This window comes from Lolium rigidum, chromosome 7 (assembly GCF_022539505.1).
Source record: "Lolium rigidum isolate FL_2022 chromosome 7, APGP_CSIRO_Lrig_0.1, whole genome shotgun sequence".
Taxonomy (NCBI): Eukaryota; Viridiplantae; Streptophyta; class Magnoliopsida; order Poales; family Poaceae; genus Lolium; species Lolium rigidum.
Window position 1 is genome coordinate 84,603,658 of NC_061514.1, and position 64,547 is coordinate 84,668,204.

The 64,547-nt window shown below is 44.1% G+C and overlaps 1 protein-coding gene across 1 annotated transcript; it reads left to right on the top strand.

Moving 5' to 3' along the window:
- The first annotated feature begins 30,849 nt into the window (after positions 1-30,849).
- Positions 30,850-41,086, top strand: LOC124675337 (DEAD-box ATP-dependent RNA helicase 6-like). Its single transcript, XM_047211408.1, has 10 exons — positions 30,850-31,331; positions 32,179-32,239; positions 34,249-34,483; positions 34,592-34,830; positions 38,121-38,372; positions 38,475-38,655; positions 39,316-39,404; positions 39,694-39,767; positions 39,850-39,991; positions 40,448-41,086. Exons 1-9 carry the CDS (start codon positions 31,045-31,047, stop codon positions 39,926-39,928), a joined length of 1,497 nt encoding a protein of 498 aa, XP_047067364.1. The 5' UTR covers positions 30,850-31,044; the 3' UTR covers positions 39,929-39,991; positions 40,448-41,086.
- Positions 41,087-64,547: the final 23,461 nt, after the last annotated feature.

The following is a 64,547-nucleotide window of genomic DNA, read 5'->3' on the forward strand; positions in this document are numbered from 1 at the left end:
TTGGAGTCACAAGTATCAACTTGGCCAGAGCCTCTACTAGCAACGGAGAGCATGCAAGAACATAAACAACATATATGATAGATTGATAATCAACTTGACATAGTATTCCATATTCATCGGATCCCAACAAACACAACATGTAGCATTACAAATAGATGATCTTGATCATGATAGGCAGCTCACAAGATCTAACATGATAGCACAATGAGGAGAAGACAACCATCTAGCTACTGCTATGGACCCATAGTCCAGGGGTGAACTACTCACACATCGATCCGGAGGCGATCATGGTGATGAAGAGTCCTCCGGGAGATGATTCCCCTCTCCGGCACGGTGCCGGAGGCGATCTCCTGAATCCCCCGAGATGGGATTGGCGACGGCGTCTCTAGAAGGTTTTCCGTATCGTGGCTCTCGGTACTGGGGTTTTCGCGACGAAGGCTTTAAGTAGGCGGAAGGGCGGAGTCGGAGGAGGCACGGGGGCCCCACACCACAGGGCGGTGCGGGGCCCACCCTGGCCGCGCCACCTTATGGTGTCGGCGCCCCGTGGCCCCACTTCGTTTCTCCCTCGGTCTTCTGGAAGCTTCGTGGAAAAATAAGACCTCGGGCGTTGATCTCGTCCAATTCCGAGAATATTTCCTTTGTAGGATTTACTGAAACCAAAAACAGCGAGAAAACAACAATCGGCTCTTCGGCATCTCGTCAATAGGTTAGTGCCGGAAAATGCATAATAATGACATAAAGTGTGTATAAAACATGTGAGTATCATCATAAAAGTAGCATTGAACATAAGAAATTATAGATACGTTTGAGACGTATCAAGCATCCCAAACTTAGTTCCTACTCGCCCTCGAGTAGGTAAACGATAACAAGGATAATTTCTTAAGTGACATGCTATCATAATCTTGATCAATACTATTGTAAAGCATATGAGATGAATGCAGCGATTCGAAGCAATGGTGAAGACAATGAGTAAACAACTCGAATCATATAGCAAAGACTTTTCATGAATAATACTTTCAAGACAAGCATCAATAAGACTTGCATAAGAGTTACTCATAAAGCAATAAATTCTTAGTAGAAAGCTTTGAAGCAACACAAAGGAAGATATAAGTTTCAGCGGTTGCTTTCAACTTCCACATGTATATCTCATGGATAATTGTCAATATAAAGTAATATAACAAGTGCAATAGGTAAACATGTAAGAATCAATGCACACAGTTCATACAAGTGTTTGCTTCTAAGATAGAAAGAAGTAGGTAAACTGACTCAACAATAAAGTAAAAGAATGGCCCTTCGCAGAGGGAAGCATGGATTACTATTTTTGTGCTAGAGCTTTTCATTTTGAAAACATAGAAACAATTTTGTCAATGGTAGTAATAAATCATATGTGTTATGTATAAGATATCCTATAAGTTGCAAGCCTCATGCATAGATTACCAATAGTGCTCGCACCTTGTCCTAATTAGCTTGGATTTACATGGATTATCATTGCATAACATATGTTTCAACCAAGTGTCACAAAGGGGTACCTCTATGCCGCATGTACAAAGGTCTAAGGAGAAAGATCGCATTTGATTTCTCGTTTTTGATTATTCTCAACTTAGACATCCATACCGGGACAACATAGACAACAGATAATGGAATCCTCTTTAATGCATAAGCATTCAACAACAGATAAAATTCTCATAAGAGATTGAGGATTAATTGTCCAAACTGAAACTTCCACCATGGATCATGGCTTTAGTTAGCGGCCCAATGTTCTTCTCTAACAATATGCATACTCAAACCATTTGATCATGATAAATCACCCTTACTTCAGACAAGACGAACATGCATAGCAACTCACATGATATTCAACAAAGGTGTAATAGTTGATGGTGTCCCCAGAAGCATGGTTACCGCCCAACAAGCAACTTATTAAGAAATAAGATACATAAGTACATGTTCTTCACCACAATAGTTTTTAAGGCTATTTTTCCATGAGCTATATATTGCAAAGACAAAGGATAGAATTTTTAAAGGTAGCACTCAAGTAATTTACTTTGGAATGGCAAAGAAATACCATGTAGTAGGTAGGTATGGTGGACACAAATGGCATAGTTTTTGGCTCAAGGATTTGGATGCACAAGAAGAATTCCCTCTCAATACAAGGCTAGGCTAGGAAGGTTATTTGAAGCAAACTCAAGTATAAAACGGTACAGCAAAGCTCACATATGAACATATTGCAAGCATTATAAGACTTTATATCGTCTTCCTTGTTGTTCAAACACCTTAACCAGAAAATATCTAGACTCTAGAGACCAATCATGCAAACCAAATTTTAACAAGCTCTATGTAGTTCTTCTATGCAAGAGCTCAAACATGATCTATATGAGCACAACAATTGCCAAGTATCAAATTATTCAAGACATTATACCAATTTACCACATGCAGCATTTTCTGTTTCCAACCATATAACAATGAACGAAGCAGTTTCAACCTTCGCCATGAACATTAAGAATAAAGCTAAGAACATATGTGTTCATACGAAACAGCGGAGCGTGTCTCTCTCCCACACAAGGAATGCTAGGATCCGATTTTATTCAAACAAAAACAAAAACAAAAACAAACAGACGCTCCAAGTAAAGCACATAAGATGTGACAGAATAAAAATATAGTTTCACTAGAGGTGACCTGATAAGTTGTCGATGAAGAAGGGGATGCCTTGGGCATCCCCAAGCTTAGATGCTTGAGTCTTCTTGAAATATGCAGGGATGAACCACGGGGGCATCCCCAAGCTTAGACTTTTCACTCTTCTTGATCATATTGTATCATCCTCCTCTCTTGACCCTTGAAAACTTCCTCCACACTAAACTCAAAACAAACTCATTAGAGGGTTAGTGCATAATTGAAAATTCATATATTCAGAGGTGACATAATCATTCTTAACACTTCTGGACATTGCACAAAGCTACTGAAAGTTAATGGAACAAAGAAATCCATCAAACATAGCAAAACAGACAATGCGAAATAAAAGGCAGAATCTGTCAAAACAAAACAGTCCGTAAAGACGAATTTTTCTGGGGCACTTAACTTGCTCATATGAAAATGCTCAAATTGAATGAAAGTTGCGTACATATCTGAGGATCACGCACGTAAATTGGCAGATTTTTCTGAGTTACCTACAGAAGGGGCTGCTCAATTTCGTGACAGTAAGAAATCTGTTTCTGCGCAGTAATCCAAATCTAGTATTGACTTTACTACCAAAGACTTTACTTGGCACAACAATGCAATAAAATAAAGATAAGGAGAGGTTGCTACAGTAGTAACAATTTTCAAGACTCAAATATAAAACAAAAGTGCAGAAGTAAAATAATGGGTTGCCTCCCATAAGCGCTTTTCTTTAACGCCTTTCAGCTAGGCGCAGAAAGTGTGAATCAAGTATTATCAAGAGATGAAGCATTAGCATTCTTACCAGGGGCCTTGCGCCTACCCTTCTTACTCTTATTGTTACTCTTTGGTTTAGGGAATATATGACCGCATCCGGGCGTAGAGGTAAAATTTAGAGTGCCTTTCCCCACATCTATGATTGCTCCCACGAGTTTCAGCAGGGACCTTCCAAGTGTGATTTTTCCTGTCCCTACACATTCAACAACGAGATAATCAGTGGATACCGTTCTTCCAAGAAAGGTTGTGAACACACCTTCAGGTATACCCTTAGGAATTATAACAGAGTTATCAGTAAGAGTTATTCCTTCTCCTCCTTCAGTAAGTTCCCAAAGTGTCAAAGATTCATAAATTCTTTTAGGCATCAGGCAAAACTCAGACATAATATCACAACGGGCATGAAAAGTTTCACCACAAATAGCAAATTTAATAGTAGGAACCCACATTGAAGGTTCAAAACTTACTGGAACATAATCATAATATTCGCGAATCTGGTTGTACCCTTCTTTTAAACAAGATATATTTGTCTCGAGGGTGTTTAATCTATTATGAATGCTAGCAAGAGATGAATCAAAATTATTAGCGGAGCTAGATGATGTAACCACTTTTCTTACGGCATTAAAAGCTTGATCCCCATCACAGTGAAGGAAATCTCCTCCTACTACAGCATCTAAGGCATATCTAAGGTGAAGAATAAGCCCAAAATAAAAGTTACTAAGAAGCAAACTTAGAGTCATTTTAGGTTCAGTTTTACTATAAGAATCAAAAATTCTAGACCAAGCTTCTTTAAAACTCTCTTCACCACCTTGTTTAAAAGTAAAGATCGATTCCTCAGGTGATAGAGTAACAATTACGGGACTAGTCATGATAACAAAATAAGGTAAATGCAAGTAACTAATTTTTTTGTGTTTTCAATATAGAGAACAAGACAGTAAATAAAGTAAATCTAGCAACTATTTTTTTGTATTTTTGATATAAAGAGCAAACAAAGCAGTAAATAAAGTAAAAGTAAAGCAAGACAAAAACAAAGTAAAGAGATTGGATGTGGGAGACTCCCCTTGCAGCGTGTCTTGATCTCCCCGGCAACGGCGCTTGATGGCGTGTAAGACACACGTCCGTTGGGAACCCCAAGAGGAAGGTGTGATGTGTACAACGACAAGTTTTCCCTCAGTAAGAAACCAAGGTTATCGAACCAGTAGGAGTCAAGGAACACGTGAAGGTTGTTGGTGGCGGAGTGTAGTGCGGCGCAACACCAGGGATTCCGGCGCCAACGTGGAACCCGCACAACACAATCAAAGTACTTTGCCCCAACGTAACAGATGAGGTTGTCAATCTCACCGGCTTGCTGTAAACAAAGGATTAGATGTATAGTGTGGAAGATGATGTTTGTTTGCGAAGAACAAGTAAAGAACAAGTATTGCGAGTAGATTGTATTTCAGATGTAAAGAATGGACCGGGGTCCACAGCTCACTAGTGGTGTCTCTCCCATAAGATAAATAGCATGTTGGGTGAACAAATTACAGCTTGGGCAATTGACAAATAAAGAAGGCATAACAATGCACATACATATATCACGATGAGTACTATGAGATTTAATCGGGGCATTACGACAAAGTACATAGACCGCTATCCAGCATGCATCTATGCCTAAAAAGTCCACCTTCAGGTTATCATCCGAACCCCTTCCAGTATTAAGTTGCAAACAACAGACAATTGTATTAAGTATTGTGCGTAATGTAATCAACACAAATATCCTTAGACAAAGCATTGATGTTTTATCCCTAGTGGCAACAGCACATCCACAACCTTAGACCTTTTTGTCACTGTCCCAGATTCAATGGAGGCATGAACCCACTATCGAGCATAAATACTCCCGCTTGGAGTCACAAGTATCAACTTGGCCAGAGCCTCTACTAGCAACGGAGAGCATGCAAGAACATAAACAACATATATGATAGATTGATAATCAACTTGACATAGTATTCCATATTCATCGGATCCCAACAAACACAACATGTAGCATTACAAATAGATGATCTTGATCATGATAGGCAGCTCACAAGATCTAACATGATAGCACAATGAGGAGAAGACAACCATCTAGCTACTGCTATGGACCCATAGTCCAGGGGTGAACTACTCACACATCGATCCGGAGGCGATCATGGTGATGAAGAGTCCTCCGAGAGATGATTCCCCTCTCCGACAGGGTGCCGGAGGCGATCTCCTGAATCCCCCGAGATGGGATTGGCGGCGGCGGCGTCTCTGGAAGGTTTTCCGTATCGTGGCTCTCGGTACTGGGGTTTTCGCGACGAAGGCTTTAAGTAGGCGGAAGGGCGGAGTCGGAGGAGGCACGGGGGCCCCACACCACAGGGCGGCGCGGGGCCCACCTTGTCCGCGCCGCCTTATGCTGTCGGCGCCCCGTGGCCCCACTTCGTTTCTCCCTCGGTCTTCTGGAAGTTTCGTGGAAAAATAAGACCCTGGGCGTTGATTTCGTCCAATTCCGAGAATATTTCCTTTGTAGGATTTCTGAAACCAAAAACAGCAGAAAACAGAATCGGCTCTTCGGCATCTCGTCAATAGGTTAGTGCCGGAAAATGCATAATAATGACATAAAGTGTGTATAAAACATGTGAGTATCATCATAAAAGTAGCATGAAACATAAGAAATTATAGATACGTTTGAGACGTATCAGCTATCTGCACAAACTATTGGTAGGTGGGGGCAAAATTGGGGAAGGAGTTGGGGTGGGATTTGAGGTGTAAGGGTGGGGGTGCGAAGTGCTGGAGGTGGCCAATCTGCCCAGCGGGTAGAGTTTTGACGGGATCCACGACACAATTCCCCTGGAGAAGGGGGCATTAGAGGTGATGTTGGTGAGGGACATGGAGGTGGTGTCATGGGTGGTTGCTGCATCCACGGAAACGGGTGGCGGGGGAAGGGTTGTCAGGCGTTGCTCGAGCATTTTCAAGAGTTGCACCAGCCCAACGAGGAACACCTAGTCCTCCTCTCATTGGCCCGTGAGGTTCTCCAAATGCTTCGCGTTGATATCATCTGCTCCACAACCTCTACCTTGATTTCTTTGCCCACCATCATAGATGGATCTGATACCAACTTGTAAGAAACTAAACCCTAATTACTAAGAATTACATAAAAAATAAACGACAATAATCTAAAGGATACATAACTCATCTCTTAACTATCTTTCCTATTTAAATAATTTCCATATATATCAATATGGCATAATCCTATATTCCTACACATAACATCAAACCACATAGGTTCATGACTCAATATTTTTACACCCGCTACCAAACCTGGTACCAAAGGCCCAAAGCCAGGGACGGAGCCATAGATAAAAAGTTTACCTGATGAACCTCTCCAACACAACGCAAAAAAGTTAGGCCTGCAGCTAAGAGAGCTGGAAATGTGGCTACCCCAATGCACATTTTCAGCTTAACATGATACACAGGTCTTATTAAGCTCATACTTAGTGCTACCAATTTTTGTTGACTCTAATGTACATGTCGTATATCTCTTCCCATGACCAATGCATGTTGCTTTTCCCTCTCAACTATACAAGGCGGAAATCAGGTGGAATGAAATTACCACATAAAAAACATGCAATGTATTGCATCGAAAATAAATGTGATATTCTTGTTATGCAGAGCATTTTGTTGATACATGGTTTCGGTCGATAAGAAGTTGTTGAAAAATACAATAGGGTATAGCGAGATAGTGATGCGCATGTTGGAAATAGTACAATAAAAAATACCACAATATCATAGACTGTCGACACCATGATCACTCATTGAATATAGATATAGATGGGTATATGTATTACAAATCACTAGTATTGACGATGCCATCTTGGTCTACATGATGCATGCTTGATCATGTAGTCTAAGTAGACCAGGGAGTCGATCTTGCGATGGTATTGATGCCCTCATGGTCTCCAGCAGCACTGCACTAGTAGCAATGGTGTATAGCTTGAACTTCACGCCGCTTATGAGTCTACTAGATCGTTAGAAAGAATATGTACGGAGCAGGTTGAGCAGATCGTGAACATGCTAAATCGATCGCTATCAGGCCCCCCTCCTTTTTTATATGGCGCGCGCGACACAACACCTAACCATTGAGTTGGTTTTGGCACCCTCAACCATGACACTTTGTTGTGTATGAAGGGAAACTTGGCTCGGTCTGGCCAATCCAATATGACAAACCAATATTTTTCCTCTTAATTATTAGGTCATCTTTATTCACCAATTGTTTATAGGAACAATATACCAACGTCAAGTATTACAACTGGACCACAACATAACTCACTAACTCATATCATCGTGTTACTTTTTTTTGAGGTTGAACAGTGGGTTTCCCCACTGTGTATTTTTATTTATTTTATATAAGAGTCCAAAAAACTAGAGTACAACTAAGAAGGTGCTAGAGAAAAGCACCTTAGAACCAAAAAAAAATACAGAAAAAACCTATCTGAAAAAACCCAGCAAAAACCTTAAGTGAAAAGTTTCACCCAATCTGCAAGCCCTGCATAGGATTTCCTTTTTGCCTTGAAGACCAAGAGAGCCAACTCTGATGTCTACGGGTGCTTATATTCTTGTAGACAGTGTAGCAGAGGTTTGTAGAACAGCAGCAAGTTTCCCTTAAGTGGATCACCCAAGGTTTATCGAACTCAGGGAGGAAGAGGTCAAATATATCCCTCTCAAGCAACCCTGCAATCACGATACAAGAAGTCTCTTGTGTCCCCAACACACCTAATACACTTGTCAGATGTATAGGTGCACTAGTTCGGCGAAGAGATAGTAAAATACAGGTGGTATGAATGAATATGAGCAGTAGTAACGGCGCTGAAAAAGTGCTTGCTGGCGTGCAGTTGATGGTAGTAATATTGCAGGAAGTAAAGATGCGGTAAAACGAGTAAACAAGCGATGATTGCAGTATTTAGAAACAAGGCCTAGGGATCATACTTTCACTAGTGGACACTCTCAACATTGATCACATAAATAAATAAGTTCTCTTCCTTTGTGCTACATATACTCTTGTTTGATAATGAACACCATTCGTTGTGTAGGGCTACAAGAGCACCTCAATGCCGGAGTTAACAAGCTCCACAACATTCGACATTCATATTTAAGTAACCTTTAGAGCATAATAGATCTTTGCAATTTAAACCGAGTACTAACATAGCATGCACACTGTCACCATCACACTACGAAGGGGGAATAAATCACATCAATACTATCATAGTAATAATTAACTCCATAACCTACAAGAGATTATGATCATAGCCTACGCCAAGTACTACACGATGCACACACTCGTCACCATTACACCGTGAAGGAGGAATAGGCTACTTTAATAACATCACAAGAGTAGCACATAGATGAATAGTGATACAAAACTCATATGAATCTCAATCATGTAAGGCAGCTCATGAGATCATTGTATTGAAGTACATGTTGAAATATTGGGCCCACTTTTAGTGGCCCAAATTAGATTTCAGTTTTTCCTATAAATCTCAAAGCCCACATAGTGGCAGCCATGTGAGTTTGAGCCCAAGTTGGTGGCAGCTCACTAGGGAGTGGCAAGAGGTGGGAAGTTTAGTCCCACATGGAAAGTTGGGAGGAAGTTAGACCACCTTATAAGGTGGGTTGTTCCACCACTAGTAAGTGAGTGAGAATAGGAGTGCTACACGCGCGCTCCTCCTCCTCCTCGCTCGCTCGTCTCGACTCGACACGACACGTCACGACGCGCGCCGCGCTCGTGGTGAGTGGATTGAGCCTCGAGCCGAGACTTTCCTTACTTTTTGCAGCTCAGGAAAACGAACAGAGTCCTAGACGGACGCGTCGCAGTTAGTCGGTTCGGGTCGCTCCCGGATCCGCGTGGCCCACGTTGCCTAGGGTTTCCCGAGCCTATATAATCTCCTGCCCGGCTACCGCAGAAACACATCCAATACACGAGTTAGGGTTTCCACCTCTCTCTGCTTGAGCCGCCATCATAGCCTACTCCATCCCGCGAGCCGACGTGCATCGACGAACGGGAGAGCAGGTCTCCGGAACCGCTCGTCCTTGCGATCCCGTACGGGAGAGGGCGAATTAGGTTTTGGGAAGCGCTCGCGCGACTGCTCAAGCTCTTCATCACGGGTCGCCTTCCGTCCAAGTCGGGCGGTGCTGCCTACCGTCGTCTTCAACGCCGTCTACTTCGACCCGTCGTCAACAACGTTGTCATCAACAACGTTACTGCTGCGACGTCGTCTGCTACACCTCCACCGCTACCACCACCAGATCGGTACGTGCGACATATCTCGATCTGTTTAGCGATGGATGCTTTACCGTTTGCGCTGCTGCTAGTCATGTTGATTAGTGCATCTAGTATGTTTGAGTTTCACATGTTAGTAGTTGCTGCCATCATGTTTTATATTCTGGAATTAATCATGGAAATTGTGCCTAATTACCAACAATCCAAAAACCTAATTGTAGGCAATTTCCTGAGTTAACAATGGCTGGTTTTTCCGATGCACTGAGGCCGGATAAGTTTACCGATGTGCACTTTAAGAGGTGGCAGTATAAGGCCATGCTCTGCTTACTCATCCGAAAGTGTTCGAAGTTACCGATGGTTTACCCGAAGGAACTATATCTGACCAAGATCGAGAACAAGTTCAAGGAAAACAATACTCTCTTCGTCGGATGCGTTCTAAGTATTCTTGCTGATCGTCCGTGTGATGTGTACGTGCACTTAACGGATGGTAAAGAGCTGCGGGATGCACTGAATGCTAAGTTCGGTGCAACCGATGCGAGCGATGAATTGTACATCATGGAGAGCTTCCATGACATCAGGATGGTTAACAACCGTTCCGTAGTCGAACAAGCTCATGAGATACGGTGCATTGCGAAAGAGCTTGAACTCCTTAAGTGTGCCTTACCGACAAGTTTGGGGCTGGATGCATCATCGCTAAGTTGCCCCCTTCATGGAGGAACTTTGCCACAACTCTCAAACACAAGAGACAGGAGATATCAGTTGAAAATCTGATAGCATCTCTTGATGTTGAGGAGAAAGCTCGGGCTAAGGATAATACTGAGAAAGGAGAGGGTCAGTCTAGCGCCAACATGGTGCAGAAGAAACCCTACAGCAAGAACAAAGGGAATAACAAGCCCTCCTTCAATAAGCCTATGAAGACTACAACCTTCAAGAAGAAGAAGATGATAAACAAAGCGGATCTGAGCTGCTTTACCTGTGGAGAGGCTGGCCACTTTTCTAAGGACTGTCCAGAGAGGGCAGACCGCAAGAAAAAGGCGAGGCAAGTCAACACGGTGACCGCTAGCAATGCTGATGGGTACGGTAATCTCTTTACTATTCTTTCGGTATTTCAATCTCCATGTTGGTGGATTGATACAGGTGCTAATGTTCATGTGTGTGCTGACATATCCATGTTCACTTCTTACCAGGTCGCCCGGGATTCTTCCGTCTTGATGGGGAATGGGTCACATGCTTCTGTCGTGGTGTTGGCACGGTAGATCCGAAGTTCACTTCGGGGAAGATCGTGCGGCTGAGGAACGTGCAGACATGTCCCTACTATGAACAAGAATCTCGTTAGCGGCTCCCTTCTATGCGAGAGATGGGTTTAAGGTTGTTTTAGAGTCGAATAAAGTAGTTGTTTCCAAGTTTGGACAATTTATTGGTAAAGGCTATGAGTGCGGAGGCTTGTTCCGCTTTTCGCTTTCTCGATTTCAGTAATAAGTCACGTGAACCATATTTGTGGCAATGTTAGTGATGATACCGAGTGTTTGGCATTCTCGTTTATGTCACATTAATTTTGGTTTAATGTCTCGGCTATCCGAGTTTAAGTTTAATTCGAATTTTACCATTGCCAAAGGTTCTAAGTGCCATAGTTGTGTGCAATCAAAGCAACCTCGGAAGCCTCACAAGGCAGCCGAGGAGAGAAACTTGGCACCTCTAGAACTCATACATTCTGATCTATGCGAGATGAATGGTGTGTTGACAAAAGGTGGAAAGAGATATTTCATGACATTGATTGATGATGCGACTAGATTTTGCTATGTTTATTTGTTGCGAACTAAAGATGAAGCTTTAGACTACTTTAAAATTTATAAGGCCGAAGTTGAAAATCAACTAGAGAGAAAGATCAAGCGTCTTAGGTCGGATCGTGGTGGTGAATATTTTCCTAAAATCTTTGATGAACTCTGTGAGGAACATGGCATTATTCATGAGAGGACGCCTCCCTATTCGCCCCAATCAAACGGGGTTGCCGAGAGGAAAAACCGCACGCCGACCGACTTGGTGAATTCCATGTTAGCCATCGCCGGTTTATCAAAGGCATGGTGGGGGAGGCTTTATTGACTTCATGTCATGTCCTGAATAGAGTTCCTAACAAGAATAAAGATAAAACCCCTTACGAGGAGTGGACTGGAAGAAAACCATCACTTTCGTATCCGCGCACATGGGGATGTTTGGCGAAAGTCAATATTCCAATCACTAAGAAGCGCAAACTCGGACCAAAGACAGTGGATTGTATCTTTCTAGGTTATGCTCCGCGGAGTGTAGGATATAGATTTTTAGTAGTTCAATCCGAGAGTACTCGATATGCATGTTGATACTATTATGGAATCTCGTGATGCAACATTTTTTGAGAATATGTTTCCTATGAAAGATATGCATAGCATTGCTAGAATTTCTACCGAGATAATTCCCTGAGTCTAGTACATCTAATGAGTATTTTGAACAATCACATGAGAATGTTACCGAGAAGGATGACAATGAAGCTCCTAAACGGAGCAAGAGACGAAGGATTGAAAAATCCTTTGGTGATGATTTCATTGTGTACCTTGTGGATGATACTCCCACGTCCATTGCGAGAGGCATATGCATCTCCGGATGCGGATGAGCTGGAAAGAAGCTGTCCATAATGAGATGGACTCGATTCTTTCTAATGGAACTTGGGAGCTATCGAACGACTCCCATGGATGCAAGCCCGTGGGCTGCAAATGGGTGTTCAAGAAGAAGCTAAGACCTGATGGTACTATTGAGAAGTACAAGGCGCGGCTTGTAGCTAAAGGCTACACACGAGAGAAGGCGAAGATTACTTCGACACCTATTCACCTGTCACTAGACTTACCACCATTCGAGTACTACTGTCCATGGCTGCCTCCTATGGTCTTATCGTTCATCAAATGGACGTAAAGACAGCTTTTCTTAATGGAGAGTTGGAAGAGGAAATCTATATGGATCAGCCTGATGGGTTCGTAGTAAAAGGTGAAGAAAGAAAGGTGTGCAAGTTGCTGAAATCTTTATATGGCCCGAAACAAGCACCTAAGCAATGGCATGAGAAGTTTGACGAACTTTGACTTCGTAGGCTTTGTTGTCAATGAGGCCGACAAGTGTGTTTACTATCGCCATGGTGGGGGCGAAGGTGTTATACTATGTTTGTATGTGGATGATATTCTGATCTTTGGTACAAACATGAAAATAATACACGAGGTCAAGTCTTTCTTGTCAAAGTGCTTTGATATGAAAGATCTGGGAGAAGCTGATGTGATTCCGAACATCAAGCTGATTAAGAACGAGAGTGGGATTACTCTAACGCAATCCCATTATGTTGAGAAGATCTTGAGCCGGTTCGGCTATATTGATAGCAAGCCTTCTTCAACACCTTCGATCCCGGTGTGACACTACGCAAGAACCGGAGGATTGCCATAGATCAATTGAGATATTCTCGGATCGTTGGCTCACTCATGTACTTAGCGAGCGCGACTAGACCCGACATCTCTTTTGCTGTTAGCAAGTTGAGTAGGTTCATGTCAAACCCGAGTACCGATCATTGGCATGCACTTGATAGGGTCATGCGCTACCTATGTGGTACAATGAGTTATGGGATTCACTATTCGGGGCACCCAGTTGTGCTTGAAGGATATAGTGATTCGAATTGGATCTCGGATGTAGCTGATCCGTACGCCACAAGTGGGTATGTATTTACCTTTGGAGGTGGCGCAGTGTCATGGAGATCTTGTAAGCAAACCATATTGACGAGGTCAACTATGGAAGCGAGAACTTATCGCTTTAGACACAACCACTGTTGAATCAGAATGGTTGCGTGAGCTCTTGATGGACTTGCCTGTGGTTGAAAAACCTGTTCCGGCAATCCTTTTGAATTGTGACAATCAAACCGTAATTGTCAAAGTGAACAATTCTAAGGATAACGCGAAGTCATCAAGACACGTCAAGAGACGTTTGAAGTCCGTCAGGAAATTGCGAAACTCCGGAGTAATAAGCTGTTACATATATTCAAACGGACAAAAACCTGGCAGATCCCTTTACAAAGGGACTATCACGTAATGTGATAGAAAGTGCATCGAGGGAGATGGGTTTGAGACCCGTTGATGTTACGCCATAGTGGTAACCCAACCTTTGTGATCGGAGATCCCGTGAATTAGGACTCGGGAAGAACAAACTAGTGGTTTAATTGAGGAGAGTATTATGTAACCCTCTCTATGTGAAGATGCACAACTCTCAGGTGCTGTAAGGCAGGTTGGCAACAAGACTTAAGGTGTTTATGTTGGCTATTTTAGCAAAGATGATGTCCTACAGAGCATTCTTGAAATAACACACCTATATGAGTCCGATTGTTAAACGTCACAATCTATGAGATTTGGGTGATCTCTAGTAAACTCATGAAGAGACCATGAAGTATGACGCATATGCTTCACCCGCGGGGTAGGCTATCGGCAGCCATGTACTGGTCATGACTTTGAGTGAAACCTCGTTCACGCAAAACTTGCAATTCAAGGCTTAGTCCATTGTTCAAGTGTGAGTGGATGTAGCTTAAGGTTCTAGGCGGAAGTTCAACTTAACGGTCTCCATCTGAAACACTCGGTATATAAACAAGCAGCGAGTATTGGTAAATCTCTAAATGGGATTTGAGATCTGGTGGGGGATTGTTGAAATATTGGGCCCACTTTTAGTGGCCCAAATTAGATTTCAGTTTTTCCTATAAATCTCAAAGCCCACATAGTGGCAGCCATGTGAGTTTGAGCCCAAGTTGGTGGCAGCTCACTAGGGAGTGGCAAGAGGTGGGAAGTTTAGTCCCACATGGAAAGTTGGGAGGAAGTTAGACCACCTTATAAGGTGGGTTGTTCCACCACTAGTAAGTGAGTGAGAATAGGAGTGCTACACGCGCGCTCCTCCTCCTCCTCGCTCGCTCGTCTCGACTCGACTCGACTCGACACGACACGTCACGACGCGCGCCGCGCTCGTGGTGAGTGGATTGAGCCTCGAGCCGAGACTTTCCTTACTTTTTGCAGCTCAGGAAAACGAACAGAGTCCTAGACGGACGCGTCGCAGCTTAGTCGGTTCGGGTCGCTCCCGGATCGTGGGCTATCCGTAACCGACTCGAAACGTTCGTGCGACGTGGGCGTGGCCCACGTTGCCTAGGGTTTCCCGAGCCTATATAATCTCCTGCCCGGCTACCGCAGAAACACATCCAATACACGAGTTAGGGTTTCCACCTCTCTCTGCTTGAGCCGCCATCATAGCCTACTCCATCCCGCGAGCCGACGTGCATCGACAAACGGGAGAGCAGGTCTCCGGAACCGCTCGTCCTTGCGATCCTGTACGGGAGAGGGCGAATTAGGTTTTTGGGAAGCGCTGCGCGCGACTCGCTCAAGCTCTTCATCACGGGTCGCCTTCCGTCCAAGTCGGGCGGTGCTACCTACCGTCGTCTTCAACGCCATCTACTTCGACCCGTCGTCAACAACGTTGTCATCAACAACGTTACTCGTTGCGACATCGTCCGCTACACCTCCACCGCTACCACCACCAGATCGGTACGTGCGACATATCTCGATCTGTTTAGCGATGGATGCTTTACCGTTTGCGTTGCTGCTAGTCATGTTGATTAGTGCATCTAGTATGTTTGAGTTTCACATGTTAGTAGTTGCTGCCATCATGTTTTATATTCTGGAATTAATCATGGAAATTGTGCCTAATTATCCAACAGTACATAGGAGAGAGATTAACCACATAGCTACCGGTACAGTCCCGAGCCTCGATGAAGAACTACTCCCTCCTCATGGGAGACAGCAGCGGTGATGAAGATGGCGGTGGTGTCGATGGAGATGCCTTCCGGGGCACTTCCCGTCCCGGCGGCGTGCCGGAACGGAGACTCTCCGTCCCCCAGATCCTGGCTTCGCGATGGCGGCTCTGGAAGGTTTCTTGTACCGTGGCTTTTTTGTATCGAAGATTTAGGTCAGGGACCTTTATATAGGCGAAGAAGCGGAGTCGGAGGGCTGACGAGGCGGTGACACAATAGGGGGGCGCGGCCTAGGCCCTGGCCGCGCCGCCCTATCATTTGGGCCCACCAGGGCTCCCCTCTGGTGGCTCTCGGGTGTTCTGGAAGCTTCGTGGAAAATAGGATGTTGGGCATTGATTTCGTTCGATTCCGAGAATATTTCCTTACTAGGATTTCTGGAACCAAAAACAGCAGAAAACATCAACTGGCCCTTCGACATCTCGTCAATAGGTTAGTTCCGGAAAACGCATAAATATGACATATAATGTGTATAAAACATGTGAGTATCATCATAAAAGTAGCATGGAACATAAGAAATTATAGATACGTTTGAGACGTATCAAGCATCCCTAAGCTTAGTTCCTACTCGCCCTCGAGTAGGTAAACGATAACAAAGATAATTTCTGAAGTGACATGCTATCATAATCTTGATCAATACTATTGTAAAGCATATGAGATGAATGCAGCGATTCGAAGCAATGATGCTGATAATGAGTAAACAAATGAATCATATAGCAAATACTTTTCATGAATAATACTTTCAAGACAAGCATCAATAAGACTTGCATAAGAGTTACTCATAAAGCAATAGATTCAAAGTAAAGGCATTGAAGCAACACAAAGGAGATATAAGTTTCAGCGGTTGCTTTCAACTTCAACATATATATCTCATGGATAATTGTCAACACAAAGTAATATAATAAGTGCAATAAGTAAACATGTAAGAATCAATGCACACAGTTGATACAAGTGTTTGCTTCTGAGATAGAAAGAATAGGTAAACTGACTCAACAATAAAGTAGAAGATAGGCCCTTCGCAGAGGGAAGCATTGATTACTATATTTGTGCTAGAGCTTTTCATTTTGAAAACAAGAAACAATTTTGTCAACGGTAGTAATAAAGCATATGTGTTATGTATAAGATATCCTATAAGTTGCAAGCCTCATGCATAGTATACCAATAGTGCTCGCACCTTGTCCTAATTAGCTTGGATGAACACGGATTATCATTGCATAGCATATGTTTCAACCAAGTGTCACAAAGGGGTACCTCTATGCCGCCTCGTACAAAGGTCTAAGGAGAAAGCTCGCATTGGATTTCTCGCTTTTGATTATTCTCAACTTAGACATCCATACCGGGACAACATAGACAATGGATAAAGGACTCCTCTTTAATGCATAAGCATTCAACAACGATTAATATTCTCATAAGAGATTGAGGATTAGTTGTCCAAACTGAAACTTCCACCATGAATCATGGCTTTAGTTAGCGGCCCAATGTTCTTCTCTAACAGTATGCATACTCAAACCATTTGATCATGAAAATCGCCGTTACTTGGACAAGACGAACATGCATAGCAACTCACATGATATTCAACAAAGGTAAAAGAGTTGATGGCGTCCCCAGAAACATGGTTACCGCTCAACAAGCAACTTATTAAGAAATAAGACACATAAGTACATATTCTTCACCACAATAGTTTTTAAGCTATTTGTCCCATGAGCAATATATTGCAAAGACAAAGAATAGAAATTTAAAGGTAGCACTCAAGTAATGTACTTTGGAATGGCGGAGAAATACCATGTAGTAGGTAGGTATGGTGGACACAAATGGCATAGTGTTTGGCTCAAGGATTTGGATGCATGAGAAGAATTCCTCTCGATACAGGGCTAGGCTAGCAAGGTTGTTTGAAGCAAACTCAAGTATAAAACGGTGCATCAAGGCTCACATATGAACATATTGTAAACATTATAAGACTTTACATCGTCTCCCTTGTTGTTCGAACACCTTAACCAGAAAATATCTAGACTCTAGAGACCAATCATGCAACCCAAATTTTAACAAGCTCTATGTAGTTATTCATTAATGAGTACAAGGTACATGATGCAAGAGCTTAAACATGATCTATATGAGCACAACAATTGCCAAGTATCAAATTATTAAAGACATTATACCATTTACCACATGCAGCATTTTCTGTTTCCAACCATATAACAATGAATGAAGCAGTTTCAACCTTCGCCATGAACATTAAAGATAGAACTAAGAACACATGTGTTCATATGCAACAGCGGAGCGTGTCTCTCTCCCACACAAGCATGTATTTATTCAGAGAATGAAAATAACAAAACGAAAATAAAAGCACACAGACGCTCCAAGTAAAGTACATAAGATGTGATCGAATAAAAATATAGTTTCAAGAGAAGAAACCTGATAAGTTGTCGATGAAGAAGGGGATGCCTTGGGCATCCCCAAGCTTAGATGCTTGAGTCTTCTTGAAATATGCAGGGATGAACCACGGGGCATCCCCAAGCTTAGACTCTTCACTCTTCTTGATCATAGTATATCATCCTCCTCTCTTGACCCTTGAAAACTTCCTCCACACCAAACTCGAAACAAACTCATTAGAGGGTTAGTGCATAATCAAAAATTCACATGTTCGGAGGTGACACAATCATTCTTAACACTTCTGGACATTGCACAAAGCTACTCGGAAGGTAATGGAACAAAGAAATCCATCCAACACGACGAAAGAGGCAATGCGAAATAAAAGGCAGAATCTGTCAAAACAGAACGATCCGTAAAGACGAATTTTAAAGAGGCACCGGACTTGCTCGAGATGAAAATATCCAAATTGAATGAAAGTTGCGTACATATTCGAGGATCACGCACGTAAATTGGCAGATTTTTCGAGTTACCTACGAAGAACACTCGCCCAAATTCGTGACGGACGAAATCTGTTTCTGCGCAGTAATCCAAATCTAGTATTGACTTTACTATCAAAGACTTTACTTGGCACAACAATGCAATAAAATAAAGATAAGTAGAGGTTGCTACAGCAGTAACAACTTCCAAGACTCAAATATAAAACAAAATTACTGTAGTAAAATAAACACATGGGTTATCTCCCAAGAAGTTCTTTCTTTATAGCCATTAAGATGGGCTCAGCAGTTTTAATGATGCACTCGCAAGAAATAAGAGTTGAAGCAAAAGAGAGCATCAAAAAGCAAGTTCAAAACACATTTAAGTCTAACCCACTTCCTATGCATAGGAATCTTGTAAATAAACAAGTTCATGAAGCATAATGCAACAAGCATAGAAAGATAAAACCAGTGTAACTTCAAAAATTTCAGCATATAGAGAGGTGTTTTAGTAACATGAAAATTTCTACAACCATATTTTCCTCTCTCATAATAATATCCAGTAGCATCATGAGCAAACTCAATAATATAGCTATCAAATGAAACATTCTTATCATGAGTCTCATGCATAAAATTATTACTCTCCACATAGGCATAATCAATTTTATTAGTTGTAGTGGGAGCAAATTCAACAAAGTAGCTATCATCAAATATAGGAGGCATATTGTAATCATAATTAAATTTATCCTCCATAGTAGGTGGCACCAAAAGACCACTATCATTATAATCATCATATATGGGAGGCATATCATAATCAACATAAACTTTCTCCTCAATACCCGGAGGGCTAAAGAGATCATTCTCATCAAAACCGACCTCCCCAAGCTTAGAATTTTCCATAGCATTAGCAACAATAGTGTTCAAAGCATTCATATTAATAACATTCCCATTAGCATGCATATAAAGTTCCATGGGTTTTTTAATTCTCTCTTCAAACACATCATGTCCTAATTCAAGATAAAGTTCATAAAGATCTCTCATATTTTTGTTGTTTTCCATTATGCCTAACTAGTGTAAATAAAAACAAGAAACAAAAAGATGCAATTGCAGGATCTAAAGGAAATAGCTTCGAGCACACACACAACGGCAACAGAAAAGTACTTTACCTGGGACCGGAGTATGAGTGCCTTTTACCTTTCGTCCCCGGCAACGGCGCCAGAAAAGTGCTTCGTTGCCGGGGTCCGGTGTGTGAGTGCCGTTTACCTTTCCTCCCCGGCAACGGCGCCAGAAAAGTGCTTGATGTCTACGGGTGCTTCTATTCTTGTAGACAGTGTTGGGGGCTTCCAAGAGCAGAGGTTTGTAGAACAGCAGCAAGTTTCCCTTAAGTGGATCACCCAAGGTTTATCGAACTCAGGGAGGAAGAGGTCAAAGATATCCCTCTCAAGCAACCCTGCAATCACGATACAAGAAGTCTCTTGTGTCCCCAACACACCTAATACACTTGTCAGATGTATAGGTGCACTAGTTCGGCGAAGAGATAGTAAAATACAGGTGGTATGAATGAATATGAGCAGTAGTAACGGCGCCAGAAAAGTGCTTGCTGGCGTGCAGTTGATGGTAGTAATATTGCAGGAAGTAAAGATGCAGTAAAACAGTAAACAAGTAATGATTGCAGTATTTGGAAACAAGACCTAGGGATCATACTTTCACTAGTGGACACTCTCAACATTGATCACATAAATAAATAAGTTCTCTTCCTTTGTGCTACATATACTCTTGTTTGATAATGAACACCATTCGTTGTGTAGGGCTACAAGAGCACCTCAATGCCGGAGTTAACAAGCTCCACAACATTCGACATTCATATTTAAGTAACCTTTAGAGCATAATAGATCTTTGCAATTTAAACCGAGTACTAACATAGCATGCACACTCGTCACCATCACACTACGAAGGAGGAATAAATCACATCAATACTATCATAGTAATAATTAACTCCATAACCTACAAGAGATTATGATCATAGCCTACGCCAAGTACTACACGATGCACACACTTGTCACCATTACACCGTGAAGGAGGAATAGACTACTTTAATAACATCACAAGAGTAGCACATAGATGAATAGTGATACAAAACTCATATGAATCTCAATCATGTAAGGCAGCTCATGAGATCATTGTATTGAAGTACATAGGAGAGAGATTAACCACATAGCTACCGGTACAGTCCCGAGCCTCGATGAAGAACTACTCCCTCCTCATGGGAGACAGCAGCGGTGGTGAAGATGGCGGTGGTGTCGATGGAGATGTCTTCCGGGGGCACTTCCCCGTCCCGGCGGCGTGCCGGAACAGAGACTCCTATCCCCCAGATCATGGCTTCGCGATGGCGGCGGCTCTGGAAGGTTTCTCGTACCGTGGCTTTTTTGTATCGAAGATTTAGGTCAGGGACCTTTATATAGGCGAAGAGGCGGAGTCGGAGGGCTGACGAGGCGGTGACACAATAGGGGGGCGCGGCCTAGGCCCTGGCCACGCCGCCCTATCATTTGGGCCCACCAGGGCTCCCCTCTGGTGGCTCTCGGGTGTTCTGGAAGCTTCGTGGAAAAATAGGATGTTGGGCATTGATTTCGTTCGATTCCGAGAATATTTCCTTACTAGGATTTCTGGAACCAAAAACAGCAGAAAACATCAACTGGCCCTTCGGCATCTCGTCAATAGGTTAGTTCCGGAAAACGCATAAATATGACATATAATCTTTACTATTATATTCCAGTTGGTCGTACGTCATACAACGCGTTTGGTGAGGAGATTGGGAACATCCTAACCATTCAATTATTTTCAACATCTCCGCTTCAACGTTCACCGTCGGATCAAAACAAGTCATTGCTTTCCTTTCTTTACTACGCAGCTCGCTAATCGCCAGATCAAAACGCATCATTGCTTTCCTAATCTGTTACTACTCTGTAAAATCATTATTTCCTACCTTCTTTTTCTATACGTACCATGTGTATCTCTATTTATTTTTTTCCTTCATCAGCTCAGCCCCCGCTCAACAAAAGAAAGTTGCATAGAATCCCTTGCCTTCCCGGTTAACAACGATCTGAATTTAAATTGGGACGTGATTCCCGGATGTTTTCCATATGTGCATCAAATGCTTGCCTTCCTCGCTAAACTCTTCTCCAGAGCAGACCTTTCCTCAAAAGTCGCAGCTGTTAATTGAGCCGCAGCAGCAACTTCAATTTTCGACTAGCAAATTACTGCGCCTCGCTTGCCGGGTAGATGAAAAGGATTTCTCACGCCGGCGTGATTCCATCTTCTTTCCCAACTCAACTTCTTCTCTTGTTGTTTTCCATCTCTCCCGTGACCAATCTGAACCGAACCAAGGACGATGGCGCGGGAGGCGGCCTTCGTGGTAGCGGCGTTCCTGGCGTGGCCGACGGTCTCCATGTCGCCTACCGACCAAGGCGTGCACGCGGTGGAGCAGGGGCCGCATTCTTGAGACGGTGGGCGCGTGTGACGTCCAGCATGGCGTGGGCGGCGAACATCCCGTGTTGGGCTATCACGGAGGCGTTCTCGTGCTTCTGGACTAGCGTGGCGTCCAGGATGGCATGGGCGCCGGACTTCCCGTGCTGGACGAGGGCGGCAGCCTCTCCGTGGTGCTGGACGGGCATGATGACCTGGATGTTGCTGCGGGCGGCGGTCTTCACGTCCAAGACGAGCGCGGCGGCCTTCAGTCCAGGACGAGCGCGGCGACCTGCCCATGGCGCTAGAATAGCATGATGGTCGGCATGTTGCTCCGGGCGGCGACCTTGGCGTGCAGGGCGAGCGTGGAGGCACCAACATACTGGAGACGACGCAGATGTATGAAACTGTTACAGAACAAACAGGTATAATACGAGGAACATTCAGGTTACGTACTCTCTCCGCTAGACTAATTTTACATAGCCATGCATTCTACCATTGGTTTGCAGGAGGAGCTGCTGCACTACAACGTTGGTATGCATGTAGAGTTCTGCTATACATACGATCTTGTTCGTACGATTTTTGTATGATAGGAGGAAAACTGACTTGATACGTAACACTGACTCGATTCCATTGCCATTCATGCGCGGGCGACGTCAGGACACATCTGTGATGCTCGGGAACGCATGGAAGGGCAGAAGAGAGGTGCGTGGTTGGGGAAAAGAAATCACCAAAGGGCCGTAGCTTGGGGGATGGTGCAAGCCGGTGGCGAGCTTTTGGCGGTTCTAGCAGCTGGCCAGCTGGGTCGGCTGGGACTGGACCTGCGGGACGTATAGCTTGGGGACAAGCGGCTAAAAGAGCTGGAGGAGGCAGCTTCATGGTCACCACAAGAAGCGGACGGCCTGGAGGCGCACAATGTCACCACCCACTCTCCTCTGTTCTCACCAAACACTCTGCCACACGGCCCACACACATGATACGCCTTGAACGCAGCTCGACGCCACACAAGACCGAGGAGATACGTCAGTCCCGACTCTGTACGTCAGTCCAAGGCTCGATCCACAGAAATAATCCATCACTTTTTCTAGGTTTATGCTATCAAACTCAAATCGAAATATGTTGCTAGATGTACAACTTTTTTTTTATCGTCTACAGCTTGAATTTGTAGGAACTTTAATACAACTTCTTTCAACAAATATTGGGTTGTGCATAAAACAATTTGTAGCTTCACTCCACCTTAAAGCACCGCCAGTTACATATAGTATATCCTCGAATCGTTGGAACAAATTGATCAATGGGCGGTTGCTGATAAAATATCTTGCCTTCCAAGATTTATGTGCAACTCATGTGGACGATGGGGCGACCAAGATTGGGCGGCGGTGACGGCCGCGGCCAGTGGGGGGTGAATGGGCGGGAGGAGCTTGCGCAGCGCAAGAATGGCAGCGGGGATGTACCGAGGAAGAGCTATTGGGTGCCTGCCATAGGTGTTGTTGGTGGTCTTCGCTACCCCGCCCTCATCGAGAGAACTAGCATCGGCTCCATGGCAACCTCTCTAGAGGATTTGAAAATTGGGAGAGAGGGATAGATGGAGGACTCTCGGGAGGGTCACATGAAAAAAACCGAGAGGAGAGGGCAATGAATGACGATACGACACATGAGGAATCTATCAATGTGCTCTCAGCAACTCTCTCTAGCTGATGGTGTTGGTCCGTTGAATGGCCGGACAGACGAGGGCTCCCGGTTGCTGGCCGCCAGAAGCACCTTCTCTTTGAGATCATGGTTCCAATTGCCACTATGAAATTAGTTGTCTGAATGGACGAGATAGCGGTGGGCATGCTGAACACTACCTTCGAGCCAAGCTCCAAGGCCGCCTAGCTCCAGCAGAGAGAGGGTGACAAGCTCGCACCAGATCGGCCCTGCATCAATGGGCGTCAATGACGAGGTAGGGCAAGGGTGCACACGATGATCCTCATGGGGGCAAGGATTCAACTCGATGGTGGGAATGCACGGTTGCAAAGCGGGATTGTCGTTAAATTGAGAAACCGTAGCAACGCACGGGCATTCAACTAGTGTGTATAAAACATGTGAGTATCATCATAAAAGTAGCATGGAACATAAGAAATTATAGATACGTTTGAGACGTATCAAGCATCCCCAAGCTTAGTTCCTACTCGCCCTCGAGTAGGTAAACGATAACAAAGATAATTTCTGAAGTGACATGCTATCATAATCTTGATCAATACTATTGTAAAGCATATGAGATGAATGCAGCGATTCGAAGCAATGATGCTGATAATGAGTAAACAAATGAATCATATAGCAAAGACTTTTCATGAATAATACTTTCAAGACAAGCATCAATAAGACGTGCATAAGAGTTACTCATAAAGCAATAGATTCAAAGTAAAGGCATTGAAGCAACACAAAGGAGATATAAGTTTCAGCGGTTGCTTTCAACTTCAACATATATATCTCATGGATAATTGTCAACACAAAGTAATATAATAAGTGCAATAAGTAAACATGTAAGAATCAATGCACACAGTTGATACAAGTGTTTGCTTCGAGATAGAAAGAATAGGTAAATCGACTCAACAATAAAGTAGAAGATAGGCCCTTCGCAGAGGAAAGCATTGATTACTATATTTGTGCTAGAGCTTTTCATTTTGAAAACAAGAAACAATTTTGTCAACGGTAGTAATAAAGCATATGTGTTATGTATAAGATATCCTATAAGTTGCAAGCCTCATGCATAGTATACCAATAGTGCTCGCACCTTGTCCTAATTAGCTTGGATGAACACGGATTATCATTGCATAGCATATGTTTCAACCAAGTGTCACAAAGGGGTATCTCTATGCCGCCTGTACAAAGGTCTAAGGAGAAAGCTCGCATTGGATTTCTCGCTTTTGATTATTCTCAACTTAGACATCCATACGGGACAACATAGACAACGAGATAAAGGACTCCTCTTTAATGCATAAGCATTCAACAACGAGTTAATATTCTCATAAGAGATTGAGGATTAGTTGTCCAAAGCTGAAACTTCCACCATGAATCATGGCTTTAGTTAGCGGCCCAATGTTCTTCTCTAACGGTATGCATACTCAAACCATTTGATCATGAAAATCGCCCTTACTTCAGACAAGACGAACATGCATAGCAACTCACATGATATTCAACAAAGGTAAAAGAGTTGATGGCGTCCCCAGAAACATGGTTACCGCTCAACAAGCAACTTATTAAGAAATAAGACACATAAGTACATATTCTTCACCACAATAGTTTTTAAGCTATTTGTCCCATGAGCAATATATTGCAAAGACAAAGAATAGAAATTTAAAGGTAGCACTCAAGTAATGTACTTTGGAATGGCGGAGAAATACCATGTAGTAGGTAGGTATGGTGGACACAAATGACATAGTGTTTGGCTCAAGGATTTGGATGCATGAGAAGAATTCCTCTCGATACAAGGCTAGACTAGCAAGGTTGTTTGAAGCAAACTCAAGTATAAAACGGTGCATCAAGGCTCACATATGAACATATTGTAAACATTATAAGACTTTACATCGTCTCCCTTGTTGTTCGAACACCTTAACCAGAAAATATCTAGACTCTAGAGACCAATCATGCAACCCAAATTTTAACAAGCTCTATGTAGTTATTCATTAATGAGTACAAGGTACATGATGCAAGAGCTTAAACATGATCTATATGAGCACAACAATTGCCAAGTATCACATTATTCAAGACATTATACAATTTACCACATGCAGCATTTTCTGTTTCCAACCATATAACAATGAATGAAGCAGTTTCAACCTTCGCCATGAACATTAAAGATAGAACTAAGAACACATGTGTTCATATGCAACAGCGGAGCGTGTCTCTCTCCCACACAAGTATGTATTTATTCAGAGAATGAAAATAACAAAACGAAAATAAAAGCACACGAACGCTCCAAGTAAAGTACATAAGATGTGATCGAATAAAAATATAGTTTCAAGAGAAGAAACTCGATAAGTTGTCGATGAAGAAGGGGATGCCTTGGGCATCCCCAAGCTTAGATGCTTGAGTCTTCTTGAAATATGCGGGGATGAACCACGGGGCATCCCCAAGCTTAGACTCTTCACTCTTCTTGATCATAGTATATCATCCTCCTCACTTGACCCTTGAAAACTTCCTCCACACCAAACTCAAAACAAACTCATTAGAGGGTTAGTGCATAATCAAAAATTCACATGTTCGGAAGGTGACACAATCATTCTTAACACTTCTGGACATTGCACAAAGCTACTGGAAGGTAATGGAACAAAGAAATCCATCCAACACGGCGAAAAAGGCAATGCGAAATAAAAGGCAGAATCTGTCAAAACGAACGAGTCCGTAAAGACGAATTTTAAAGAGGCACCAGACTTGCTCAGATGAAAATGCCCAAATTGAATGAAAGTTGCGTACATATCTGAGGATCACGCACATAAATTGGCAGATTTTTCTGAGTTACCTACGAGAGAACACTGCCCAAATTCGTGACGACGAGAAATCTGTTTACTGCGAGTAATCCAAATCTAGTATTGACTTTACTATCAAAGACTTTACTTGGCACAACAATGCAATAAAATAAAGATAAGGAGAGGTTGCTACAGCAGTAACAACTTCCAAGACTCAAATATAAAACAAAATTACTGTAGTAAAATAAACACATGGGTTATCTCCCAAGAAGTTCTTTCTTTATAGCCATTAAGATGGGCTCAGCAGTTTTAATGATGCACTCGCAAGAAATAAGAGTTGAAACAAAAGAGAGCATCAAAAAGCAATTTCAAAACACATTTAAGTCTAACCCACTTCCTATGCATAGGAATCTTGTAAATAAACAAGTTCATGAAGCATAATGCAACAAGCATAGAGAGATAAAATCAGTGTAACTTCAAAAATTTCAGCATATAGAGAGGTGTTTTAGTAACATGAAAATTTCTACAACCATATTTTCCTCTCTCATAATAATATCCAGTAGCATCATGAGCAAACTCAATAATATAGCTATCAAATGAAACATTCTTATCATGAGTCTCATGCATAAAATTATTACTCTCCACATAGTCATAATCAATTTTATTAGTTGTAGTGGGAGCAAATTCAACAAAGTAGCTATCATCAAATATAGGAGGCATATTGTAATCATAATTAAATTTATCCTCCATAGTAGGTGGCACCAAAAGACCACTATCATTATAATCATCATATATGGGAGGCATATCATAATCAACATAAACTTTCTCCTCAATACTCGGAGGGCTAAAGAGATCATTCTCATCAAAACCGACCTCCCCAAGCTTAGAATTTTCCATAGCATTAGCAACAATAGTGTTCAAAGCATTCATATTAATAACATTCCCATTAGCATGCATATAAAGTTCCATGGGTTTTTTAATTCTCTCTTCAAACACATCATGTCCTAATTCAAGATAAAGTTCATAAAGATCTCTCATATTTTTGTTGTTTTCCATTATGCCTAACTAGTGTAAATAAAAACAAGAAACAAAAAGATGCAATTGCGGGATCTAAAGGAAATAGCTTCGAGCACACACACAACGGCAACGGAAAAGTACTTTGCACAGGACCGGAGTATGAGTGCCTTTTACCTTTCCTCCCGGCAACGGCGCCGGAAAAGTGCTTCGTTGCCGGGGTCCGAAATGTGAGTGCCGTTTACCTTTCCTCCCGGCAACGGCGCCTGGAAAAGTGCTTGATGTCTACGGGTGCTTCTATTCTTGTAGACGGTGTTGGGCCTCCAAGAGCGAGAGGTTTGTAGAACAGCGAGCAAGTTTCCCTTAAGTGGATCACCCAAGGTTTATCGAACTCGGGGAGGAAGAGGTCAAAGATATCCCTCTCAAGCAACCACTGCAATCACGATACAAGAAGTCTCTTGTGTCCCCAACACACCTAATACACTTGTCGGATGTATAGGTGCACTAGTTCGACGAAGAGATAGTAAAATACAGGTGGTATGAATGAATATGAGCGAGTAGTAACGGCGCGAGAAAAGTGCTTGCTGGCGTGCGATTGATGGTAGTAATATTGAAGGAAGTAAAGATGCGGTAAAACGGTAAACAAGCGATGATTGCGGTATTTGGAAACAAGGCCTAGGGATCATACTTTCACTAGTGGACACTCTCAACATTGATCACATAAATAAATAAGTTCTCTTCCTTTGTGCTACATATACTCTTGTTTGATAATGAACACCATTCGTTGTGTAGGGCTACAAGAGCACCTCAATGCCGGAGTTAACAAGCTCCACAACATTCGACATTCATATTTAAGTAACCTTTAGAGCATAATAGATCTTTGCAATTTAAACCGAGTACTAACATAGCATGCACACTGTCACCATCACACTACGAAGGGGGAATAAATCACATCAATACTATCATAGTAATAATTAACTCCATAACCTACAAGAGATTATGATCATAGCGTACGCCAAGTACTACACGATGCACACACTGTCACCATTACACCGTGAAGGAGGAATAGACTACTTTAATAACATCACAAGAGTAGCACATAGATGAATAGTGATACAAAACTCATATGAATCTCAATCATGCAAGGCAGCTCATGAGATCATTGGATTGAAGTACATAGGAGAGAGATTAACCACATAGCTACCGTACTGACCCGAGCCTCGATGAAGAACTACTCCCTCCTCATGGGAGACAACAGCGGTGATGAAGATGGCGGTGGTGTCGATGGAGATGCCTTCCGGGGCACTTCCCGTCCCGGCGGCGTGCCGGAACGGAGACTCCTGTCCCCCGGATCTTGGCTTCGCGATGGCGGCGGCTGCGGAAGGTTTCTCGTACCGTGGCTTTTTCGTATCGAAGATTTAGGTCAGGGACCTTTATATAGGCGAAGAGGCGGAGTCGGAGGGCTGACGAGGTGGTGACACAATAGGGGGCGCGGCCCGGGCCACGGCCGCGCCGCCTATCATCCGGGCCCACCGGGGCTCCCCTGCGGTAGCTCTCGGGTGTTCCGGAAGCTTCGTGGAAAAATAGGATGCTTGGGCATTGATTTCGTTCGATTCGAGAATATTTCCTTACTAGGATTTCTGGAACCAAAAACAACGAGAAAACGACAAGCGGCCCTTCGGCATCTCGTCAATAGGTTAGTTCCGGAAAACGCATAAATATGACATATAATGTGTATAAAACATGTGAGTATCATCATAAAAGTAGCATGGAACATAAGAAATTATAGATACGTTTGAGACGTATCAAACTCCTCCTTGAATAATTTCTTGCGTCTATATATATTGGGAGTAAGGTCCTTGAAAAGGAAATCATTTCGAGTTCTCCAGATGGACCAACAGCCAAGGATAATAATGTCCAAAGAGAATGACTTTCCAATAGCAACAGAGAGTGAGCCAATAACCTCTGTATGATAAGAGGGTTGTCCTGAATTCTGAGGAATATTCCATCCTGGATAAATATATTGCCAGCACATGAAGGCAAAAGGACAGGTGAAGAACAAATGAGTTCTTGATTCTAGCTGTAAAGACCCACACATGGCACAAGAATAGTCAGGCAGGAAACATTTCTTTCTTTGCAACAGCTATCTTGTATTTAACCTATCTTGCAGTAGCAGCCAGAAGAAAACTTTGTGCTTAGAATGACAGCACGTTTTCCAGAGCTTTTTGATCACAAGACAAACCAAATGCTGACCAACAAAGTGCTTATATGCCTTAGAGACTTTGAAATTTGTAATGCTTCCAAAAACCTCCCAAGAATCAGAATCAGAACTGTCAGGAAGATTGATCAAGAAATCTTGGAGAGTTTAAAACTGAGCAAAAGCTTCAATGGACAAAGGTAGATGGAACAGCTCTGACAGTTGCTCTAAATTTTTTGCCTGATGAACTGAAACCGCATCATTAACTGTAAAGGAATACAGATGTGGAAGCTGCATATTTATAGGCATAGTACTCCAGAAATCTGTCCATAGCAGCACAGATGATCCTGCTCCAACTGAACACTTAGCCAAACTCTTAAAATCTGACAAACTCTTCAAGCAATCCCTTCACCAGGAGGAAATATCTCTGAACCTAGATGGAGGCAAAGCATTAGCATAGTAGACTTCCCATAGAAGCTTCACCCAAGGCAGATTGGCTTTATTATAAAATTTATGTAGATGCTTCATAAGCAAGCAATTATTTTGAGTGGATAAATTCACCACTCCTAGTCCTCCTTGGTCCTTAGGTTTACACACCATCTCCCATGCAGCCAAAGGCTGGCCATGTTCTTCTAAGTCTTTCATTCTCCAAAGATGTCTTCTATATTTATCAAATTCCTTAATTACCCATTGATATAATCTGAGAGTACTCATATAGAATGTTGGCAGAGAGGATAAAACAGAATTCACCAATCTGAGCTTATCTCCATAACTGAGGTACATTGAACAGTCAGAAAGCCTTCTCTGGGCAGTCTGAAGGAGAGGCATGAAGAATTCTTTTGCAGGTTTGGTTGTGCTTAAGGGCAACCCAAGGTATGTGAAAGGCAAAGAGCCTTTTTGACATTGAAGGGCCTGCATGAGTATCTGTAACCTCTCTTCAGAAATATTGATGGGAATCAAATTTGATTTATCATAGTTGACTTTTAGTCCTGTGGCATTTCCAAAATTAACCAACAGATCCTTCAAAAACAACAATTGCACCTCATCAGCAGGCAAGATGAGGAATAGATTGGACAATAAACCTGGCTCGAGTTATTAATCAATGATTTTGAGTTGAGCTAAGTCGAGTTGCGAGCTTACTTTGTTTAGCTCGTGAGTCTTAATTTCAGTCTAGGCCTTTCTCCTGTATTAAGAAAAAACTTGGCAAAGTAACGGAAATACAAGTAAAAAATGTAAAATCAAGGCAAATGGCAAAATGTGAGTTTTGCAGGGTCAGCCTCGTGATTTTAGCTCCTGCGAATCCCACCACTCCACCGTCGTCCCTGTTTGTCCCAGGCTCCCAGCCTCTCCCTCGCAAGAAACGTAGGGAGAAAGTTCAGAAATCGCCCCCAAAATTCCCCAATTCTAGCGACCAAAGCCTCTCGAGTCGTCCCTCGAAATCATAGCGGCCGGCCGGATCTATTCGCTGCCCAGAGCTCTCTTCCCGTCGCACAACCGTTCTTGTTCGCTCTCGTAGAAGATTCGAGGCACCTTGAGCGATGGATCAGCGGGCGAGGTTCCCTCCCGGCATCGGCAACGGCCGCGGCGGGAACCCTAATTTCTACGGCCGTGGCCAGCCACCGATGCAGCAGCATCACCAGCAGCCGCCGCAGCAGCAGCCGCAGGGGCACCTGCAGCAGTACATGCAGCGGCACTCGCAGCACCACAACCAGCAGCTTCAGCATCAGCAGTGGCTTGGGCGGAATCAGATCGCTGGCGAGGCCGCGGGCACCTCCAGAGCCAGCGAGCAGCAGTCGCCGCCTGCTGCGGATGACGTCGATTTGAGGTAAGAGAGGCGCGGAAAGGCTTGCTGCCTCTTTTTTTTTTATCGGTTCAAGACGTTGCTGTATCTGTATTTATGTGATTCTTGGAATTGGATAGCTGTATAGTACTTGCTAGGTGCCAGGGACTAGCATATCAATTTGATATGGATTAATGAGAGTTAGATAGGCTGAAATTCTAACTGCAATTTGGGGCGTACTTTTGGTGGTAACGCTGTGAGTGTTTCTGTGTTTTCAGTGGACTAAAACTACTAGTCTCCTGGTTAAGGGAATTACAGTCTCTAAGCATGAATTATGTGTATTGCCTGGCATTCCATATTGATCTAAATTCCAATTATGACATCTTCACAGAACATGTATCCTGAAGTAATTTTGTTTGATTGACTGTTTTGAGGTGACTGCTGAACAACTAAAAGAACATGCTCTTGTGCATATTTTGGAGACTATATGTAGCTGTGGATGTTGTTTACTGAATATGCTGCAGGGCTGCTGCATTGAGCAGGGCCTGGCATTGAGTGAACTAGAGCTTGTAAGTGCTTACGATACTCATGGGTAGAAATAGCTATTTTGTGGTCCATGATAACGGCCACACAGATGATTTATGTGTCCAATAAGTTTCTTAATCAATGCTACGGATTTTGCTTGGATGCTGCATTTTGCAATTTAGTGGTTGGAAAGTCCTATAAAATGGTCTGTTGAAATGGATATCCTGGATTTTTTTTTCTGGAAGTTGCTAACAGAGTTATCTACAAAGATCCTTTAAGTAGAAAATTGCCACTGTTCCATGTTCTTCACACGTAAATGATATATACTGGAAAATGGTACTAAGGGATTGAGTATATCCTTTTGTAGTTCGCAAGACTGGAAGGCCCAATTGAAACTCCCACCTCCAGATACACGCTATCAGACAGAGGTACCTTTTATAACAATATTTCCTTTTGTCATGTCAGTGCCATACAAGCTCTCTTTCTTGTAAATATTTGGGACACAATGTTATATATTTGACTGAGCTATTGACGTCTTACAAGGTTTTTTTTAACATACTGGCTATCTCAAGTTTCAAAGAGAACTAGGTTTGGGTAATAGTCTTGATGTCCATGCTCGTTGCAGTCAGATCTCAGTATTAGAAGATTCGGTATTGCTCATCAAAGGAAAAAACATGATGCTGATGGCGCTCTCAATTTAGAACAAGCCAGTCCTACTTGGTTTTTTCTTGGCTCTTGGGAGGCTACCCTTTTTCACTTTTTAAGTTCTACTCCATCCGTTCCATAATATAAGTTATGACAACCAATATACTCCTATATTGGTGGTAATAACATCTTATATTATGGGACGGAAAGAGTATATTCCAGTTCGACACACAAAGGAAAATCATCATAGTAATTATTATTTGCGACATCCTGCTGTAGATTTCAATCTTCCATGTTGGAGTAAATGACAAAAAACTACCACAATTGAGGCTGCCGTGTCACGAAACTACCGAACGTGATCACTTTGTCACATGACTACCACTTTTGGGGCATGATCGTGACGGAGAGCACTAATTTCACTAGTTAGACATGTTAAACAGTTTTCTGACTATTCAGACCCACATGTCAGGCCCACGTGGCAGGTGAAAACCTAACTATTAGTATCATCTTGCAAAAATAACCTCAGAAACTATTTTTATATCACACACAGGTCCAATTCCTGACATAAAAATTTAGAAATAGATAAAGGAAGAAAAAAAATCCTCAAATGCTACTGCCCAGGAGGTCAACGCCACATCTCTCCTCTCCTCCCGTCCGAGTGGGCGTGGCCCATCCGACGCTGCAGGAGATGGACGCGCCGCCTAGGACGCGGGGCGGCGAGCTTGGGCGCGGGCAACGGCGAACTCGGGCCTCTGCCGTGGAGCCAACGTCGCAGATGGTCAGCGCGGCCTCCACATCGGCCGGCGGGACGCGGCCGAGGATGCCGAGGAACGCCTACGCACGACGGGCCCCACCGGACCGCTGCGCGTCTGCCCGCCTGCCACCGCACGGCCGGCCTCACCGTTGCGCCCCCGCCCGCGCTGCGGCCACGCGCCGGCTGCGCCGGCCGCCGCCGTCGCGCGCGCCCCACCTGCAGCTCTTCCCGCCTGCCAGCTGTTGCGCGCCCCACCTGCAGCGGCGCGCCTGCCCGCCGCTGCGCGCGTGCCCCTCCTGCAGCAGCGCGCCCGCTCGTCGTGTCCGCCTGCCTCGCGCGCCGTGCCGGCAGCAGCGCGCCTTCCCGCCGACGCGCATCCCGCCTTCCTGCCTTCCCGCCCTGCTCGCCCGTCGCCGCACGCCCCGCCCCTAGCTTCGCCGCCCCCCCCCCGTCGTCAGGGAGGAAGCCGAGGTCGATGAGATGGAGGAGCTCGTGCTCGGACGGCGGCCAGGAACGAGGAAGATGCTGATTGGGAGTTGATTGCTTTTGGGAAAGGAAAGTAGGGGGTCTTTTGTAAAATGAGCATAAACAAGTAATTGGTTTTTGCCACGTAGGATCTGACAGTGGGTCCCAGCTGGCGGAAACTGGATTAAAACGCGCAAATTGGAAAATCAGTGCTCTTTGTCACGACCATGCCCCAAAAATGGTAGTTATGTGACAAAACGATCACGTGGTAGTTATGTGACACGACCGGCACAATTGTGGTAGTTTTTTGTCATTTACTCTCCATGTTGCTTTGAGTCCATCATATGGTTTGATGCCCTCAATAGCCACAGAACAGCACGATGCATGTGGAGAACTTAAGTTTCCTTTCAGAATGTTCAAAAAGACTGTACTACATTCTTCTCCAGAACACCTTGTTCGATGAGTTAAAAGACTAGTTTAGTTTATCTTGCTGTTGCATCATTGTATTTGTTTCTTAAATTTCTCATTTACCTGCTAAACTTGTGTCTTCTGTTTCACTTTTCTCTCCGCCAGGATGTCACTGCTACTAAGGGGAATGAATTTGAAGACTATTTTCTGAAGCGTGAACTTCTTATGGGCATATATGAGAAAGGATTTGAAAGACCTTCTCCTATCCAAGAAGAAAGCATTCCTATTGCACTAACCGGCAGCAACATTCTTGCAAGAGCAAAAAATGGAACTGGCAAGACTGCCGCATTTTGTATACCAGCGCTAGAAAAGATTGATCAAGACAAAAATGCTATTCAAGGTTTCTTCTGGACCAGGAACTTCATAAATATTATACGACGATGAACGATATAACGTAAGCATGTTTGAAGTGACCATACACCTCTAACCTTTTGTGTCTTATGTTCAGTTGTTATATTGGTCCCCACGAGGGAACTGGCTTTGCAAACGTCACAAGTCTGCAAAGAACTTGGGAAGCACCTGAAGATTCAAGTCATGGTCACTACTGGAGGAACAAGCCTAAAGGATGATATCGTCCGTCTTTATCAACCTGTTCATTTACTTGTTGGGACGCCTGGTCGTGTTTTGGACCTTACAAAGAAAGGCATTTGCATTCTGAAGGACTGTTCAATGCTTATTATGGATGAGGTATTTTAGGACTTGTTGCAGTTTTGCATTGCTTGCTGTTTTAAAGTAACAATACACACTAGATCTTTTCTAAAGGACTTTTTTTGGTATGGCATTGTGCCAGTGTTCCTTTTATTATCTATTTTACAAAACCCAACATTTCACAGAAGGAAAATGAAACAGAAATGTATTACTAGCAGATCTGTTGCTTGGTCATCGACATATTATCATTTCTCCTGCTTGGCCATGGGGCACATTATCACTTCCCCATTCCAAAACTAACTGGATTAAGAAATTGCCTTTTTACATGGAGAGAATCGATGATATATCTTGAGGTTGACAAACCTTTGATAATATACCCAAACTTGGTCTGCATTTTATCATGCCCTGCAGTCAGCTGTCCACTTGATGATTTGTCCTACATTCCCGACAGGGAATTTTTACAAAATCAATTTACATATTCATCCTAGGAGGCTAGGAGCATATGAGAACACGATTTTGCCCATGTTTAGCTGCGCTCCCTGCTAGGTACTGCTGAAATACGTGAGGGAGGTCTCCCAAGAGAATTTACTGTCCACAGATCTCTTAGGTTGTGTCTGTCACCTCTTTTTTTTTCGAGAGTACGCCAAAAGCGTACCATATCTTTATAGAAGGCAGAGGTTTCAAGAACGGCACCACTCGCTACAAGCAACGAGCGTAACCCCACACAACACCGGCTACAGACCAAACAACCACAACACAAAGCACCTGTCCTAAGCAAAGAAACCAGGCCACGTCTCGACCGACGCCAGGCACCTCCGTAGATGAACAACTCCGAAAAGGCCTTCCTTGTCGACGCACCATCCGAAGGAGATCAATGGCGGGACTTGGTCGGACCCAAGAAGTTGTCCTCAAGAACATGCCAGCAATGGCGTGCATAGCGCCCTGGAGAACTGCCGCGGACCGCTGCGCCACCGGATTAAAGCCGCAAGGGACCTCTGCACTGTGTCTTCTCGCACGAAGCTCTCAACAGAGTCACGACGTCGACGACGCCGCCATCGTGCCGATCCGCATTGGATCGAGGCTTTCGCCCGAAGACAACCAAACTCCAACAGGGTAGGGAGATGCCGACACTCCACGGCGACGCCTCCAAGGAGGGGAACGAAGCCCACGGGCGCCGTCGCCACCAGCCCGACCCAAGCCGGGCAAGACTTTCGTCCGAGTCATCGACCATCTCCGAAAACCTAGAGCATGGGCAGAGCGCCCTTGAGCCTCTCACCGCTGCCGCCACAGTGCCTCAACGATGAAGTCGCAAAAAACTGCAAACCACTCCGACACACCCCGCAAAGCTTAAGATCCGGTCAACCTCCATCTCCCTCCAGCCCGGCCAGGCACCGCAGCCTCCACACTCCCCTCCAGCCGGAGCAACGCTGCCCGCAGTGGACCTCGCCCACTCCAGGCGCCCACCCACGTTCAGCTCGCCCCGGCCCAGCAGGCCCAGATCGGGCCCAGGAAGCCCAGATCGGACCCGCACTCCAGCCTCCGCTCTCCGCCGCCGGGCGACGCAGACCGCGCCGGACCTCTGCTCGTCGAGGCTCTCCCCGGCCGAGCTTCTCCGCGCCACCACCTCCCGCACCGGCCGCGCCCAGAGCCTCCCGACGGCGCCTCTGCTCCGCTCCGCCGCCAGCTTCCGCTGCAGGCCTCGCCGGCCTCCGCCTTGGCGCCGCTCCGCAACCCCTCCCCGGATCTCCGCCGTGCGTCGCAGGGCCTGCGAAGCCCCCGCGCCGCCGACCGCACTTGCCCGCCGCGCCGCCCATGGCGTCCCGCCTGCGCACGTAGGGGATCCGCCGGGGCGCGCCCGCCGTCTTCGACGGCCAGATGTGGCCGCCACCGCCGGCCCTGGCGGCGGCAGCGGCCGGAGGAGGGGATCCCGGCGGCGGCTCTAAGGTTTGGTGGGCGTCGCCTCCGGAGTCGCCCGTGCGTGGTGACCCGGGAGGGAGTTTGTGTCTGTCACCTCTACCTCTGCCGCAATCTATTTGGATCTCTTCCTCTATTGTTTGATCAAGGCGAAAGTTAGATTAAGGAGAGAGGTAGCCACCTTTTAGAAGCATCCAAGCACAAAGAAACCTTGCACCAAGCCATAGTATAGCACGGAGCCAAGGAGGCAGAGAGGTGTGACGTTGACTTTGACACAGGGGAGCGCCTGTGACATCCTTGCCCAGGTCTTAATAGGATTGATAGAATACTCATACTAACAAGTTGCAACTTCTTTTCCGGAAGCTCATCTCCAAAGAGCCTCCAGGTTAAGCATGCTTGGCCTGGAGCGATTTGAGAATGGGTGACTAACCAGGAAGTTGATCCTTGATACGCACGAGTGAGGACAAAGTGCCCGGAAAAGACTAGTGTTGGTCTGTGGGGCCAGTCTAAAGATCCTAGAGTGGGTAAAAGGCCTGGCCGGGTGGTGGCCGGGGTGTTACAGCGCCGCAGCCTCGGCAGATGGGGTAGCTGAGATCTGGCTTGCCTCTCTGGATTTTTAATATGGAGTGCATAGATGATGGTGCATGGTCTTGACACCTCCTCAAGACGATCGACGAGGTCTGCTGACATGGCCTGCCAATCCGTGACCATTATGGCATGTTCCTTGTCATTGAAATCAAGGTCTACAGTAGCAAGTCCGGATCACAGCCTTTAGATCTGTATTGGTGTGTGGTTCTATTTAGGGCAAGTGAACAAGAGAGAACAGGAGGGTTGTGCATGCCAGAGCCAGTGGTGATTAATTGCTTGCCGTATGCGGTTGCCGCATGCTGTGGAAGAATTGCTGGCCGAGTAGTGCTCAAGAAGGGCCTTAAGCGATTTCCCAAGGGGCATAAGGATAAATTCCAGTCCATTTTGACGGAAGGGCCTAGCCAGTCATTTTTATGTTGGACAAAGAAATTCAGTGGGGCTTCTGATCAAAGACAGACCAACTGGAGTCAAGTAACCAAAGGCTACTCAACTATAGTTCCTTGTGATTACAGTGAACCACAGATAAATAGATATGGAAAAATATGATCAACTGGGCTTCTGATCAAAGACAGACCAACTTGAGTCGTGTAACCAAATGCTACTTAACTATAGTTCCTTCTGTAAACAGTTTTATGAACCACAGATAAATAGAAATGGAAAAAATTGATCAGCTGGGAGTATATCTAAGCTCGTTTATATTATGTATGTAATATAAATTTGTTAAATAAAGGGCAATTTCAGGAGGTTAATTTACATTGGTGCTGCCGCTGTAGGTTTGTCCATAAATAAAAATCTGTTCTTACAAGCAAGATTGTTTTTTCTTATAGGCAGACAAGCTTCTTTCTCCCGAGTTCCAACCTTCTGTGGAGCAGTTAATTCGATACCTTCCATCGAGTCGACAGATTTTAATGTTCTCTGCAACATTCCCTGTGACTGTCAAGGCTTTCAAGGACAAATATCTCCCTAAACCCTATGTTATTAACCTTATGGACGAACTTACATTGAAGGGAATTACCCAGTTCTATGCTTTTGTTGAAGAAAGGCAGAAAGTTCATTGTCTGAATACTCTTTTTTCCAAGGTTTTTCCATGAACTCTTCTAGTTGATACCTACATGTTTACCACATTTTGCGAGTCTGATCAAAATATGTGACAAAGTTTCCCAAATCTTTTTTTGATACAGCTGCAAATTAATCAATCAATAATATTCTGTAACTCTGTAAATCGTGTTGAACTACTGGCGAAGAAGATCACAGAGCTTGGTTACTCTTGCTTCTACATCCATGCTAAAATGCTGCAAGATCATCGTAATAGAGTATTCCATGATTTCCGTAATGGTGCGTGCAGGAACCTTGTGTGTACAGGTATGGAACTATACCTTTTACCTTTGTAGGTGCTGCCTTTCTTTTTTGACTGAGGGACAGCTATTTAGTTTTCTTCAGTGCTCTGGAATCTGTACCTTTCCGAACTGCAGGATTTATTTATTGTCTTAATGCGATAAAGTGTTCAGGCTTTTCATGACTTGCTTGCTTGTGGTCCATATACCATAGGAGCTTCTGTAGTGAAGAAAGAATAGGTGTATGAAATGTTTTTCCTCTTGGAGCCCAGTTCATGTTGAAGTCAGCAAATGTAGTTAGTATTTGACTTTTCGGTTAGCTTAGTTTCATTTTCACTCTAGGCTTGATTTAGTCCTTGCTGAACACTGCAAATGTTTACTTAATTGCTCTTTTGATTGGGGAATTGGTAACTGTTCTGACTTAAAATGCTCAATGCAAAATGCATTAGTGATTATTTCATCTGTTTGCATTTAATAGAAGAAATGTTTAGTGGACCTTAGAATAGTGTTTCATTTATAAATCAATAGTATTAAAGTAGGAAAACATTAAAGAATCACTGCTTTTCGCATTTTCATTCATTAATCATTATTTGTGATTACGGTGTATTAGTTTCTTGACATATTTTTCTGTCAACCTGGATGGGTCATTTGGTCTCCTGATTCTAACCTTTTGTGTTTTCTTTTGCAGATCTTTTTACAAGGGGAATAGATATCCAAGCTGTTAATGTTGTTATCAATTTTGATTTCCCCAAGAACGCTGAAACCTATCTCCACAGGGTATGCATCTAAATTTTGGTGTTATGACTATGAGTTGTAACGATGCATATTGTTTGCTGAATACTCCTATACTAAGATGATGTTGAATACCTTTTCATTTTAGTAGACAAAATATGAATGCATCCTGCATAGCAGGAGTTCAGGAGTGTAATGTTCTATCCTTACTATCATGTTGTACTGCTATGCACTGACCATGGTTAATTGTTATGGAAAATTTGCACCATAGTGTATTACACCACTTATTTTGTGTTTGCGATTGCATTGAAAACAAAAAAAAATTCACTTGCAGGTCGGTAGATCTGGGAGATTTGGCCACCTTGGCCTGGCTGTGAATCTGATCACCTATGAGGACCGCTTTAACTTGTACGCAACTTTTTGCGATACTGCTATATCTTTTTCCTATCACCCCTTTTTCTGTCATGACAAAATGTTTTTCTGGATGCAGGTATCGGATTGAGCAGGAGCTTGGAACTGAGATAAAACCTATACCTCCTCAGATAGATAGGACGATATATTGCCAATAGTTATCTGACAGATTCCCCTCTCTCGAAGTAATAAGGCAACTTGTGTAAATAGCAGCTCATCAGGTACCTTTGCTCATTATTTCTTGGTTTTGCATCATCGCATGTAGCTCCAGTGTATACTATACAAAAGGGATTTTTTTCTTCCAATCATGGACCACTTAATATAGCGGATATAGGGACTGACACAGGATCACCTTTGCACAGTTACTCAAATTTCCAAAAGTTTTGTCAGGGGAGCTTTAAGAGTTACTGATTCAACCTTCACTTTTGTGCACTATAATATTATTTTAACGGATGTACTTTGATTTACCAGAGTATTGGTTTATACTATACAGGATTGCTTTTCTGAAGTAATTTGTATTATCCTGATCACTTGCTGTACCAAACCGATCTTGATTCATGTTTCAATGTTTTTCCGTGCATGGATTATACGATGACTGCATATGTGATGCTGAATTAATCATGGTGCTGTGTTTCCAACAACTGTCGCTCTAATGATATTGAGTATATACAATGCAGGTTTCCTTGATGTGACATTTATGGTGCATCTTAACGCAAAGTTGTTGTGGAGCGCTCACTGACAGGTGAAATTGTAGCTAGCTCATCTAATTTCAATCGGACATGCCTGCTGGTATCGACGGTGAATATTAAGGAAAGTAGTGTGGCCAAGCTAAAACTTCCAGCCACTCTTTGACAGTAGTTAATGTTGCTAACAAGTTCCCTTACCAGGCTGTTTGCCCTAATACTGAAAGATCTCTTTTCTTTTGACAATGTATTAGCTGGCTAGCTTTTTCTACAGGACATTTTAACCCTGGTATTTCTGTGAGTTGTGTGACCTTTCATGTGGACAGATTGATCATTCCACCTGGGCCAAGCTGTCATGACGTATCTGTGTCAAGATATAGATGTCTAAGATGTCAACTGGGATCCCGCCTCATTCCCACTTGCAGTGCAATTTAGTTTTTCTAGTGAAATTTGAGACAAAATTTACACTAGGAAAATCAAATTACACCACAGGTGGGATTTACGTGGATCCCACCTAACACCCTATGAACCGCACATTTTCCAGTATTTTGTATTTGAATGCATTCTGATATGCCATATTGTAATGCCTAGATTGGATTGGTGTTCCAATAGTATATGTTCCGTTCTAGATTTTTTCTTTTGCTCTCTACATGAGAATGTGCGATGCAATGTTTTGTTTCCAGCCGCTAGCTCTGTGAGGCCAGCGAGCCAAGAGTTGGATGGGGAAAATGAGGAAATCTCTACTCGTTGACGCATCTCCGATGATCAAATTTCAGCAATTCTTTTCTTCCCAAAAAAGGATTTCAGTAGTTCTTTTTGGACGATCGTACCATGGCAGTTGATAATATGCCTTGCTGCATGCATTTGAGAGACCTATCAATAATTTGATAAGCGGCGGTCCAGTTTTCACGCCTCCCCCAATGCCACGGGGAAGCAGTGATCCTAGACGATTTTGTGAGCTGGTGACATCGATATGAGGCTTTATCTGCCAACCAAATAAGCTAATTCTTCAATTTATGTTGGATTCTTTTTTTCCTTTTTCCGTGTTGGGAAATCTAGACACATCCGTTAACCCTTAAATGAAGATCAGAACATTCTTGAACTTGATATGAAAATACGTAGCGAAATTAATGTAAACTTTAGTATTAGTTTATACTAACTCGCTAATCGTTTCTTGTATCGGAAGAACAACATATGCATGAAACATGATATGGAGGGACAATTGAGTGTCTTTCCTTGGGAAAGAAGCTCTTTCTGACCATAAAAGGTGTCTATGGAAGGGAGAGGAGTTCTCACACAATTGCATCAGTAGCAAATCTGCATAGAGGGACACAAATCCTTTTCCACTACTATCAAATGTACTCGTATAATTAATTCTTCTATATAGGGCACTACAGGATATCATACATCAAAATACACGCAAATCTTGGATGCACCAACAAGATTTGGACACAAGAGTTAGAAACTGAAGCAATCTCACAAAAAATGGCGAAACCACGGCTTGAAAAAAAGAAAGTTGTATATCTGGTCTTCACAACATCTCTAGCCGCCCCCTATAGCCCCCACCCCACCCAACAGCCTATGGAGGCGCCAGAGACGAAAATCTCTCCCAACCAGCCCCTATAGCCCAATTTCATCCAGTGCGACCCATTTTTCCATCCGGCGCTCCTAGACCGCACCTAACCCAGGGGGAGAGCGGGGCGCCGGATGGAGCTAAAAAGTGAGCGGGCAAGCTCTATCGGTGATATAAATGAAAAAATCCCCCACCCCGTTCTTATTCGCCCACGACCACCAGGTCACCCCCAACAGCACATCTCTGCCTCCGTCATTCGCACGCCGACAAAAAAGTCGTATCGCCGCAGCGATCCTCCCCTTCCACCGGTCCCGTCCCGCTGTCCTTTGGCTTCCACCGCAATTCCGATACCACCCCGCGGCCATTTTGTAGGCAAGGTGTTCGAGGATTTTCCTAGGCCATGGATTCGGACGACAAGCTGATGTTCACCGCTCTAATGGAGGAGAAAGCTATTGTTGCCGCCGATGATGCCAAACATTTGATGATCCTAACTTCTATCCTAGCCTTGTACGCCCAGAATGCATAGCTACGGTGAGTCTCGAAGCCGGGGTGCCGCAAGAGCAAGCCGATGCAGAGGTTGGAGGGCTAGTGCATGATGTGCGCATACTACTTCGCTGACGATCCATTGCACGCCGAGATGGTATTTCGGCTCCATTTCAGGATGAACCTGAAGCTATTCATAAAGATTGTCATGGCATTAGGGGTATGACAACTACTTCATATGCAAGAAAGACTATACCGTCAAGGTAGTTTTTTCTCAACCCAGAGGTGCATTGCTGGTTTTAGGATGCTTATGGAGCTCCTGGTGATACACGACTATCTACGTATGGCCTTGTCGACATCCATTGGGTGCTCGTGTTTTGCAGGGACGTGGTGGCAGTGTTTGGACCAACTTAATTAAGAACACCCAATGCATAAGACACTGCTCGGACCTGACACAAAACGCAACAAGATAATTTTCTGGGATGCTTGGAAGCATCGATCCATGCATTGGACATGTCAGAACTATCCATTTTCTAGGAAAAGAAGAAGGTCATAAAGAAACTTGCAGTGCAGTATTTGAGGCAGTGACAGACCAGGATCCGAAAATTTAGCATGCTTTCTTCAGTGGATGGATGTCACATGACATCAATGTTTTAGAGTGCTTAAATGTGTTTGCCAAGGTTGTTAAAGTCCATGCTCTGTTGGTAGCAGCAAGTCCATGCTTTAAATTATGATTCAGAACTTGTAACATTATGAACTTGTTTTGTTGAACTTATTAATTTATTTATGTTGAATGTGTGATTAAAAATATGCTTGCTATCAAATTAGCTGGCTATTGGGAGGACGTGTCGGGGCTAGGCTGGGCGACTCACGCACGCGTGCGCCCCAGGCCCGAGCACAACGCTGATACCCCAATACGGCGTTAAAAGAGCAATTGTCGGACATCATACGGGGAGACAGCTGAAAGATGGTCTTACAGTTTTCTAGATAAATCCTGACATTTGATTTAGCTTCTTTCTTCAACCTTCTTTTATTTTCTTCTTCGGGTAAACTAGATTTTTATAAGGGCATCTCCAACAGGGAGACGCAAATAGACGCTGCGTCGTGATCAAAAATGCGTCTGAGCTCTGCTCCAGCGGGGTGACGCAAAGTGACCGAGCCGTCCGCGGTGGCAAACCTGATTCAAATATGCGCCAGGTTTTCGTTTCCGTGGACGCTGCGCGGTCGCAGAAAGTGTTCGTATTGGTTGCATCCGGGCCCGATCGGCAGTGACTAGGTAAGAGCATCTCTAGCAGAACCCGTAAAAACGCGAACCGAAAAACACGAGTTCAGTGCACCGAACTAGTGTTTACGGGCCGGAAAATGGCAGGTGCAGAACAGAGCCCGTATCGAAAACTGAAAAACATATGTTTTTCAGTTTCTGGTTACAGTCGCTGTTCTGCGCCTGCGGGTTTCGAACCGGTAAAGGCAGGGTTTTTCATAGAATTCATATGCAACACATACAACAATCTATCATAATTAATCAAATAATCATCTAAATTATTACAACATATAAATAATTGTCCGAACCAAATTATTACAACAGTTTTGGGAAAATTGAACAAATGTAAAATGTCTCAACCAAATTACAACAACTTCGGGAAAATTGAACAAATGCACAAATGTATCAACAATGATACATGTGACAAACAAATGAATGGAATGGTAGGATCGCGACGGCCATGTCGCTGCCAGTGGTGCATCTTCAGATCATAGACGAGCTGGACATGGGTATTGGCATTCTCAATCTGCCAATGTGTTTCAAGGAAAGCTTCAATGCGATCCGGATTGCGTTGGGGTTCCACTCGGGTGCCAACATTCGGACGAACAAGCTACGCCGCATGCGATACCTCCTACGGAACAGATGGGGAGGATAGGTAGGTACCTCGGTGAAGTAGTCCTCCATCAGCTGCTTGTGGCCGAGGAGGCGATTCCGCTGGATGTGGTTCCGGCCAAACAAGGAGCCGCGCCTCCGATTCAGCAGCTTCGCGCGGTCCTCCAGGTCCTTGACGGAGAGGAGGAGCATGGTGGCCTCCATCTCGTCGTCCTGGAGCAGCTCATCGAGGCCGGAATCGTCGGAGCTCGACGAATCCAACAGATCGAACTCGTCGCCCGAGCTCATCCTCGATTCAGACGGAGCGGCGGCGGCGGTGGGGCGGCAGCCGGAGTTGGGCGAGGAACAGCGGGCAGGGTGCGGGAAGACCGACGCTACCTCCGGGATGCGAGGCTCGGGCCATTCCGGTCCTGGGAGAGGTGGCGACACCAGTCTGAGCTGAGGGAAGCCAGCCAATTGAGTCACTGAAACGACCGCAGGAGGCGCACCCTAAGCCCAGCTTCTCGGAGCTGCTATTGCGAAATACGGCTTCCTTAATATCCAAATTTCAACAAGGGGGCTGGGCTGCTCGCCTTCATAGAAAGGCGACCGGGCCTAGATTAGATGTTCGCCTTTTTATAGAATAGAAAGAGAAGGTAAAGAATTTTAGCAATCGTTAGAAAAAGGAGCTTGGTCAGCCATGTTCCCTACGTACCCTCTCGTTATTCCCATGATTTTCCGTTGTACCTATTCTATTCTCCGCAACCGTCGGTTCAGATCTATCTCGGGTACGGTCACTGCACTCCAATCGTAGTATCTCCAATCTCTGCCTTGGAATATGACTAGAAAGTCCTTCAACGAAAAATGTGGCAATAGCTTCTAAATCTGCAAGTTCTTCAGGGATAGAGCCCGTGAAGGCATTGAAGGACAACCCATATTTGTCTATATAGAAGGAGGAATTACAAGGAAACCATTCCCTCCCACACCAGAGATATTTTCAAAGGAATAAGAAAGCGATGTCGGCGGAAGAAATACGAAGGTTACTGGTTTCCTTTTCTCAATGAGTCTAAACTCTACTTTTCATCTCGTATGTGATGTGCCAGTTGTTTTTATCGAAATCGATCCAAATCCACGACCTTGACGATCGAGGAAAAAGGGTATGTATTATTATGGTGTGAGCCTTCTTTCTTTTTGGCCCTCACAACTTAAAGGAGAAACTAGGAAATAGAGCTAGATAGGCTCTATACACGCTCGAAAAATCATAGTAAAATATAGAAGTGATGAATGCTGTGAATATTCCTTTCTTCTCCGTAAAATTCAGTCTATCAATCAGTCCTTTTCTGAACTGATTTCCCAGATTTTCACAAACCATTCTGCATCGAGACTGATGCTTGTGGCACAGGTGTGGGTGCTGTGCTCCTACAAAGTGAACACCCAGTTGCTTATTACAGCAAGGCCCTCAGCCCAGCCAATCAAAAGTTTCCAGGTTCTTTCGTTCTTGGTTGGCTCTCTCTATTGTTGTTTGTAGATCGTGCGTCCTGCGCATTGATCCGGCAGAATTCTCAATCGCACTTTCCAAATCCTTTCCAAATCCTGTGGGCGGAGATTGGATGAGTAGTGTGCACCATCGGATTACTATACTATGACTGAGTCATATATTAATGGAAATAGTTTTCTAATGATAATGATGGTAGTCAGTCAAGATTGATCTGTTAGACGAATAGTCAGCCATCAGCCTCGTGCGTGGCCAATCAATCGCTAGTGCATTTTGGCGGGGCGGCGGCGGCGGAGTGTGGTGGCGGCGCGGGGAAGGAGCGAGCGAGAGTTGCGTCAGTTGAAATTTTAGCGTGCCCTAGATAGGGATCGAGCGTTCGGTTCGCCGTTTTGAGTTTTCGGTGTCGGCCCGAAATTTTTTTTTCGGTTTTGGCCATTTTACGGTCACTGATCGGCGCCAAATTTCAGCCCGAACCCGTAAACTGGCAATTATTTTCCAGTTTTGGCCCGTTTACGGACTCTGTTAGAGATGCTCTAACTAAAATATTTCTTCATTACTATTGGCCAAAAGGACCATCTTTACAGAGATGGTTAGTCGAGTTAACATAAAACTACAACGGTCGTACCTACTCGTCGTCGCGCGGCCTACCACGGCCTGGGTTACTCGCAGTCGCGCGACCTACTACTGGCCGCCGGAGGGGCCGGCGCCGTCGTCGAAGCGCGAGCGCTTCACGCACTCCGCGCGCCACGCACACCGGTGATCGGACATCTCATCCTGCCGCCTGCGGCGTTCGAGAGCCTCGGCCAGAGAGGAATCTCACAGGACTCTCCTGGCCATAGAGTTGGCCGCATCCGCTGTCGCTGCCTCCGCCTGAAAGGATCGTATGCCGCACCTAGAGGGGGGGGGTGAATAGGTGCTACCCAATTTTTAGTTCTTTTTCAATTTAGGCTTGACACAAAGGTAAATTCTCTAGATATGCAACTAAGTGAATTTACCTATATGACAAGGTTATCAACTAAGCAAGATATAGCTACGCAATATATAGGAGATAGAATGGGATAGAGGTAACCGAGAGTGGAGCACGCGATGACACGGAGATGATTCCCGTAGTTCCCTTCCTTTGCAAGAAGGTACGTCTACGTTTGGAGGAGTGTGGTTGCTACGAAAGCCAAACCAACAGCCACGAAGGCTTCACTCAGATCTCCGGTGAGCAACGCCACAAAGGCCTAGCCCACTTCCACTAAGGGATTTCCTCGAGGCGGAAACCGGGCCTTTACAAGGTTCTTGGGGCACACATCCACAACCGAATTGGAGGCTCCCAAATCTGTTACAACACAACAATCAACAACAATACATCAACACAAATCAACTAGGGATCCAAAGAGGAACACTAGCAAGGGGGCCCTCAAGCATATGAGGGGGAAATGAAAAACGCTTCGGTGAGGATGTAGATCGGGGTCTTCTCCTTCGATTCTCCAAAGCACAAGTGATTTGGGTGGTTGAGGGAGGAGATCCGGCTATTTTGGTGTTCTTGGTGGCTCAGCAATGGAGGATGAAGATCTTAGGGTTTGAGCAACCTTCCAAGGTAGGTGAAGGGGGGTATTTATACCCCACCCACTTTTCTGCCCGTTGGAGGTGAAACGCCGGCAGTGCCGGCCTTGAGACGCCGGCAGTGCCGGCCACTTTTCTGAAACTGCAGGTCGACAGACAGGCCGGCAGTGCCGGGCCGAAAACGCCGGCAGTGCCGGGGTGTACACACCGGCAGTGTCGGCCCAGTGTTGCCGGCAGTGCCGGCCGGGCCAGGTTTCAGCTTCTTCCTTTTTTTCTTTTCTTCCTTTTTGAGTGGGTCGAGATTTTCCGTGGTATCTTTTCCATAACCGTAAACCACTTAGCACACGGTTAAATTGTCACCGGTGTTGTTAACAAACACACAAAACTTAGAGATCATGAAATGTTCTTTCAATCTCCCCTTTTTGGTGTTTGATGACAATACCGGGATTTTGCAAAGAATAGAGCAAGAATATCATTGTGCTTGACATAAGAGAGAAACTCCCCCTAGATGTGTGCATGCGAGAAATTTAGTGCAAGAATATTGATGCACACATTAGGTATGGAGCAACTCCAACTTTCAAGGTAGAAAGCACAATGCTCATAATATGTATATGATAGATAATGTATGGAAAAAGATAAAAGTTGAGATGTTAAGATCATACCCTTGCATACTGACATCCTCAACAATACAAGACAATAGTCTCAATTTCATGAACAAGAGTCCCATGATCATTTCAAGTAGATAAATCCATAGACAATATGAGATATAAGATGATCATACCAATTCATGACAATACTCTCAACCATATAGAATACCGAAGACCATAGCAATAGTTCACTCACTAAAAGGTCTTGCTCACCACACATAGAACACATAAAACACAAGATAAGGTTCAACATAAACATAGACGGTAAACGGAGGACACAAGCTTTAACGGAATGATAAAAAGCAAATGCTTGTGCCCTCAAACCCTAGCAAATCCCGTGCAAGTCCTACTAGACCTTCTTCTCCCCCTTTGGCATCAAGACACCAAAAAGGAGAAAAGAAGCGATGCTACATCGTCCCATGAAAACTCAATCATCCTCGGAGGATTCCTCCGTATCTTCATCATCATCAGACTCGGCGGGCTCAACATCATCACTAGGGGGGCGCCGACGGCGAGAAGGACCGGGAAGCCCAAGCTGTTCAAATTCAGTCACATTGCCATGCTTAGAGAGCCATTCTTCTTCAGGAGTGATGACCTCCTCAGATCCACTCTCAACAGGAATATCCAACTTGCGCATGATGAGCTTTGTGTTCCTCCTGTCCATTTTCCGCTCCCTATGAGCTTGATACTGACGCCTGTTGATGTCAGACTTGAGACAGAACATCTTGGCCAACTTGGCCTCTATACGAGCAACCCAACCATTGTCAGCAGGGGGAGCATACTCCATATCAGAGTCTTCTTGGGCAGACTCCTCATCATTGGGAAGACGAGGAGGATTAGCATGAGTCTTGACCTTGAGATCCTTGGCCTTGTGAGGTAGAAGAGTAACCTCATCAGAGAGTTTGCCATATCCAGCATTGTCCCAACGAGAGCATATGAAGAACATGAAGTAGGGAGCAAAAACAGGAGCCTTGCGAGCTATAATGCATGCCCAAAACTCATTCCACAGAAAGTCCATCACATCAAGCTGCATACCAATGTCACGGTGCTGGTGAGAGAGAAATAACAAGTTCCCAAGGTACCCATAGATCTGATCAACGCAACCAACCTTGGGATTAAGGACCTCTCGGTAAATGCGGAGAAGGATGTCATACACCGGACGAAGGAATTTCGAGAACCATATACCACTTCTCCTTCAAGATAAAGATCAGCAAGGAGAGCCTTCTCAATGGGCTTGGGAGTGTTGTGGGCTCTAAAATATCCATCTTCATTGCCAGTGAGCACCGGATAACCAAGACAAGCTGCAAATTGGTCCCAAGTGCCATGCAACATGCGACCTTCTGTCATCCAAGTCATAGTCTTGGCATCATCATTGTCAACATAAACTGTGGCAAAGAATTGCCCAATCACATCCACACAGTAAGGATGTTGAAACTTCATCAGAGGAAAAAGACCAAACTGCTCACAAATATCTCGAGCTTCAGCAAAGTAGTTGGCGTGTCTATCCATGTGAGCAAAGTTGATGTGATGCATAGGAGCAACTTTATAGGTGGCATTTGCATAGAGATCATCAAAAGTCTTCTCTTGATACTTAGTCCAGAACAGCTCAGAGCAATTGGTGGCCTTGGGAGAGGTGTAGATGTTGGTCTGACGCAGCCGAGCATACTCATTATCTGGCCACTTCCCAACGGGCATGCCTCTCAACCTCCGGATGAGGTTAGCTCGAGGTTCAGCCGGAGCGGAATTCTTCTCCCGACGAGATGACTTCTTCATAGGTAGGATTTCGGCTTCAAAGTCACTAGGTACCGCCCGTTTGCCCGAGCTAGAGCGATGAGAACCACCTGCACCTGTGAGAGCAATGGATAGGAGGAGCATATGATAAGGTACACTAAAACAAAGCAATTATGATGATCAAAACATGGTGAATGAAATGTTCAAGATACAAGAGAAGAAGCTAAAATGATCTGGAAACAGCTGCACCGGCAGTGCCGGGGTGGTATGGGCGGCAGTGCCGGCCCTACCGGCAGTGCCGGTGAGACAGGGGCGGCAGTGCCGGTCAACATGAAAACACACCAGATCTGTTCTAGACTCAACCATTGTTCCTCAAGTTTTCACAGCACAATGCACAAGATCATCCACCTCTATGGCAAAACTATCGGAGAGATTCATCCATCCTTCTTTCTTCTAGAGAGGTCAACCCATTCTAGAGAGGGAGAGAGAGGAGAGGAAGCTAACCGGAGGAGGAAGCCATGGAGGAGAGAGGGCCCTGCCCGGATCCACCGACCAGAGGAGGAGGGAGGTCCGGGACGACGGCCGGAGTGCGGGAGCGACGGCGGCGGCGGCTGGGGTTGGGTGAGAGGAGAGAACCGCACGATGGGGGAGAAAGAGGCAATGCCCTAACTCCCCCTGCGGGCCCTCAACTTATCCCACCGCAACAGCGGCAGTGCCGCCCAGTCGAGGCCGGCAGTGCCGGTGCCACCGGCAGTGCCGGTGAGAAGGCACCGGCAGTGCCGCCGAAGCTGCCCACAGCCCGAAAACCCTCAAAAACAACAGAGTTTTAGTGTATGTAGATAGAAATGGTTTCTTTTAGGAAAGGTGGGGCTTAGGATGGAAAGAGCACACTGTTGATGGTACAATATCACTCATATTTGCAAAATATTGCAAATGAAGACCAAACATGAGTGATTTCCCATAAGAACAAGAGATAGTCAAATGAAGTCCAATAAAGTCCCAAATTACTCCAACTCTTCACAAAGAAGAGTGCGGTGGCCTAGGCCACCATATATGAGTGTTATGGCATGGCACCGCGAAGATATATCTTGGGTCCAAGCCATTACTCATCATTGAAGCTCACATATCAACATATGATATAAGGAGAATGATTTCTTAATGTTGGCATTATGGGGGAGGGATAGCTCAATAATTTAAACCGCACTCCCCCTATTTCCATGCCCACATCTAAACCAAATAAAGTTTTGAGACAAAGGTGTGTTTGCAAGATGGTCAAGCTATACTCCTTGAATCAATGATATTTAGCTCATTCCTCAAATAAGAGAACCTTGCTTCATCAAGAGGCTTCGTGAATATATCGGCAAGTTGATCTTTGGTTGGAACATAGATAAGCTCAATATCACCACGGGCAACATGATCCCTAATGAAATGATTCCGGATCTCAATATGCTTCGTTCTTGAATGTTGCACCGGATTATAGGCAATCTTGATGGCACTTTCATTGTCACATAATAGAGGCACTTTGTCACAAATGACACCGTATTCCTTTAAAGTTTGCCTCATCCATAACAATTGAGTGCATCCACTTGCGGCGGCAACATATTCGGCTTCGGCGGTGGAGAGAGATATACAATTTTGCTTCTTAGAAGACCAACACACCAAGGACCTACCAAGGAATTGGCAAGCCCCGGAAGTTGATTTCCTATCATCCTTGTCACCCGCCCAATCCGCATCGGTATAACCATTGAGAATAAAGCTTGAGCCTTTGGGGTACCAAATACCATATCTTGGGGTATCAACCAAATATCGAAAGATTCTTTTGAGAGCCATCATGTGGCTCTCCTTAGGAGAAGCTTGATACCTTGCACACACACCAACACTCAACACTATGTCCGGTCTAGATGCACAAAGGTAAAGCAAGGATCCAATCATGGAGCGATATACCTTTTGATCCACCTCTTTACCATTGGGATCTAGTGCAAGATGACATTTGGTAACCATAGGAGTGGCCACACCCTTCATCTCGGTCATCTTGAACCTCTTGAGCATGTCTTGGAGATATTTTGCTTGGTTGATGAAGGTTCCTTCCCTCAATTGCTTGATCTCAAAACCAAGGAAGAACTTCATCTCTCCCATCATAGACATCTCAAACCTATCGGTCATAAGCTTTGAGAATTCATCATTGAAAGCTTTGTTAGTAGAGCCAAATATAATATCATCAACATATAATTGGCAAACGAAAAGCTCCCCATTGACCCTCTTAGTAAAAAGAGTGGGGTCGATTAGCCCAACATCAAACCCACGGTCTACCAACAATTCCTTAAGGTGCTCGTACCAAGCTCTAGGAGCTTGTTTGAGACCATAAAGTGCTTTATCAAGCTTGTAGACATGGTTAGGAAAGTTGAGATCCTCGAACCCCGGGGTTGCTTAACATAAACCTCTTCATGCAAAGGACCATTAAGAAAAGCACTTTTCACATCCATTTGTTGTAACTTAAAGTTATGATGCGAAGCATAAGCAAGAAGGATACGGATGGACTCAAGGCGAGCCACGGGAGCATAGGTTTCTCCAAAGTCAATTCCCTCAACTTGAGAGAACCCTTGAGCCACCAATCTTGCCTTGTTCCTCACAACATTTCCAAACTCATCTTGCTTGTTCTTGAAAATCCATTTAGTGCCTATAACATTGCGGCACTCCTTTGGCTTCTTTACTAAGGTCCACACTTTGTTGCGCTTGAAGTTGTTGAGTTCTTCATGCATAGCTTCCAACCAATCCGAATCTTCAAGGGCTTCAAATACTTTCTTGGGTTCCACTAAGGAGATATAAGCATGATGATGGCTAAAGTTAGCCAATTGCCTTCTTGTGGAAACCTTTGCCCTTACATCACCAAGAACCTTGTCATGAGTGTGTCCACGAAGTTCGAGGTTCCTATCTCTTCTTGCTAGACGACGGGCCTCGATCTCCTCCTTGGTCTTTCTAGGCCTTGGAGGTGTCACTTGATCAACTTGATCATTTGGGTCCCCGTCTTGACCTTGAACTTGAGCTTCCTCAATTGCTTGGGGTTGCTCATTCTCATGTGCTTGATCTTGAACAATATTCGGAGAAGGGCAAGAGTTGATTGGATCCTCATTGGAGCCATCATGAATGCTTGGTTGATCTTGACCTTGATCTTGTCCTTGATCTTGCACACAAGAGGGAGGGTCTTGTTCTTGTTCTTGGGTTGGTGCATCATTTGCTTCACTAGGTAGGGTTTGTTGATGTTGAGAAGATGAGGGCTCCACCGTGGTAGAGCATAGTTCTTCCCGAGACGCCACACCGTGTCCCTCAATGGGGCGGAAAAATCCCACACCCATTCTTACTATGGCATCTTGAGGTATTTCATCACCTGCACAAACATCAACTTGCCCCACTTGGGAGCCATCATTTTCTTCGAACTTCACACTACAAGATTCAATGATAATCCCGGAGGATACATCAAAGATTCTATAAGTGTGAGATTCGGCACCGTAACCAACAAATATACCCTCCAAAGCTTTAGGAGCAAATTTAGACAAACGAACTCCTTTGATTTTGTAGAAACACTTACACCCGAACACCTTGAAGTATGAGATATTAGGCTTGTTCCCGGTGAGTATTTCATATGGAGTCTTGTTCAAGCCCTTGCGGAGATAGAGCCGGTTAGAGGAGTGGCAAGCGGTGGAGATGGCTTCCGCCCAAAAGTTATAGCGGGATTTATACTCCGCCATCATAGATCTTGCCATATCCATAAGAGTCCGGTTCTTCCTCTCCGCAACACCATTTTGTTGAGGGGTGTAAGCAGCGGAATATTGATGTCGAATCCCCTCATCACTAAGAAAATCATTGAGTGTATAGTTCTTGAACTCGGAGCCGTTGTCACTTCTTATTGCCATAATGAGGAGGTTGTGTTGGCGTTGCACCTCGGTAGCAAAGTCAATGAATATTTGTTGAGTCTCATCTTTCGTCTTGAGAAAGTAGACCCAAGTGTATCTTGAGTAGTCATCAACAATCACCAAGCAATGTTTCTTCGCACCAAGACTTGCATGAGTAACGGGACCAAAGAGATCCACATGAAGGAGCTCCAAGATCCTCTTGGAAGAGATGATAGTCTTGCTTGGATGCGGAGAGTCATGCATTTTGCCTTCAACACAAGCCCTACAAACACGATCTTTGGCAAAAGACACATTTTCCATTAGTCCCACAATATGGTTCCCCTTGTGAAGACTTTGCAAAGTTCTCATGTTGACATGGGCTAGGCGGCGATGCCACAACCAACCCACGTCCGCCTTTCCGAATAGGCACATCGCACTTGTCGTGGTGGTCCCCGAAAAGTCCACCACATACAAGTTGTGTTCGCGATACCCAACGAAAGCGACTTTTAGAGTCTTGCTCCACAAGAGGACCACAATATCATTATCAATAAAGACGGCGAAACCCATCTTGCCAAGGGCGGAAACGGAAAGCAAATTGTAACCAAGGGTTTTGACAAGCATGACATCCACAAGAGTAATGTTGTGTGCAACCACAACCTTGCCAAAACCCAATACCTCGGATGTAGAATTATCGCCAAAGGAGACGGTGATATCATTTATGTTAGGCCTCAACTCCTTGACGAGGTTCTTGCCGCCGGTCATATGACTTGTACATCCACTATCAAGTACCCATTTTGAACCTCCGGCGGCATAGTCCTACATGAGATCAATTCTTGGATTTAGGTACCCATTTCTCAATGGGTCCTCTTTTGTTAGCAACAAGGGTCTTTGGGACCCAAATAGACCAAGCAACATAACCATCATATGGGCCAACATATTTAGCATAAACATCACCATAATAATCTTTAAATAAAACATAGTGAGGGTTAGCATTTCCCGCATCATCATCATTCATGGTTTTGCCCTTGGAGGCTTCACCATTAGTGATATCTTTCTTCTTCTCTTGCGCGGGCTTGGCCTTTTGCTTGTTTGCCTTCTTTGCCTTGGCCTTATAACCAAGGCCCTCCTTCCCATTGTTTGATCTTTGCTTACTCAAAAGATCATCCAACGAAAGTTTACTTTGGGGAGAGGAGGCCTTAGCAAGTTCATCCTTCAACCTAGCATTTTCCTCAATAACATTTGCATGATCACATGAAGGAGTAGAGGAACTAGGCACATCATATGAAGCAAGCCTAATTTGAAGTTGCTCATAAGACTTGGATAGGAGAGTGTATTCACTCTTCAAAGCTTTGTGAGCTTTGTCTAGTTCATCTAGATCCTTCACAAGTTTCTCATGATCAACCTCAAATTGGGCCTTTTCCTTTTTAAGCACTTTAGTCTTAGCCCTAGCAAGATCTCTAGCTTTTGTGAGCTTGTTAATTTTATCTTGAGGCTCTTCAAGAGTTTCTAGCCTCTCCTCAAGAGAAGCTATAGTTTCTTGACTTTCCTCAAGAGCATTTTTAAGAGCATGGATTTCAAGAGAGTCTTCTCTCTCTATTTGACCCTTTTTCTCAAGAATATCACTTTGTTGAGCTATACGAACCATGAGATTTGAAACATGCTTTTTAGTGTTACCTTGTAGGTTGAGAATGAAATCATCAAAATCTAGCATTTCTTGTTTCACTTTTAGACTAGCATCATCAACCCCTAGATCACTAGATATGTTAGGCATAGAGGGGTTAGGGGATGATACCTCGGAGGATTTAGCCATGAGGCAACTTTCTTCCTCCACATGAATGACCTCATTGGGGGATTCACTTGGTGATGAAGAGTTAGTGGAGAGGGAGGCAAGAGCGACCAATCCATTAGAGGTTGCATCTTCTTCATCATCAACATCATCATCTCCGGAGGTATACTCTTCTTGAGTTGATAGCACAATAGATGTGTCCAAGGAGGACCTTGCCATGAAGCAATGTGCATTCTTGATATGAGGATTCTCATTGGGAGAGTCAAAGAGAGATGAAGAGGGAATGTTGGTGGTGACGATGGCGGCCAATTCCTTTGAGCTTTCTTCATCTTCCTCACTACTAGAGCTTTCCACTTCATCGGAAGAATATTCTTCCCTTGTTACTAGCACAACTCTTGAGGGCCTCTTGCCCTTCTTGGTCTTGTTGTTGTAGAATTTCTTGTTGGGGGCTTTTGAATATTTGCCCTTTGTGTCTTTGCTCTTGTCCTTGGGAATGAGCCTCCCATTATGAAGCTCTCTATTCTCATAGGGGCATTCGGCAATGAAGTGGCGCTTGTCATCACAATTGTAGCATGATCTTGTCTTTGGACCAAAGCTAGTGAACCCACTTTTGTTGTTTCTCTTGATGTTGTCTTCCTTGGCCTTGGCGGGATCAACCCAAAAGGACTTTGCATGGAAGGCCATGTGATCATGGTAGTGGCATTGCAAATCTTCCGGATAGGACATACTCCAAGATGCCCTATAAGATTCTTGAGGAATCACTTCTTCAACGGAGTTGACCACCAAGGCAAGGTTGGACCCTTTTGTCATCCCAAGAGCTCGGTTGCGAGAGTCATGAGAGTTTTCTTCAAGCACCTTGAGAGCTTGCATCTCGTGCACCACTTGTTGAGAAGTGAGAGAGGAATAGCATTCCCTCCCAACAAGAGTCTTGACATCAATGGGTACAAACGGCATCATGCATTCAATGTACTTCTCCTTGATCCAAGAGTCATTGATGTGAGTGGCACCAATCATCCGGAAGGCATCGGCAACGGTGAGAAGTCTTCCATACATGAGTTCATGATCTTCATCCGGTAGCCTCAAGAAACCTTCGGCTTTATTCTTAAGAGCATTGTACTTGTTCCTCCTTGTGCTCTCACTTCCAATGCAACTAGCGGACAAACCGTCCCAAGCTTCCTTGGCGGTGGTGTAGTTCCGAACACGATGCAATTCCTTTGTCCCCACACTAGTTTGAATCATGTGCAAGGCGGTGTTGTTGAGTTGACTATCAACCGCTTCTCTTCTAGTCAACTTGTCGGGGTTGTATGGCTTGAAGCCTTCCAAGATGATTCTCCAAAGTTCATTGGAGGCACCGCAAACATGAGAGCGAAACTCAAATTGCCAAGTATCGAAATTCTCAATGGAAAACTTAGGTGGGTCGCCCGAATGTTCATATGGGGATGGGGAACCGGTATATCGGGAGATAGGAAAGGTGGAGCTACTCGATTGTAGCTTTCACCTCCACTAGTTCCCCTAGGAGATGCAATGGGAGATTTGATAGTGTTTAAGTTATCACCTTCCACGGGTTTGGTAGATGAGGGTAAGTCCGAAGCATCTCCCTCATCTAACGCACCCGTGTCCTTTACCTCTACACTAGGAGCCTTGGGAAGGGCCGGAGTCAAAAGCTCGGCAATCATCTTTTTCATGCTTTCCATTTGGGCTTCCATGGAGGACTTCAACGAATTGAAGTCTTCCATGGAGACCGTCTTGGCGGCCCCTTCCGAGGACTCCTCGTTCGGCATACTCTTAGGCGGTTAAGCCCGAAATAAGAGCCGAGGCTCTGATACCAATTGAAAGGATCGTATGCCGCACCTAGAGGGGGGTGAATAGGTGCTACCCAATTTTTAGTTCTTTTTCAATTTAGGCTTGACACAAAGGTAAATTCTCTAGATATGCAACTAAGTGAATTTACCTATATGACAAGGTTATCAACTAAGCAAGATATAGCTACGCAATATATAGGAGATAGAATGGGATAGAGGTAACCGAGAGTGGAGCACGCGATGACACGGAGATGATTCCCGTAGTTCCCTTCCTTTGCAAGAAGGTACGTCTACGTTTGGAGGAGTGTGGTTGCTACGAAAGCCAAACCAACAGCCACGAAGGCTTCACTCGGATCTCCGGTGAGCAACGCCACGAAGGCCTAGCCCACTTCCACTAAGGGATTTCCTCGAGGCGGAAACCGGGCCTTTACAAGGTTCTTGGGGCACACATCCACAACCGAATTGGAGGCTCCCAAATCTGTTACAACACAACAATCAACAACAATACATCAACACAAATCAACTAGGGATCCAAAGAGGAACACTAGCAAGGGGGCCCTCAAGCATATGAGGGGGAAATGAAAAACGCTTCGGTGAGGATGTAGATCGGGGTCTTCTCCTTCGATTCTCCAAAGCACAAGTGATTTGGGTGGTTGAGGGAGGAGATCTGGCTATTTTGGTGTTCTTGGTGGCTCAAGCAATGGAGGATGAAGATCTTAGGGTTTGAGCAACCTTCCAAGGTAGGTGAAGGGGGTATTTATACCCCACCCACTTTTCTGCCCGTTGGAGGTGAAACGCCGGCAGTGCCGGCCTTGAGACGCCGGCAGTGCCGGCCACTTTTCTGAAACTGCAGGTCGACAGACAGGCCGGCAGTGCCGGGCCGAAAACGCCGGCAGTGCCGGGGTGTACACACCGGCAGTGCCGGCCCAGTGTTGCCGGCAGTGCCGGCCAGGGCCAGGTTTCAGCTTCTTCCTTTTTTCTTTTCTTCCTTTTTGAGTGGGTCGAGATTTTCCGTGGTATCTTTTCCATAACTGTAAACCACTTAGCACACGGTTAAATTGTCACCGGTGTTGTTAACAAACACACAAAACTTAGAGATCATGGAATGTTCTTTCACCGCCGCCGCCTCCTCCTCCGCCTAGGCCGCCTTCGCGTTGAAAGATCGAGATGTCGCCTAGAGGGGGGGTGAATAGGCAATTAAAAACTCTTAAGGATTTGTCTTGTAAGAAAGCGGAATTAAACTAACATTTGGATTACAAGCACAAACCCTAAATATGCTAAGCTCAACTAAGTGTAACAATAACAATTAGAGCTAGGCAAGATAGGCACAAGATATATGTAGCACAAGTGATAGCAAGATATATGTACTTCAAGCACGATGGCTATCACAAGGAAAGAGAGCTCGGGTATAGAAATAACCGAGGCACGCGGAGACGAGGATGTATTCCCGTGTTCCCTTCCTTTGCAAGAAGGTACGTCATGTTTGGAGGAGTGGAGGTCCGACGAAGGATTCCCCAACGCCACGAAGGCTCACCCTATTCTCCGAGCCACACCCACGAAGGATAATGACCCTTTCCTTATGGTTAGCTTTTCCTCCACTCTGGAGATGGAAAGCTCCACAACAAAAGACTCCAAGATCTAGATCCAAAAGGTTCCCCTCACTTAGAGGAGAAAATGATTGGTGGGAATGTAGATCTAGATCTCCTCTTCCAAATCCTCAAGAATGGGCAAGAATCATGGGAGGAATCAAGGGGGGAAGCTAGTTCTTCAAATAGCAACAGTGGAGGTGAAGAAGGGGAAGAACCAGCTCAGCTCAAGGTGGAAGAAGACTATTTATAGCCAAAGAGGAAACATAACCGTTGGGGGAAAAAGGCATAAAAACGCACAGGAAATTCGGCCAGAAAAACGGCCCAGCCGGCGGCCCAGCCGGCCGACCGGGGCAGCAGCCGGACAGGCCGGCGTGCAGCCCGACAGAGCCGGAGTCCAGGCCGGAGGGAGGCTCAGCCGGGGCGGCAGCTGGCGCGGGCGAGTGGGACGCGCTGAGACGGAGAGGCTGCCCAGCAGGCGGTGCGCCCGGTTGGGCCGAGCGGCGCGCTGGGCATGGACGGCGCCAGCCGGCACCTCGGTCGGACTGGGCCGGATGCGCCTCAGTAAGAGGCCCGGCTGGCATCAGCGCCAGGGCCGGCCTAGACCGGGTGAGCCGGCGTGTGGGCCAGCAGGCCGGTCGGCCGGCTGGCCGCCCCTTCCCTTTTCTTTTTCATTTTATCCTTTTCCCTTTTTCTTTAATAACAAAAGCTCCCGAACTCCGAATTGAATGAAACCAGTTTTGTTTGAGAGATAAGAACAAATGATATCCTATGGAAAGTGAAAACACAAGAATCTGTAGGAGGGGATTTTATCATGAATATAAAAGGTAGAACCTTATATCATAAATAACCGGTAAAATCACCCAACCTTGAAAATGCCATAGAAGAGTCATACGAACTCCGTTTTCGATGAACTTGGGCTTGTTGTAAAGCTAGCAACAAGCTCAAGAAACTCACACAGAGAAACACCAAGAAGAAATAGGGATATGCAAAGTATGCAAAGGATTGAGCTCCCTAAGACGATGTGATCAAGTTACTCAACCGAAAGTCCCTCTTAATAGTGCGGCTATCTATCCTATAATCCGGTCTCCCATCAACCACCTTGAGACCGGTAAAGGGAAAACCTATCAAGGTCATACCTTTGCCTTGCGCATCCCGCTTGATCTTGATGATAACTCTTCAAGCTCCACACAAGCCGGAATGCCTTACTTGATCATCGTTACTTCGTGAAAACTCACAAATGCTCCCCCATACACTATGATGGAAAAGCTCCATTGATGCACATCTTCACATGCCCATTATCGCCAAATGGACGGCAAGCTTCAAGCATGTGATCCACTTGAGATGCTCATCTTGAACTTGCCCAAGTCAACCTTGTATCTTCTCATACTCTATCATAATATCTTGAGGTGTATAAAGAATTCTTCGCTTGGAATCAAGCTCTCAAGATCTTGATCATTCATTGCTTATCACATAAGATAGAGCATGGCTAATATTGAGTTCCACATAAGAACTCCTTCTTCATTTCTTCTTCTTGATCATATCACATATAGATCTTCAAATCGATGATCTTGATGCCAATACACAAGGTGTATCTTTATCTTCATGGCATCCATACTTGAATCCAACACATGGAATACAAGTAGTACCTATGGAATATTCCTTCATATAAACTCAATGAAAACATTAGTCCATAGGGGTTGTCATTAATTACCAAAACCACACATAGGGGCAATATACCCTTACAATCTCCCCCATTTTGGTAATTGATGACAACCACAATAAGAGGGTTTATATAATGAATATTAGAGACAAGTACGCAACTTATCCGAGAATAAGTTGCATACAAGAGGTTGTGTATTTGATATGGTCAAGTAACACAAAGCTACTATCCCATATCAAAACCAACTCTACTCACACAACTACAACTAATGGAAGGGATGTGAGTAGAACCAATATATATAGAGCAAACTCCCCCACAATGTATGCAGTGTGATGAACATTAATTCATTGCATACATCGTCAAGATTAACCTTTTGGACAATTTCCACTATATATATACAACCATGCAAGACATATAAATATGGAATGCATGAGAGGCAAAACACTTAAGTACAAACCAAACTTAAGTATAAAACCATTCCCTTAAACCCTCTAAACTTCTCCCCCATTGGTAACAAGTGCCAAAATGGATGAAAAATTTAGAAAGCCAATATAACGTGAGTTCCTCCCCAAGGTGTGCACTTCTCATAATTTGAGTGAATCAAGTGCACATATCCAATGACGAATACTTGAAGGAAGTCAAACTATATTGAGGATCAAAGATTGCATAAAGATAGCATGGTGAAGAAAGCTTTAACAAATAAGGCAAGCAATCAAAGATCCAATTGGACAAACAAAGATATCATGATAAGAGAGATATAGTGCTCTAAATAAAATAAGGAAGCTCCCCAAGGTTCGTGCACAATTTATAATGTTTGCATTTGAATACAATATGCACAAACATGGAATCCTCACTCCCTCTATATCATTTAGAACACAACAAAGATAAAGAGAATATGCTTATCAAGAACAACTTGAGTCCAACAATTACGAGATATGAGTGCATGAAGAAAAACAAATCAAGCACTCATAAATCTTCTTTACCAACACCACTAAAAACAAAAGAATAAGAAGATGGTCGGGAAAGAACAAGGATATCAAGATGATAGATTAACGCTCTTATGTATATAAGTTTCTAAAGTGGACAATGTGATCCATAAAGAAACATGAACACACAAGAGGTTAATAAAAATAAATAAGACAAGTTGATATCCAAGATGAAGTCATAAAATATACCAAAGGATGTTTGCTTAAAAAGCATATATAGCCTATGGGTCCAATTTTCACTTATGGTACTCCCTCCGTCCATAAATAGATGCCAAAGATTTATTCAAATTCGGATGTATCTATAAACTAAATCGTGTCTAGATACATTCAAATTTACACAAACTTTTGGCATCTATTTATGGACAGAGGTAGTATATGAATGAGCTTCAACCAAGAAAATCTCAAAAACATCACAACTAACAATAAGGGAAGTAAAAATAGTTGAAATGTTTTGAGAAAGGAAACAAGTATCACAAATAGGGGTTTATTTCGTAATTTCATCAATATTGCACATAAGAGCTCTTTGAGGAATTGATATGCAATAAATTGCTAGAGGGCATATTTGGGATAGGTGAATCATAAACATGATTCATATATATTCCCATCATATGCATCTTCTCAAATTACTCAAATGTACAATAAGAAGTTTTCTTTTAGAAAGGATTTTTCAAGAATCGCAATATTTTTCGAAATAAAGAATTTCACGCCAAGATGCAACCTACAAGAGGTTGGATGCTATATGAGTATGCATGAATAAGATACTTGTTACCGAGATAGCAATGGCATGATGTAGTAGATAAGAGTTCATCGATCATCCTAGCTTGACTCCAATTCTCATATGGTGACAACACCTTCCTTATAGATGAGACAAGCCTCCATTGCATCTCCAATGTACCTAAAACATCATTCAAGTACATCTTGGTCCCCAAACTTATTGGGCCCAACATGGTTAGACTAACCACAATATATAGGACACACTCCATATAAATATGTGCATATTTATAGATGAAATTGGAATTTCATGCACATCTTAGCCATTTTGGATTCGATGGAGTATACCCTATATAATGGATCAAAGAAAGCAAGCATGCTATAAGTATAAACAAATTACATATAAGCATGCACACAGACTTTAAAGATCCAAGAAAGATACACTTTGGACAAAACACCAAATGAATTCAAAAAGGCATAAAGGTGTGACCAAACAAATTTGTTGTCCAAATTATATCAAAGATGCAAATCACAAAAGATTTGTTTAACAAAGTTCAACAAATGAACTAAGAAGAAACTATTGAGCATAAAGGATGAAATAAAGCAAACATGCTCAAAGATTTATCTCATTCAAGCAAATAAAACATGTAAGAAGGAATGATATAGCAAACTCCCAAAAGAGCAAGGTTCGAACAAATAAACCAAACCCTCTACACTTTTCACAATGGCACAATGTACCGTAAGGAAAAGGTTTGTCTTCCAAAACGAATACTTGATATGAATCAAAATAATTTATCAAAAGATTTTTCAAAGGGACAAGGAAGACACATGGGAGCAACAAAGATTTCTTGAAAATAAAGTAAGGAAATAAGAAACAATCCAAGATGAAGATGATCCATAAATTCAACCACATACAAGGTTATCAATTGTCAAAGACAATGAGAATATTGGAATTAACTTCCGGTGGTATATTTCAACAAGGATAGAAAGGATCAACTTCACAATAAAAGGCATAGGATAAGTATATAGAATTAAGCACTATGCACAGATGAAGATTCTTGATAGCTTCAACTAGTCAAACAATCACGAACGGAAATGATTAGGATAACTTGAAGCAAATGGTGTCTCAAATAAGATATAGAGATATGTATTTGAGGAAAACCGTACCAAGAATTTCTTACTCAAACAAGAATCCATAAGATGAGCAATAAAAGCTTTTTCAATAGAAGTGGAGCTTGTTTGAGCAAACATGCCACCTAGGAACAAGATAATTAAGAGCATCAACTCTAAGTGGCATAACCTCATATGTTCACATTTTCTAGGCTTGTGATATGTACAAAACATATTACTCCCCCATAATGTGATAAAACATTTCTTCTAAACAAGAGGCAACTAAAATTCAACTAGAGATGATTAATGGACATTTACAATTTTAATTTCTCATGAGTATGACACACCACATAGTAACTAGATAATCTTGCAATATCAATACTAAGTGGTGATACCCATGTACACATTTTAGAGAAAGAGAGATGCACAATGCATATCACTCCCCCAAAATGGGATGTTCCGTTAATCGCTCAAAGAGAGCCAAGTAAGATATCATCCACTACAAGAAAAGTTGCCATGGCCGACGAAGTTGAAGTCGCGCCGTGGTTGCTGGTGTACCATGGCCGACGATTTTGGGTCCCTCCGTGGTGCATGTCAAAACTTTTTTTTCTCGTTTTTGAGGCCACCTAGCCCGACGAAAGCGGCCAAAACGTCGCGTATGGTGGCCCGGGACGTGGTGCATCTCGAAATCTCGGGTTCGCCGGCCGAGTCAACGCAAATCCGCACCGCCGAGGGATGTAGGGCCCAGATGGCAGCCTCTCTGGCATTGTTTTTTTCTCGATCGCGCCATCTCGTTCAACGTTCTCCGATCGAGCCGTTTACGATGCAGGATCATGGGTCCCGCATGTCATCCTCTATGAACCAAAATTCTTTCTATTCTTGGATTTTTTTGACCCCCTGATTTCTGGCTACTTCCTTTTTCTTTTGATCCCTTGCCGCCTTGGAAACGTTGAGACCGCTGCTGCTAAATGGGACCCGCATGTCATCCTCTATGTGCAATCAACTTTCTTTTCTTGGAGTTTTTTTGGCACCTCAAATTTGGTCACTTGCCTTTTTCTTTCGATCCCCTGCCGCCTCTCAAACGGTGATACCGCTGCTTGCTAAATGGGACCCGCATGTCATCCTCTATGTACTATAAAACTTTCTTTTCTTGGAGTTTTTTTTGGCACCTCAAATTTGGTCACTTGCCTTTTTCTTTCGATCCCCTGCCGCCTCTCAAACGGTGATA

Excerpts from the sequence above, each read along its gene's own strand:
- LOC124675337 (XM_047211408.1), top strand. The coding sequence starts at position 31,045 with ATGGATCAGCGGGCGAGGTTCCCTCCCGGCATCGGCAACGGCCGCGGC. Across the intron at positions 32,240-34,248 it reads ATACACGCTATCAGACAGAG|GATGTCACTGCTACTAAGGG; the intron begins GTACCTTTTATA and ends TCTCTCCGCCAG. Across the intron at positions 38,373-38,474 it reads TGAATACTCTTTTTTCCAAG|CTGCAAATTAATCAATCAAT; the intron begins GTTTTTCCATGA and ends TTTTTGATACAG.